The sequence below is a fragment of the Ovis canadensis genome, chromosome 7, assembly GCF_042477335.2.
Source record: "Ovis canadensis isolate MfBH-ARS-UI-01 breed Bighorn chromosome 7, ARS-UI_OviCan_v2, whole genome shotgun sequence".
Taxonomy (NCBI): Eukaryota; Metazoa; Chordata; class Mammalia; order Artiodactyla; family Bovidae; genus Ovis; species Ovis canadensis.
This window is the reverse complement of record NC_091251.1, coordinates 49790017-49862105: the sequence shown is the minus strand read 5'-3', so window position 1 is coordinate 49862105 and position 72089 is coordinate 49790017.

The following is a 72089-nucleotide window of genomic DNA, read 5'->3' as shown; positions in this document are numbered from 1 at the left end:
TGTAAAATGAAAGTAATTCCAATCACACAGGTTTTAGTCTGCCCAAATTTTTAAGATGGGTGTACACTGGGAAAAAAAACCAGGGCTGTCTTAATTAGATTTAGAAAACTACATTAAACTGACTTAAATGGGCTTCATCAATAAAGTCCTTAATTTCATCTTTAATATAATAAAGTAATATTATAAACTCTAATAATGAGATAATGTACAGAGCATTTCCTACATATTTTCTACCAGAAAACACTGTGCCCTTAATTTGAAAATATTGTACTGCAGTTTGCTGTCTCTCTGTAACTGATTCAGATTGTAAGAAGACCAATACACATATAAGAGGATTTAGCAATATTTAAATAATGGTGCTTAAGCAAACTCTTGATTACCTACAGGGTGCAGATATAGAAATATCCCTGCTGCTGGGTGTGCTTCTTCGTTCTTCTCATTATTTGTTGTGTGTCTTAGGGGAAGAAAAGCACTTTTAGGTAATTGTGTTCTACTGTTATTATTGGGCATAATTCTTGAATGATGCTTTTTGAAGAAGCAACAACACAACAATTATAGCATGAAAAATAAAAAGGAATCAGTTCAGTTCAGTCACTCAGTCATGTCCGACTCTGTGACCCCATGGACTGCAGCATGCTAGGCTTCCTTGTCCATCACCAACTCCCGGAGCTTGTCCAAATTCATGTCCATTGAGTCGATGATGCCATCCAACCATCTCATCCTCTGTTGTCCCCTTCTCCTCCCAACCTTCAATCTTTCCCAGCATCAGGGTCTTTTCAAATAAGTCAGGTGGCCAAAGTATTGGAGTTTCAGCTTCAGCATCAGTCCTTCCAATGAATATTTAGGACTGATTTCCTTTAGGATGGACTGGTTGGATCTCCTCACAGTCCAAGGGACTCTCATGAGTCTTCTCAAACACCACAGTTCAAAAGCATCAGTTCTTCGGTGCTCAGTTTTCTTTATAGTACAACTCTCACATCCATACATGACTATTGGAAAAACCATAGCTTTCACTAAATGGACCTTGGTTGGCAAAGTAATGTCTCTGCTTTTTAATATGCTCTCTAGGTTGGTCATAACTTTCCTTCCAAAGAGTAAGCGTCTTTTAATTTCATGGCTGCAGTCACCATCTGCAGTGATTTTGGAGCCTCCCAAAATAAAGTCTGTCACTGTTTCCATTGCATCCCGATATATTTGCCATGAAGTAATGGGACTGGATGCCATGATCTTTGTTTTCTGAATGTGGAACTTTAAGCCAACTTTTTCCCTCTCCTCTTTCACTTTCATCAAGAGGCTCTTTAGTTCTTCACTTTCTGCCATAAGGGTGGTATCATCTGCATATCTAAGGTTATTGATATTTTTCCTGGCAATCTTGATTCCAGCTGTGCTTCTTCCAGCCCAGTGTTTCTCATGATGTACTCTGCATAAGTTAAATAAGCACGACTGAGCGACTTCCCTTTCACTTTTCACTTTCATGCATTGGAGAGGAAATGGCAACCCATTCCAGTGTTATTGCCTGGAGAATCCCAGGGACGGGGGAGCCTGGTGGGCTGCCGTCTCTGGGGGTTGCACAGAGTCGGACACGACTGAAGTGACTTAGCAGTAGCAGCAGCAAGCAGAATGAAATATACAGCCTTGATGTACTCCTTTTCCTATTTGGAACCAGTCTATTGCTCTATGTCCAGTTCTAACTGTTGTTTCGTGACCTGCATACAGGTTTCTCAAGTGGCAGGTCAGGTGGTCTGGCATTCCCATCTCTTGAAGAATTTTCCAAAGTTTGTTGTGATCCACACAGCAGAAGGCTTTGGCATAGACAGTAAATCAAAAATAGATGTTTTTCTGGAACTCTCTTGCTTTTCGATGATCCAATGGATGCTGGCAATTTTATCTCTGGTTCTTCTGCCTTTACTAAAACTGGCTTGAACATCTGGAAGTTCATGGTTCACGTACTGTTGAGGCCTGGATTGGAGAATTTTGAGCATTACTTTGCTAACATGTGAGATGAGTGCAATTGTTCAGTAGCTTGAGCAGTTTTTGGCATTGCCTTTCCTAGGGATTGGAATGAAAACTGACCTTTTCCAGTCCTGTGGCCATCGCTGAGTTTTCCAAATTTGCTGGCATATTGAGTACAGCACTTTCAAAGCATCATCTTTCAGGATTTGAAATAACTCAACTGGATTTCCATCACCTCCACTAGCTTTTTATATAGCGATGCTTCCTAAGGTGCACTTCCTCCACATTTCCGGATGTCTGGCTCTAGATGAGTGATCACACCATTGTGATATCTGGGTCATGAAGATATTTTTTCTACAGTTTTTATATGTATTCTTGCCACCTCTTCTTAATATATTCTGCTTCTGTTAGGTCCAGACCATTTCTGTCCTTTATCGAGCCCATCTTTGCATGAAATATTCCCTTGGTATCTCTAATTTTCTTGAAGACATCTGTAGTCTTCCCAACTCTATTTTTCCCCCTATTTCTTTGCACTGATCACTGAGGAATCTTTTCTTATCTCTCCTTGCTATTCTTTGGAACTATGCATTCAGATGCTTGTATCTTTCCTTATTTCCCTTGTTTTTGGCTTCTCTTCTTTACATAGCTATTTGTAAGGCCTCCTCAGAAAGCCATTTTGACTTTTGCATTTCTTTTTCCTGGGGATGGTCTTGATCCCTGTCTCCTGTACAATGTCATGAACCTCCATCCATAGCTCATCAGGCACACTGTTGATCAGATCTAGTCCCTTATCTATCTCTCACTTCCACTGTATAATCGTTAGGAATTTAATATAGGTCATACCTGAATGCTCTAGTGGTCTTCCCCACTTTCTTCAATTTAATTCTGAATTTGACAGTAAGGAGTTCACAATCTCAGCCACAGTCTGCTCCCAGTCTTATTTTTGGTGTCTATATAGAGCTTCTCCCTCTTTGTCTGAAAAGAATATAACCAATCTGATTTTGGTGTTGGCCATCTGGTGATGTCCATGTGGAGAGTCTTCTCTTGTGTTGTTGGAAGAGGGTATTTGCTGTTACCAGTGTGTTCTCTTGGCAGAACTCTATTAGCCTTTGCCCTACTTCATTCTGTACTCAAAGGCCAAATTTGCCTGTTACTCCAGGTGATTACTGACTTTTTGCATTCCAGTCCCCTATAATGAAAAGGACATCTTTTTTGGGTGTTAATTCTAGAAGGTCTTATAGATCTTCATAGAACCATTCAACTTCAGCATCTTCAGCCTTACTGGTTGGGGCATAGACTTGGATTACTGTGATATTGAATGGTTTGCCTTGGAAATGAACAGAGATCATTCTGTTGTTTTTGAGATTGCATCCAAGTACTGCATCCAGACTCTTTTGTTGACTAAGATGGCTACTCCATTTCTTCTGAGGGATTCCTGCCCACAGTAATAGATATAATGGTCATCTGATATAATTCACCCATTCCAGTTCATTTTAGTTTGCTGATTCTTATAGTTCAACATTTAGAAAACAAAGATTATGGCATCCTGTCTCATCACTTCATAGCAAATAGATGGAGAAACAGTGGAAACAGTGGCAGACTTTATCTTTTGGGGATCCAAAAGCACTGCAGGTGATTACTGCAGTCATGAAATAAAAACATGCTTACTCCTTGGAAGAAAAGTTATGATCAATGTAGATAGCATGTTAAAAACCAGTGACATTACTTTGTCAACAAAGGTCTGTCTAGTCAAGGCTATTGTTTTTCCAGTAGTTATGTATGGATGTGAGAGTTGGACTATAAAGAAAGTTGAGGGCCAAAGAATTGATGCTTTTGAACTGTGGTGTTGGAGAAGACTCTTGAGAGTCCCTTGGACTGCAAGGAGATCCAACCAGTCCATCCTAAAGGAGATCAGTCCTGAATGTTCATTTGAAGGACTGATGTTGAAGCTGAAACTCCAATACTTTGACCACCTAATGATAAGATAAGTAAGTAGATAAGATAAGTAAGGAGCAGCAGCTGTGTTTTGCTGGAGCAGCCCTGAAGAGATACCCCACACCCAAGGTAAGAGAAGCCCAAATAAGATGGTAGGTATTGCAAGAGGGCATCAGAGGGCAGACACATTGAGACCATACTCACAGAAAACTAGTCAATCTAATCACACTAGGACCACAGACTTGTCTAACTCAATGAAACTAAGCCATGCCTGCGGGGCTATTCAAGACAGGCAGGTCATGGTGGCTACGTCTGACAGAATGTGGTCCACTGGAGAAGGGAATGGAAAACCACTTCAGTATTCTTGCCTTGAGAACCTCATGAACTGTATGAAAAGGCAAAATGATAGGATACTGAAAGAGGAACTCCCCAGGTCAGCACGCTACTGGAGATCAGTAGAGAAATAACTCTAGAAAGAATGAAGGGATGGAGCCAAAGCAAAAACAATACCCAGCTGTGGATGTGACTGGTGATAGAAGCAAGGTCCATGCTGTAAAAAGCAATATTGCATAGGTACCTGGAATGTCAGGTCCATGAATCAAGGCAAATTGGAAGTGGTCAAACAAGAGATGGCAAGAGTGAATGTTGACATTCTAGGAATCAGCGAACTAAAATGGACTGGAATGGGTGAATTTAACTCAGATGACCATTATATCTACTACTATGGGCAGGAATCCCTCAGAAGAAACGGAGTATCCATCATGGTCAACAAAAGAGTCCCAAATGCAGTAATGGATGCAGTCTCAAAAATGACAGAATGATCTCTGTTCATTTCCAAGGCAAACCATTTAATATCACAGTAATCCAAGCCTATGCCCCAACCAGTAACACTGAAGAAGCTGAACTTGAACGGTTCTATGAAGACCTACAAGACCTTACCGGAATGCAAAAGTAGGAAGTCAAGAAACACCTGGCTGCTAAGTCGCATCAATCGTGTCCGATTCTGTGCGACCCCACAGATGGCAACCGACCAGGCTCCGCCATCCCTGAGATTCTCCAGGCAAGAACGCTGGAGTGGGTTGCCATTTTCTTCTCCAATGCATGAAAGTGAAAAGTGAAAGGGAAGTCACTGAGTCGCAGGCAAATTTGGCCTTGGAATACAGAATGAAACACGGCAAAGTCTAATAAAATTTTGCCAAGAGAATGCACTGGTCATAGCAAACACCCTCTTCCAACAACACAAGAGAAGACTCTACACATGGACATCCCCAGATGGTCATCACGAAAATCAGACTGATTATATTCTTTCCAGGCAAAGATGGAGAAGTTCTATGCAGTCAGCAAAAACAAGACCAAGAGCTGACTGTGGCTCAGATCATGAGCTCATTGCAGAATTCTGACTTAAATTGAAGAAAGTAGGGAAAACCACTAGACTATTCAGGTATGATCTAAATCAGATCCCTTATGATTATACAGTGGAAGTGAGAAGTAGATTTAAGGGACTAGATGTGATAGATAGAGTGCTTGATGAACTATGGACTGAGGTTCATGACATTGTACAGGAGACAGGGATGAAGACCATCCCCATGGAAAAGAAATGCAAAAAAGCAAAGTGGCTGTATGAGGAGACCTTAAAAATAGCTGTTAAAGAAGAGAAGTGAAAAGCAAAGGAGTTCTATTTGCAATTTTTTAAGGAATCTCCACACTGTTCTCCAAAGTGGCTGTACTAGTTTGCATTCCCACTAACAGTGTAGGAGGGTTCCCTTTTCTCCACACCCTCTCCAGCATTTATTGCTTGCTGACTTTTGGATCACAGACATTCTGACTGGTGTGAAGTGGTACCTCATTGTGGTCTTGATTTGCATTTCTCTAATAATGAGTGATGTTGAGCATCTTTTCATGTGTTTGTTAGCCATCCGTATGTCTTCTGTGGAGAAATGTCTATTTAGTTCTTTGGCCCATTTTTTGATTGGATCATTTATTTTTCTGGAATTGAGCTGCATATTTTGCTTGTATATTTTTGAGATTAGTTGTCAGTTGCTTCATTTGCTATTATTTTCTCCCATTCCGAAGGCTGTCTTTTCACCTTGCTTATATTTTCCTTTGTTGTGCAGAAGCTTTTAATTTTAATTAGATCCCATTTGTTTATTTTTGCTTTTATTTCCAGCATTCTGGGAGGTGGATCATAGAGGATCCTGATGTGATTTATGTAGGAGAGTGTTTTGCCTGTGTTCTCCTCTAGGAGTTTTATAGTTTCTGTCTTACATTTAGATCTTTAATCCATTTGGAGTTTATTTTTGGTGCGGTGTTAGAAAGTGATCTAGTTTCATTCTTTTACAAGTGGTTGACCAGTTTTCCCAGTGCTACTTGTTAAAGAGATTGTCTTTACTCCATTGTATATTCTTGCCTCCTTTGTCAAAGATAAGGTGTCCATATGTGTGTGGATTTATCTCTGGGCTTTCTATTTTGTTCCATTGATCTATATGTCTGTCTTTGTGCCAGTACCATACTGTCTTGATGACTGTGGCTTCGTAGTAGAGCCTGAAGTCAGGCAAGTTGACTCCTCCACTTCCATTCTTCTTAACAGAATTGTAAGAGACATATGTACCCCAATGTTCATCGCAGCACTGTTTATAATAGCCAGGACATGGAAACAACCTAGTTGTTTATCAGCAGATGAATGGATAAGAAAGCTGTGGTACATATACACAATGGAGTATTACTCAGCCATTAAAAAGAATACATTTGAATCAGTTCTGATGAGATGGTGAAACTGGAGCCAATTATACAGAGTGAAGTAAGCCAGAAAGAAAAAAACACCAATACAGTATACTAACACATATATATGGAATTTAGAAAGATGGCAATGATGACCCTGTATGCAAGACAGCAAAAGACACACAGATGTGTAGAGAGGACTTTTGGACTCTGAGGGAGAGGGAGAGGGTAGGATGATTTGGGAGAATGGCATTGAAACATGTATACTATCACCTAAGAAACGAATCGCCAGTCTATGTTTGATGCAGGATACAGGATGCTTGGGGCTGGTGCATGGGGATGACCCAGAGAGATGTTATGGGGAGGGAGGTGGGAGGGGGGTTCATATTTGGGAATGCATGTACACCTGTGGTGGATTCATGTCAATGTATGGCAAAACCAATACAGTATTGTAAAGTAAAATAAGGCAAAAATAAAAAATAAAAATAAAGAGGAGAAGGAAAGATATAAGCATCTGAATGCAGAGTTCCCAAGAATAACAAGGAAAGATAAGAAAGACTTCCTCAGTGATCAGTGCAAAGAAATAGAGGAAAAGAACAGAATGGGAAAGACTAGAGATCTCTTCAAGAAAATTACAGATACCAAGGGAACATTTCATGCAAAGATGGGCTTGATAAAGGACAGAAATGGTATGGACCTAACAGAAGAAGAAGATATTAAGAAGAGGTGGCAAGAATACACAGAACTGTACAAAAAAGATCTTCATGACCCAGATAATCATGATGATGTGATCACTAATCTAGAGCCAGATATCCTGGAATGTGAAGTCAAGTGGGCCTTAGAAAGCATCACTACAAACAAAGCTAGTGGAGGTGATGACATTCCAGTTGAGCTGTTTCAAATCCTGAAAGATGATGCTGTGAAAGTGCTGCACTCAATATGCCAACAAATTTGGAAAACTCAGCAGTGGCCACAGGACTGGAAAAGGTCAGTTTCACTCCAATTCCAAAGAAAGGCAATGCCAAAGAATGTTTAAATTACTTCACAATTGCACTCATCTCACATGCTAGTAAAGTAATGCTCAAAATTCTCCAAGCCAGACCTCAGCAATACGTGAACCGTGAACTCCCTGATGTTCAAGCTGGTTTTAGAAAAGGCAGAGAAACCAGAGATCAAATTGCCAACATCCGCTGGATCATGGGAAAAGCAAGAGAGTTCCAGAAAAACATCTATTTCTGCTTTATTGACTATGCCAAAGCCTTTGACTGTGTGGATCACAAGAAACTGTGGAAAATTCTGAAAGAGATGGGAATACCAGACCACCTAACGTGCCTCTTGAGAAATCTGTATGCAGGTCAGGAAGCAACAGTTAGAACTGGACATGGAACAACAGACATGTTCCAATAGGAAAAGGAGTACGTCAAGGCTGTATATTGTCACCCTGCTTATTTAACTTCTGTGCAGATTACCTCATGAGAAACGCTGGACTGGTAGAAACACAGCTGGAATCAAGATTGCTGGGAGACATATCAATAACCTCAGATATGCAAATGACACCACCCTTATGGCAGAAAGTGAAGAGGAACTAAAAAGCCTCTTGATGAAAGTGAAAGCGGAGAGTGAAAATGTTGGCTTAAAGCTCAACATTCAGAAAATGAAGATCATGGCATCCGGTCACATCACTTCATGGGAAATAGATGGGGAAACAGTAGAAACAGTGTCAGACTCTATTTTGGGGGGCTCCAAAATCACTGCAGATGGTGACTGCAGCCATGAAATTAAAAGACGCTTAATCCTTGGAAGAAAAGTTATGAGCAATCTAGATAGTATATTCAAAAGCAGAGACATTACTTTGCCGACTAAGGTCTGCCTAGTCAAGGCTCTGGTTTTTCCTGTGGTCATGTATGGATGTGAGAGTTGGACTGTGAAGAAGGCTGAGCGCTGAAGAATTGATGCGTTAGAACTGTGGTGTTGGAGAAGACTCTTGAGGGTCCCTTGGACTGCAAGGAGATCCAACCAGTCCATTCTGAAGGAGATCAACCCTGGGATTTCTTTGGAAGGAATGATGCTAAAGCTGAAGCTCCAGTACTTTGGCCACCTCATGCGAAGAGTTGACTCATTGGAAAAGACTCTGATGCTGGGAGATATTGGGGGCAGGAGGAGAAGGGGACGAGCCAGGATGAGATGGCTGGATGGCATCACGGACTCGATGGATGTGAGTCTGAGTGAACTCCGGGAGTTGGTGATGGACAGGGAGGCCTGGCGTGCTGCAATTCATGGGGTCGCAAAGTCAGACACGACTGAGCGACTGAACTGAACTGAACTCTCTAGTTAATTATCCCAAAATTTAGTAAATGAAAAAGAATTATCTTAAACTTTCAATGGGTTAAGAATCAGATAGTGGCTTAGCTGGGTGTTTCTGAGAAGGGTCCTTCATGAGCCTGAAATACAGGTGTCAGCTGGGACTCTAGTTTTCCCAGGGATTGTCTATAGCAAGATCTCTTGTAGACTCACATGTGTGGCTTCTGGGAGCTCTTAGAAGATCTGCTTCCAAGTTTGCTCACATGAAACTCTCCCCAGAGCGTCCTCAAAACCTGGCAAAGTCCTTCAGTTTGGGCAATCCAAGAGTGAGAAAAAGCACCCAGACAGATGCCAAAGACTTTTTATAACCTATTTGGAAGCAGCGTCCCATCATTTCTTCCATATTCTGTTTAGAAGCAAGTCAGCAAATTCAGTGTGCACTCAAGGGGAGGGGGTTTCATAAAAGCCCAAATACTAGGAACTAAGGACTCTTGGGGGCTAATTTAGAGGATGCCCACCATAGTATGCATTACCTCTGAAACTATATCCTCAGCAAAAACACTCTGAAGTTCTCCTGCTTGGGTTTTTCTAACTACATAATCCTAGACCTATAATAAAACAAGACAAGCAGACTAGCTAATTCCTCATTTTTTGCTTAGTTGATAACTGGCCTTTACAAAAGATGAACAAGGATGCAAAAGCTAGTGAGTTCAGTCTTCCTGAAGCATGTATTTTTTCGGTGTATAGCAGCTCCCTGCTATTAAGATAAGAAATAAAATGAAACTGAGCTTTCAACCTTGCCTGTGAGGCAAGCTTTATTTCCCTCTGCTACTCTCTTTGTGAAATGTAGATGCAAGAGTAAAATCAATGCTTCTTCTATAACAAAACCTGAGTGAATGCCTGGTGCCTACATTTAGAAACCCCAGTGCATACATTTTTCATCTTCATTTTATTATATATAATTATAATATATATAATAAATGTAAACTTAGGAAGCTAAGTTACAATGTTATTTTATTTCTACATGTGTGATACAATTGCATTTTGTGAGCAATTAGTTTTTCATGTACTCTGATTTGTTAATGGAAAACTAATTTATTTCCTACCTAGCACAGAAAAGGAGGGAAAAATCAATTCTACAAAGGTAGTGAAATTTTAATAATTTCTTTTTCAAAACAGTAAAGGAAACTCAATTTCATAAATATTTAAATCCTACTTTCCTTTAAAAAAGTAGTGGTTCTAAGCAATGGTATTCAAACAGCCTGCTCTCTCAATTCTTGTTTAGTTACCAAGGATTTAGATTTTCTTCAAAGAAATAATGTTTCATTTAATCATTTCTTAACCTTGAAAGAATAATCATACTAGCATTATATAACATAAAAATAAAATGTAAAACAATATTTTAACAATAATCTAGAAAAGTATAAAAAAAAGCTTATAGGACTTATGAGGGTGTGTCAGACCTGGTTTCATTTTTCAATTAAATTTAGATCAAAAATATATACACATACTTTAAAAGGCAAATAGCACTACCAAGTTTATAACAGAATGTAGCTATTTCCTATTTCTCTCTTCCCAGTCTATCAGTCTTATTCTCCAAACAGAGGGAATAACCCCTAACATAATTTTAGTTGTCTCTTCAGGCTTTTAACATTCTTGTGTGCTGTTTCTTAAGTTTTTTATTTTAGGCAGTTATTTAGTTTTAAATGGAAAATGAGAATTTGTTCTTTTACAAATAACACTCACCTCACAGACAAAAACACCAGAATGCAGACACATGTACATAGTCCCTATAGCTTCCTAATGAAGTTATATCATGACATTTAACTAAAGCAGTGTGCAGTGCTTACAAAGTTCTGATTAACAGTGAGACTAAGTGGTATACTATGATTGCAACTCTTTTACAATGTTTTGTTTCTCCTGAAGAAAATAATTGCTGTATTACTTTTCATTTCCTATCCCGTAAATTCAAATGCATTTACAAATTCCTGCTAGTGTGTTTTGAGCTACATAAACGTGTATGATATATCTACTTGGACATACATAGGATGATGTGTAGTGTTTTTGTCACTTGAGTCTTATTTCTTCAGGCTCCACTCAGAAATTTTTTCATTCGGGGAAATTTTTATCTGCAACTGCCAAAATTTGTCAGGACAAGATGCTAAGTTAAAAGCCATACAACTTTACATTCAGATGTATTATGTGTGTGGCATTGCGTATATAAGTAAATGCCCTTAAAACACAAGAATTCAGATAAATTGAATTTTTTGCACAATCTTTATAAAAAAAAAGATTTGTCATGTATTTAAAATTATGAATTCTATATTATCCAGTACATTCTTGACTGAAGAGAATTTCCATTTCTTTCTGTGCTTTGATGAGAATTGGATGTTTTGCTACAGTTTACATGCATGATATTTGATAGATTTTTCTGCCTCTGTAAATTTCACATCCTCCATCTCCTTTCCTACCTCGACCCTTCTGGTGTCAGTTGTAAAAGAACATACTCTTACTGTGATAAACCTCTAGCTCTGAACTTTGATGCCACTAAGGCAGTTAGCATAATGGTAAGAAGAGATTACTAGAAGCTATTCTTACACTTGCAGCTGGCAAAACTTTAAATACACATGAAAATTACATAAGCCTCATACATAAATCCTTGGTTGTATTAGTCACCCAGTCATGTTCAACTCTTTATGATCCCATGGACTGTAGATCTCCAGGCTCCTCTGTCCATGGAATTCTCCAGGCAAGAATACTGGAGTGGATTTCCATTCCCTTCTCCAGGTGGTCTTCCCAACCAGGAATCAAACCCAGGTCTCCTACATTATAGATGGATTAGTCACCATCTGAGCTATCCGGGAAGCCCTAAGTATATCCTACTAACAGCTTCTTCTCAGCTGAATCCCAAAAATGTCTCCAGCCAAATTGTTCAAGCACTACTCCACAAGAAAATGTTAGTGTCAACCAACAGTGGTTATCTTTCTTTCAGATTTTTACAAAATCATTTGGTTATGCCATCATGTTGCTAGGGCCCTTTCCATCCATTGAAACAGGGACTTGTGCAAATGAGGAATTCTAAAGTTGAAGATTTCATTAACTTTTAGTAAATCCACTGATCCCCCACCCCCTGCCACTTTTATTAAGCAGATGTACCAGGGGCTTCCTTAGAAAAGATCAGGGAAATTAAACACTTGAGTCCTTGCATGTCTAAAGATGCTTTCACTTTTACATGTCATTATTAGTTAGTTGTGCACAGAATTCTAGGTTGAAAATCATTTTTCCCTCAGAACTTCAAGGGTATATTGAGAAGTTCAATGTCATTCTAAATCTAGATCCTTCTATGTGATCAGCTTTATATATATATATATATATATATATATATATTTTTTTTTTTCTTTCAGGATGATTTTAGGATTTGTTGTAGGTTGAATTGTATCCTCTTAAAATTCATATGTGAAGTTCTTATCCCCACTATTTCAGAATATGACCTTATTTGGAAGTAGTGTCATTATGAATATAATTACTGAAGTCAATAGGGTCGGCTCTAATCCAATATGGTTGATGTTCTTATAGAAAGTGAAAATTAGAACACAGAGATAAACACAGATGGGGGCAGGTAATATGAAAAGAAGCCAAGCAGAGTGGCCTAGAACTGGTCCTTCCTTCAGAGCCCTTGAAAGAAACCAGTTCTGCCAATATCTTGACAATACGTTTTTTTAAAGTCACACAGTTTGGGGTATTTTCTTACAGAAACCCAGGAAAAAAATACAGAAACTTCTCTTAATTATCAGTGTTCTAAAATTAGATCATATGAGATTTTACTTTATTTTTTTGTGATCTCCCTTTTAATATGGAAATACATGACCTTCACTTTGAGGGTTTTTTTTTTTTTAATGTTTTTAATAAGCTGTTACCCTCAATTTTCTGTTGTGTTTTTTTTTTCCTGAAATTTATGTTCACATCTGAATTGAAATTCTTGATTTAATCCTTTAACTTTATAGTTTGAAACTTATGTGTTCTATATCATTTTTTTAAAAACCACTTACTGAGTAGTTTCCTTAATTTTACATTCTAGCCCTTCTTTGAATATATTTCCACTGTATTAGTTTCAATCTCTAAGTCTTGTTTCCTAACTGTTCCTTCTTTTGCATCATCCTGGATTTGTTGCTGTATCTTCTTTTTTTTTTTTTTTTTAATTTTAAATTCAGAAGATAGGTTTGGATTGGGATCAGTTTGGCAGATCTAACTGGTCTTGGCTTCTTATTGCTCATGTATGAGTGATCAGCTCCTGAGTGATTTAGGGATATTTTTCTGCTTCACATGTTACTTCATACTCCAACAGGCCAGTCAAAAAGTGTTCACATGAAGTTGGGCATCATTTCTCTCCACGGATTTGCTTTTGAGTGCTCTGGATCATGTTTGGATCCCTAACACTCCACTGAAATTCTCTTGTGTAAGGTACCAATGGTTTCACATTGCTAAGTAAACTGATGCTATCATAATCTTATCTTACTTAAACTATCAAGAGTTGCTCAAATATTTCTAATTAATTTTTTCAATATAAATTTATTTATTTATTTATTTAATGTTGAATCCATTTAGAAGGACTACATTTTCTAATACATCTCTGGGTGATCCCAGTAAGTCTCCTTTGTTGGTTGTTCCTTATTATTATAGCTTTAAATATTGATGTGCAACAGACTTTAGTCCTTTAGAATTCTTACCTTTTTAATTTATACTATGTTCTTTTGTCATATCCAGTCTCAGGACTTAGGAAAATCCTAGTAACTGGATGACCTCCAAATTTATCTCCAACCAAGTTTTCTTGCCCAAACTCCAGACTCTTACATCCAGTTGCCTACCCAACATGTCAACTTGAATGTCCAAGAGGGTTCTCAGAGTTACCTTTATAGATTGAGCTCCTTAGAGTCCCACAGCTCAAGCCTATTCCTCTCACAGCCTTCCCCATTTCCTACAATGGCAACCTCACTTTTCTCATTTCTCAAGTGAAAAACTTTGCAATCCACCATGACTTTTCTATTGCTTTACAGTTAATATCTAATCAATCACTATAGCCTGTTGGTGCTAACTTCAAAATATAGCCATAATCTCACTATTTTTCTCAATATCCAATTCTATATTCCCTGTGAAATCGTGTTCTTTTTCTAGAGTATAGTAATAGCCTTCTGAATATTCTCCTTATTCCAGCTTTGCCCAACTCCCATTATTGTCTCTTCATAAAGCATCCAGAATAATCTCTTTAAAATATGACCAATACCATGTCACTCATTTGCTCAAACTCTGGTAGTATCTTCTCAACTCATTGAAAGTAGTAGTCAATTTACATTATTTTTTAATCTTTTTTGAGATATAATTGACATATATTCTTGTGTAAGTTTAAGGTGCAAAACGTTGATTTGCTATATTTATATATTGCAACATGATTACCACTGTAGTGTTAATTAATACCTTCATTATGTCACATAATTATTTCTTTTCTGTAGTGAGAACAATTAAGATCTAGTCTCTTAGCAACTCTGAAGTTTATAATATGGTAGTGTTGACTTAATCACTATGCTGGTGACTGGAACTCTAGGATTTATTTGTCTGTTAGTTGAAAGTTTATATCCTTAAACAATCTCTTCAATTCCTCCCCGACCTCTGGTAGTCACCATTCTACTCTTTTTACAAGTTTGTTTGTTTTAAGATTCCACATATAATTTATAGCTCATAGCATATTTACCTGTTTGGTTTATCTCACTTAGCTTAATGCCCTCAAGGTTCATCTATGTCCCTTTACAATATCATGAAAAAAATAAGTTTCCAAGGAATACATCTTATATATGATGTGAAACTTACATAAAGTCATAAAAGAGGACCAGAGTAAACTTTGGAAGACCTAGATCTATAAGAGAGAAAGAATAAAATATCTCCAAAAATTGATCTGCTTTTTTTCTGGTTAAAACATTTAATAGATAAAAGAGAAAAGTGACAAAAATAATCAAGCCCTCTGAAAAATAACATCAAGGATGATATCATATGTTAAGATCTAATATAAACCTATATCACTAAAGTATTGAGTTATTAATAGAGTGGTATAATACTGACCAATGCAAGAAGAGAGTGACTGGAAATAAACAACAAAAAGTTTACACATGACAAAAGTATATATCGTTTTCCATCAAGAAAAGAGTATGCCAATTCATACACTTATAAAAAATTCAGATAGATTATGGACTTAAGTACAAAAGTGTCAGGAGCCGTGTTAGGCATTACTGACAAAATGGAGGCATGGCCCCAACCCCCTCTCCTCATCTTGCAGGCACAGTCCTGGGAGGAAGGAGTTAGGCCTTGTGATTCTGACTTGTTCTTTTCTTTCTTTGGTTGATTTGGCTGGAAAGAAAGTTAAGGTGCTTGAGAGAAGCATGAGAAAGCACAAAACCTTCTGCAGTTGTGCCCAGAAAATAATCTATAAAATAACCATTGACATTTGTTCAAGGATCTTTATGAAGAATGTCCCAGGATGAGCACGTAGGCTTCAGCTTGAAGCCATGGGAAGGATTGTTATCTGAGACCTGTTTGTGAGGGAAATATTTATAGCAAAAAAAGTTTGCTGAGTTTAGGGTTTAGGGATAATTAAGAATAGGATGTGAGAGTTGGCCGGTGAAGAAGGCTGAGTGCCAAAGAATTGATGCGTTTGAACTGTGGTGTTGGAGAAGACTCTTGAGAGTCCCTTGGACTGCAAGGAGATCCAACCAGTCCATTCTGAAGGGGATCAACCCTGGGATTTCTTTGGAAGGTATGATGCTAAAGCTGAAGCTCCAGTACTTTGGCCACCTCATGCGAAGAGTTGACTTATCGGAAGACTCTGATGCTGGGAGGGATTGGGGGCAGGAGGAGAAGGGGATGACAGAGGATGAGATGGCTGGATGGCATCACTGACTCAATGGACATGAGTCTGAGTGAGTTCCGGGAGATGGTGATGGACAGGGAGGCCTGGCATGCTGCGATTCATGGGGTCGCAAAGAGTCAGACACGACTGAGCGACTGAACTAAACTGAGAAGCCTTTTTAGGAGATAGCGATCTTAAGATGCTGGGGGCAAACAGGATTTAGAAAGATAAGAAATAAACTGAGGAATGTAGCATGAGTTACAATGTAATCACAAGATAAGTATAGGACACGTAAGAAGAAGTAGATAATAGTAAAGCTGATTCTGAGAGAATTGTTGAAGCAGGAACTCTGTTTGTAAGATAACAATGATTTCTGGAGACAGTAAATCTGGGTGAGGGAAACTGAAAATGTCAAACCTCTGACCTAATGCTTTTGTCAAAGTATAAAAAAGAACGTGAAACTTGAAATAAACATGCAGTTCCCTACTATGAGTCAGAGGCTACATCATCGTCCACCAACAGTGCTCACCCCTATCATTCCCTGGATACTGGAGCTGACTCTGGCACAAAAGACAAAAGTAGGAAAGGTAAAAATTTTAAACTCTTAGACATTACACCACAAAACTCTTAGAAGAGATCATAGGCAAGGCAACCTTTAACATAAATCCAATGTTTTCTTAGGTCAGTCTTCCAAGGCAATGGAAATAAAAGCAAAAATAAACAAATGAGATGTAACCAAACTCATAAACTTTTATTAAAAAAAAAAAAAGAAGAAGACAGCTTACTGAATGGTAGAATAGAAGCTGGTATGGCCACTATGGAAAACAGTATGAAGGTTCCTCAGAAAACTAAAAATAGGATTACTATAGGATCCATCAGTCACACTCTTGGGCATATGCACAGACAAATAACTCAAAAATTATGCACCCCTATGTGAAGAAGGCTGAGAGCCGAAGAACGGATGCTTTTGAACTGTGGTGTTGGAGAAGACTCTTGAGAGTCCCTTGGCCAGCAAGGAGATCCAACCAGTCCATTCTAGAGGAGATCAGCCCTAGGTGTTCTTTGGAAGGACTGATGCTGAAGCTGAAACTCCAGTACTTTGGCCACCTCATGAGAGGAGTTGACTCATTGGAAAAGACTCTGATGCTAGGAGGGATTGGGGGCAGAAGGAGAAGGGGCGACAGAGGATGAGATGGCTGGATGGCATCACTGACTCGATGGACGTGAGTCTGAGTGAACTCCGGGAGTTGGTGATGGACAGGGAGGTCTGGCGTGCTGCGATTCATGGGGTCACAAAGAGTTGGACACGACTGAGCGACTGAACTGAACTGAACTGAACTGAACTGATGTTCATGGCAGCACTATTTACAATAGCCAAAACATGGAAACCTAAAAGTCCATTGACAGATGAATGGATAGAGAATATGTGGTACATATATACAACGGAATATTACTCAGCCATAGAAACAAATTAATGCCATTTGCAGTAACACGGATGGACCTAGAGATTATCATACTAAGCCAAGTAAGAAAAAGACAAATACCATATGATATTAAGTATATGTTGAATCTAAAAGACAATACAATGAACCTGTCTAGGAAACAGAAAAAGACCAGAGAGAGAACAGAGTTGTGGTTACCAAGGGGGGCTGGGTTGGAGAAAGGAAGGAGTAGGAGTTTGGGGTTAGGAGATGCAAACAAGAACATATAGGATGGATAAACAACAAGGTCCTACTCTATAGCCCAGGGAACTATATTCAATATCTTATGATAAATCATAGTGGAAAGAATGTGAAAAAGTATATATACATATACAACTGAATCATTTCACTATATATAAGACCTAGTTTTATTCTTAAGGTCTGATTTGCATAGATTCAGAGAAACAATAACATTTCTTATGAAAAGACATGGGCTCTACTTCCCCAGTACTTCAGACGGTAAGACTCAGACTGTAAGGAATCTGCTTCAGTGTCAGAAAACTAGGTTCAATCCTTGGGTCAGGAAGATCCCCTGGAGAAGGGTATAAATACCCATTCCAGTATTCTTGCCTAGAGAATTCCAAAGACAGAGAAACCTGGTGGGCTAGGGCTATAGTCCTTGGGGTCCCTAAAAGTCAGATATGAATGAGCTGCTAACTCACACTTATTAAAAATAAAATCAGACAAAAACTTTGAAATTAAATATCCAACTTCTCCATAACCATTGTTAATTTTAAAATTGGGTATTTCAAAATGAATATCAGCAAATAACATCTGTAACTCTGCCACACATCTACACATTTCAAAAGCTGCTGACATTCTACATGTTTTAGATTTTTAAAAATCACTGTTTACTTATGCAGTTTGCAACTTAAAACACACTGAAAAAAAAGTGAAGCCTTATATGTATTTATGTTTTTTAAAAAATTATAAAACAGATTATATTAAAAGAAAATATGGCCAAGATCATGACTCCTACCCTTTTTTTATTGCTTTCAATGTTTTTCTCCAATTGCATAGAGTTTTTTGAATTCTCAATTATACTTATTTTCATTACTGCTCTTTGTTTTAGCTTAGCTTTTTGAAATTTTTACTGTGTGCCAAGGAATATAAAACTGGGATACACAAATAAGAAAACATTAGTAACACTATATTTTCACCAAGTATCTCTAAAACGTTCCCATGTTGGCAATACTGTTTTGATAGGAGGCTCATTTACAGAAAAATCAATCTACTTTTAATTATAATGTCTAAAGTGATACAATTTCTGTCAATACTTTCTGAGAAATATACATGACAAAAGAAATTACATGGTTAATGGAAGCAAAAAAGGATTTAGAGACTTGGAAGCATATCAATAATTTTGGATTTCTTCCAGGAAATAATCATGAAAACAATCATAAAAATAATTCTGATTTTAATTTTGCTCTAGTCCTTTTCATTATATTCAAAAGGGCTGAGTTCTAATGTTTGTGATTCAAAATGCATTAACAAAAGGCAAAGAATTATCTCTAAAGCTTATTGCACCATAACGTTTTCCTGGGTTGTTGACAATATGTTCTGTTGAAAAGGTTCACATGTTTACGCATCAAACACTTATCATCTGAGTTAATTTAAGCATGAAGCAGAAAACACTTTTTGGAGCACTTGTCACTTGGGCCTTTTTCACTTCTTTGTGGTGATTCACAGCACATACTGTTTGTGACAGCCACTGGGTAGCTAATAACTGAATGGATTTTCAAGTTTGAGATGTCTCATGAGCCTCTTGTCTCATGAGGCCAAAGTATGTAGTTATTAAAGCTACCAGGCTGCTGTTGGTACAGTGGAAAGAAAAATTAACAGATGAGAAGAGCAAGAGCAGATGGGGGAAGGAGTGCCTTTTAATTGGGGAAAGACATCTACAGTAGTATTTTCCCTAAGCTCTGCTGTCAGAGAACCTGTCATCACACCATGACAGGATTGGACTCCACCACCGATTCTGTGATGCTGTAACAGTAGCCTTGAAAAACAGAAACAGAATCACTTAATATCTGGTATTAAGTGATAAAATACCCATGTAGGCAAAAAGTTTAATTAAATAGCATTCTATTTGAGGGCAGAAGCCACAGATAAAAGTAACTGAAGCTCTGACATGGTCTTTAAAAGGCTGAAATAATTAAATTGTGCACATATCAAAATATTTGAAATCTCATACCTTATTGATATAAAGTCTCCCTTCTTATAAATTATTGTATGTTTCAGATATTTAGTTATTTCAATTTTCTGAAGGAAACACATTTTTAAAAATTACATAATGACAAGTTTATTCTACAAGCTAACAAATAGTTAATTTCTCAATTATAAGCACAAATATATATGAGATTCTTTCTCCTTCCTTGCTGCTGCTGCTAAGTCACTTCAGTCATGTCCAAAGCTGTGCGATCCCATAGACGGCAGCCCACCAGGCTCCCCCATCCCTGGGATTCTCCAGGCAAGAACACTGGAGTGGGTTGCCATCTCCTTCTCCAATGCATGAAAGGAAAAGTGAAAGTGAAGTCATTCAGTTGTGTCCGACTCTTAGCAACCACATGGACTGCAGCCAACCAGGCTCCTCCATCCATGAGATTTTCCAGGCAAGAGTACTGGAGTGGGGTGCCATTGCCTTCTCTGTTCTCCTTCCTTAGAGCTAACTAACTGGTAAATATTACTGGTTACTCTGAAAAGAGGTGATCCTGATGTTATTTGCAAGGTGAAACAACTCCATTTCTGAGTTTTTAGGGGACTATGTATGTTCCTTTCTACATGTTATATTTTCACAATTTTTCATGAAAGGGCAGTTTTTATTCCAATCCAAAAGAAGGGCAATACCAAAATATGTTCAAACTATTGCACAATTGTGATCATTTCACTTGCTAGCAAGGTAATGCTCAAAATTCTTCCAGCTAGGCTTCAACAATACATGAACTGAGAACTTATAGATGTACAAGCTGGATTTAGGAAAGGCAGAAGAACCACAGATCAAATTACCAACATCCGTTGGATCATAGAAAAAGCAAGGGAATTCCAGAAAAAGATCTACTTCTGCTTGTATGCATCACAACACACTGTGGAAAATTCTTAAAAAGATGGGAATACCAGAACATCCTACCTGCCTCCAGAGAAATCTGTATGCAATGGTTAGAGAAGCAATGGTTAGAACTGGACATGGAACAATGGACTGGTTCAAAACTGAAAAGGGAGTATGTCAAGGCTGTATATTGTCTCCCTGCTTCTTTAACTTCTATGTAGGGTACACCATGCAAAATGTCAGGCTGAATGAAGCACAAGCTGGAATCAGGATTGCCAGGAATAATATCAATAATCTCAGATATACAGATGACACCACCATAATTGCAGAAAGTGAAGAGGAACTAAAGAGCCTCTTGATGAAGGTGAAAGAGGACAGTGAAAAAGCTGGCTTAAAACTTCGCATTCAAAAAGCTAAGATTATGGTACCTGGTCCCATCACTTCATGGCAAACAGATGAGGGAAAAATGGAAGCAGTGACAGACTTTATTTTCTTGAGCTCCAAAATCGCTGCAGATGGTGACTGCAACCATGATACTAAAAGATATTTCCTCCTTGGAAGGAAAGCTATGACAAACCTAGACAACATATTATGAAGCAGACACATCACTTGGCTGACAAAGGTCCACCTAGTCAAAACTATGGTTTTTCCAGTAGTCATGTATGGACGTGAGAGTTGGATGAAAAAGAAGGCTGAACCCTGAAGAACTGATGCTTTTGAACAGTGGAGCTGGAGAAGACTCGAGTCCTTTGGGTAGCAAGAAGATCAAACCAGTCAATCCAAAAGAAATCAATCCTGAATATTCAATGGAAAGACTGATGCTGAAGCTGAAGCTCCAATACTTTGGCCACATGATGCAAAAAGCCAATTCACTGGAAAAGACATTGAAGTTGGGAAAGATTGAGGGCAGGAGGAGAAGAGGGCAACAGAGGATGGAATAGTTGGATGCCATCATTGACTCAATGGACGTGAGTCTTAGCAAACTCTGGGACATTGTGAAGGACAGGGAAGCCTGCAGTGCTGCAGTCCATGGGGTTGCAGAGTCAGACACAACTGAGTGACTGAATAACAATAATAATTCATAAAATGGATTCAATCTTTCATTACCTATAAAATCAAATTAACAAGCTTTCATCTTGGAAGCTAACTTATACTGATATAATTTCAAGTCTTCAAAGTTAATTCAATATAATATGTGCACATTGCTAAGAAGACCAGTGTGGCTCTCGCAATAACTTCTGAATTTCCCAGGTAGGCATGCAAACAGTCAGAAAAATGAGAGTATCATTTTTTCAAGAATTTGAAAAAAGATATTCCATTTCAAATTATTTGCAAAGTATTTCAAAAATATTTTCAAATGATCTCTAGGTCTCTTATCTCTTTGGACCAAAGCAATTATAAAATAGGGGAAAATAAAATCAAGTATACTATGGAAATGACTGCTTGCAGGATGTCTGTTTATGAACATATAACTTTAAGAAAATTTAGATATCTAAGGGCAATGGAAGGAATTACCTAAACTGGGGAGGAAGAGGGAAGAAAGAAATATATAATAAAGTCACTAAGCAAGGTAGTACATTTTGGCCAATTTTTTAGTTTAAAGAGATGAGTGATAAACTATTAAAAAGTGGAAATATATAGAATACACCTTGAGATAACATGAACCTTAAGTTTGTATAAAAAGTCAAGGAATTCAGTAGATCATGTGAACATGCAATGGCCATTCCTGCAAGTCCTCCTTTCACCATCTCAAGCACAGGATTTGATCACCCATGTGTAAATGCAACAGCGAGTAAGATCAGGTTCAGTGTGGGAAATGTCTGGATGCATATGCATAGTTACTTGCAGTCACCAAGTGATTAAGTAGGTTACCAGATGAGTTGCAATTTGTGAAGAAGTTTCTTTTCTTGACCTGTGGTTGACTCTCTCCAGTATGAAAATCCTTCTGTATTTGCTCTTCAGAAACAAATAAATAAAATTCCTAACAAAAAATAATAACAAAACTGCCAAATTCCAAATTTTAATAGCAGTTTGAGAAATTTTTCACTTCAGTTCAGTTCAGTGACTCAGTGGTGTCCAACTCTTTGCGACCCCATGAACTGCAGCACGCCAGGCCTCCTTGTCCATCACCAACTCCCAGAGTTCACCTAAACTCACGTCCATTGTGTTGGTATGCCATTCACCATCTCATCCTCTGTTGTCCCCTTCTCTTCCTACCCTCAATTTACCCCAGCATAAGGCTGTTTCAAATGAGTCAGCTCTTTGCATCAGGTGGCCAAAATACTGGAGTCTCAGCTTCAACATCAGTCCTTCCAATGAACACCCAGGACTGATCTCCTTTAGGATGGACTGGTTGGATCTCCTTGTAGGCCAAGGACTCTCAAGAGTCTTCTCCCACACCACACTTCAAAAGCATCAATTCTTCAGCACTCAGCTTTCTTTATAGTCCAACTCTCACATCCATACATGACTACTGGAAAAACCATAGCCTTGACTAGACAGACCTTTGTTGGCAAAGTAACGTCTCTGCTCTTTAATATGCTGTCTGGGTTGGTCATAACTTTCCTTCCAAGGAGTAGTGTCTTTTAATTTCATGCTTGCAATCACCATCTACAGTGATTTTGAGCCCCCCCCCCCCCCCCGCCAAAATAAAGTCTGCCATTGTTTCCACTGTTTCTTCATCCATTTGCCATGAAGTGATGGGACCAGATGCCATGATCTTAGATTTCTGAATGCTGAGCTTTAAGCTAACTTTTTCACTCTCCTCTTTCACTTTCATTAAGAGGCTCTTTAGTTCTTCTTCACTTTCTGCCATAAGAGTGGTGTCATCTGCATATCTGAGGTTATTGATATTTCTCCCTGCAATCTTGATTCAAGCTTGTGCTTCTCATGATGTACTCTGTGTATAAGTTAAATAAGCAGGTGAGAATATACAGCCTTGATGTACTCCTTTTCCTATTTGGAGCCAGTCTGTTGTGCCATGTCCAGTTCTAACTGTCGCTTTTTGACCTGCATACAGGTTTCTCAAGAGGCAGGTCAGGTGGTCTGGTATTCCCATCTCTTTCAGAATTTTCCACAGCCTTGTCTAACTCAATGAAACTAAGCCATGCTGTGTGGGGCCACTAGAGACAGACAGGTCATGGTGGAGAGATCTGACAGAATGTGGTCCACTGGAGAAGGGAATGGCAAACCACTTCAGTATTCTTGCCTTGAGAACCCCATGAACAGTATGAAAAGGCAAAAGATAGGACACTGAAAGATGAATTCCCAGGTTGGTAGGTGCCTAATATGCTACTGGAGATCAGTGGAGAAATAACTCCAGAAAGAATGAAGGGATGAAGCCAAAGCCAAAACAACACCCAGTTGTGGATGGGACTCATGATAGAAGCAAGGTCTGATGTTGTAAAGAGCAATATTGCATAGGAACCTGGAATGTTAGGTCCATGAATCAAGGCAAATTGGAAGTGGTCAAACAGGAGATGGCAAGAGTGAACGTCGACATTCTAGGAATCAGCAAACTAAAATGGCCTGGAATGGGTGAATTTAACTCAGATGACCATTATATCTACTACTTTGGGCAGGAATCCCTTAGAAGAAACGGAGTAACCATCCTAGTCAACAAAAGAGTCCAAAATGCAGTACTTGGATGCAATCTCAAAAACGACAGAATGATCTCTGTTCATTTCCAAGGCAAACCATTCAGCATCATGGTAATCCAAGTCCATGCTCCGAACAGTAACACGGAAGAAGCTGAAGTTGAATGGTTTTATGAAAACCTACAAGACTTTCTAGAACTAACACCCAAACAAGATGTCCTTTTCATTATAGAGGACTGGAATGCAAAAGTAGGAAGTCAAGAAACACCTGGAGTAACAGGTAAACTTGGCTTTGGTGTACTGAATGAAGCAGGGCAAAGGTTAACAGAGTTTTGCCAAGAGAACTCACTGGTTATAGCAAATACCCTCTTCCAACAACACAAGAGAAGACTCTACACATGGACATCACCAGATGGCCAACACTGAAATCAGATTGATTATATTCTTTGCAGCCAAAGAGGGAGAAGCTCTATACAGTCAGGAAAAACAAAACCGGGAGTTGACTGTGGCTCAGATCATGAACTCCTTGTTACCAAATTAAGACTTAAATTGAAGAAAGTAGGGAAAACCACTAGACCATTCGGGTGTGACCTAAATCAAATTCCTTATGATTAGACAGTGGAAGTGAGAAATAGATTTAAGGGGCTAGATCTGATAGACAGAGTGCCCGACGAACTATAAATGGAGATTCATGACATTGTACAGGAGACAGGGATCAAGACCATCCCCATGGAAAAGAAATGCAAAAAGGAAAAATGGCTGTCTGAGGGGGCCTTACAAATAGCTGTGAAAAGAAGGGAAGCAAAAAGCAAAGGAGAAAAGGAAAGATATAAGCATCTGAATGCAGAGTTCCAAAGAATAGCAAGGAGAGATAGGAAAGCCTTCCTCAGCGATCAATGCAAAAAAATAGAGGGAAAGAACAGAATGGGAAAGACTAGAGATCTCTTCAAGAAAATTAGAGATCCCAAGGGAACATTTCATGCAAAGATGGGCTCAATGAAGGACAAAAATGTTATGGACCTAAAAGAAGCAGAAGATATTAAGAAGAGGTGGCAAGAATACACAGAACTGTACAAAACATCTTCATGACCCAGATATCACGATGGTGTAATCACTCACCTAGAGCCATACATCCTGAAATGTGAAGTCAAGTAGGCCTTAGGAAGCATCACTACAAACAAAGCTATTGAAGATGATGGAATCCAGTTGAGCTATTTCAAATCCATAAAGATGATGCTGTGAAAGTGCTGCACTGAATATGCCAGCAAATTTGGAAAACTCAGCAGTGGCCACAGGACTGGAAAAGGTCAGTTTTCATTCCAATGCCAAAGAAAGGCAATGCCAAAGAATGCTCAAACTACTGCACAATTGCACTCATCTCAAACCCTAGTAAAGTAATGCTCAAAATTTTCCACTCCAGGTTTCAGCAATACATGAACCATGAACTTCCAGATGTTGAAGTTGGTTTTAGAAAAGGCCGAGGAACCAGAGATCAAATTGCCAACATCAGCTGGATCATCGAAAAAGCAAGAAAGTCCAGCAAACATCTATTTCCAGTTTATTGACTATGCCAAAGCCTTTGACTGTATGGATCACAATAAATTGTGGAAAATTTTCCACTTACATGAGCGAATGTTCCTTTTCTTTTCTTCCATCTTGACAGTGATACAATATTCCTAATGTATGTTTTAAATGTATATTTGTTTTCCCATGGGCTTTAGCATACAAGGAATATTCATGTAAATAAAAGCTTCTATTTAGACATGCTGGTAAGCTTCATCCATTTATCACTAGATAACTTTAAATATTAAACTTTTATGTCCTTTCCATATATTTTACTGGTTTATTTTAGTCAATGAAAGGTTTCTTTTTATAGTACATGTCAGTAGACCCCCACTCCATGCATATTTAAAATTGCTATGTAATAAATGTGTTTTTATTATTAAAATAATGCTATTTTATTCAGGTCTACATTATTCAACCTATTTGTATTATCTCCTATTTTACCTAGAAAGAAGCGATGAGCTTTCCCCCTCAGTTGCCATCTTGCACCTGTTTGCTTTAGCAAGAATCAGTGGTCTGGGAATTGGATACCATTGCAACTATTTATGTACTTTCAACTCTTATTTTGGTCCTGTGTCTCAAAGCATTGATAAAGAACAAAGGATTGCCTGATTTGTGTTGGGGCCAAACTTCATTGACTGACCCAAAAAATACATTGAAATTAAAAATCCTTCTAACCAAACTGAAACAGCATTTTGAAGGAAATGAATATAAGCATTGATTTTATACCTGGAAGCTAACCTCTATGCCCATTTATTAGTTTCACCTTATCCATAGTCCCTTGAGAAGAAAGAAATAGAAAGCTGCAATTTCTAGAGGCTAGAATCAGACAATAAACAAAGTGATCAGCATACGGTTTCAGATTTTGATTTCCTAAGGCTGGAAGAAGGAAAATCAGATAAACAGCTTAAAAATTCTAAGAGAAAAATGAAAACTTAGTGATGGGAATCCTAAGGGATTTCATAGGCATTTGTGACTAACCTAACACATTAAAGGGGAAAAGAAATCTTGAAGACCCTTTGTATCAATGAGTACTAAATCTGCCTATTCATTATAAATGGCCTTAGGAACTTCTATAATGTGCTAATGCTTAGACACCATGTCCCAGAAATTCTAATGGACTGTATTTGGAATGATGCTCAGGAATAGCATTTTTTTTAAAAAAAGCTCATTAGTGATTCTATTTTGCAGGTAGGGTTGAAAATCATTGTTCTAAATCACCGGATAAGAATTACCTTGGGGTCTTATAAAATGCAAAATTGGATTCAGTAGCTCTGTGGTGGAACCTGATAGCCTAACATACCCCAGGATAAAGCCACTGCTACCATTATTGTACACATGTGACAAGCAAAAGTCCTCTATTCTAATGAATTTTCATTCCTTCTGGAGGGAAAGTAGTGTATAGGGTACATACCTGTTCTGGTCTATTGGCCAGCAGGTTGTATATTTTCCCCTTAAATCTAAAAATGTTTCTTTTTTAACTTCTATAAACTGACCCTTTCAGCATTTATCCCTCAAAGTAACACATCACTCATGTGTATATACATATATATAATTCATTAACTGCTATGTGTTATTGCTGGGTTTCCCCAGAAAGGAGACAAAGACTGAAATTAATATGTGGGGAGTAATAAGAGACTACTCTTGGAATCAGCAGCTATGGGAAGGGAAAAAAGTAGAAGGGACAGGGAGAAGATGGTCAATGGGAACAGGCCTTTATGTTCCTGAATTGAAGAGTCACTGGCTCTTCAGTTCAGCCCACGGCAGTGTGGGCAGCAGTGGGTGCTAAGCTGCTTTAGTCATGTACGACTGTTTGCGATCCCATGGACTGTAGCCTGCCAGGGTCTTCTGTGCATGGTATTCTCCAGGCAGCAGTAATGGAGTGGATTGCCATGCCCTCCTCCAGGGGATATTCCCAACACAGGGATTGAACCTGCGTCTCTTACATCCCCTGCATTGACAGGCAGGCTCTTTACCACCAGCACCACCTGGGAAGCCCTTGGGATGGGAATATGACTTTGGGTGAGATGACAACTGAAGGTTATCTGACAGTACTGCCCCCCAGAGGCTGAGAGAGGCTGAGAGAGTAACTCCTTCAGTCTTAAAGAAGGATCTGAGAGTGCAGCACAGAATTCACTAAAGTCTATTTCTTTGCTTCTTGATATCTTTATAAATTCTGGGAATGGCTCGTAGAAGATGGTGGCTGTCTTCTCATTCTAGTGGAAACTTAGAAAAGGATGATTCCTGGGACAAATGACAGTCATCAGCATGGCATCTGCTCTCAGGATTATAACTGACATCATAGCAGTCTTCTACCATCCACTGTAGATTCTTCTCTCCTAAACTAGCACCTCTACTTGTCTCAGTAACTTACTGGGTAGTATGGCATAGTACCTCATCCTTGAGGGGTCTGAGCCTTGGACATTATGTTCCCAGGTTGTGGCTGCTACAGCTGTCCACTTACTATTAAAATTGTATAAGGAACTACCAAGGACTTCCTAAGTAGATGAACATATTCTTCCCTTTCCCTATTGTGTAATAGCAGTCCTACCTTCTGATAATGCAAGTCAACTGTCCCTTCCAGGATGATGAATCCCCTTCTCATGTGTCAGTCCCTGAACAGGGGAAGTCCAAAGTTCCACACAGATGACACAGCCTATAGTTTGAAAAAGCCATTGCTGTGTCCATGGTGAACCTGTTGTATACCTTGGAGAAAAAAGAATGTTAAACCCTCAGAACCCAAGGCACACTTAAAAAGAATATGTATTCTCCTATTGATGGTTAGGAGCTTGATATCTATATGCATTTATTTTGTCCTGAAAGTAAACACGAGGTATCTGGATCAGGGAAGATTATTAATACAGCAGCACATTTTTTCCCCATACCTCATTTTCCCCCTTCCAGGTGATTTGAAAGCCAGGTGGTTGGGCCTGCAAGTGCACAAAAGATGTTTTCTTCCCCAAAGGAGAGAAAATCCAAACTTATAATTCTGGGAACATATATGGGTTACACACCACTCAGCTGCCATTCTCTCCTCCAGAGAGACAGAAATAAACTTTATCTTCCTGGGATAAACAAAACTTCACTGGGAAGTAAAGAGAAGTTTCCTGATTTTTAACCCTTTGGGATGTAAAATGATTGGCATCAGATTTTATTTGCCTTCATAATATAAATACACACCACTAGGAAAGAAATTTTTCAATCTCTCCAGAGGTCTCTATCTATTCAGTCATCTAAATTCCAGATTTGTCAACTGAGATCCAGGTACAGAAAAACTGAGAAATGATAATCACAAAATTGAGAACAGAGCCCCCCTTTGGAGAAAGGAGATGAAAAAGAATATGATGGGATACACACAGGGCTCCAAAATATCACTAATGTTCCATTTCTTAACCTGGGCACATGAGTTTCATGTTTTGTTTTGTTTTTAGGCTCTGTATAGTTTATATTTCTGTATAGGTATAAAATATGTGAAATACATAGTACATTTAAACGTTTTGTTTTTTTTTTTATTTTTTAATTTTTAGTTTTTTATTTTTTAAATTTTAAAATCTTTAATTCTTACATGCATTCCCAAACATGAACCCCCCTCCCACCTCCCTCCCCAGAACATCTTTCTGGGTCATCCCCATGCACCAGCCCCAAGCATGCTGCATCCTGCATCAGACATAGACTGGCGATTCAATTAACATGATAGTATACATGTTAGAATGTCATTCTCCCAAATCATCCCACCCTCTCCCTCTCCCTCTGAGTCCAAAAGTCCGTTATACACATCTGTGTCTCTATCCCTGTCTTGCATAGAGGGTCGTCATTGCCATCTTCCTAAATTCCATATCAGGACTAGTTTTCCATGCCTCATGTTGCTTTTTATTTACATTACCAGCAAAAATCCTCACTCAAAATTCATGCCACACTACTTTATACATCTCCTAACTTCACAACATCTATCACAGCTCTTCAGCATCCCAGTATTTTTCAGGTTCGTCTGAAATCCAGGGTCAGCTATCCCCATTCAGTCATCATCATCACTTTATCTTGTTGCCTTAACTGAGGAGTCCACAAATTATAGCCTGCAGGTCAAATGCAGCTGGATGCCTGTTTTTTCTAAATAAATTTTACTAAATCATTCATTCAATTACATACAGTCTATGTCTGCTTTCCCACTTTAAGAGGAGAGCTGAGTAGTTGTCCAGTTCAGTCCAGTCACTCAGTCGTGTCTGACTCTTTGCAACCCCATGAATCACAGCACACGAGGCCTCCCTGTCCATCACCATCTCCCAGAGTTCACTCAAACTCACGTCCATCGAGTCAGTGATGCCATCCAGCCATCTCATCCTCGGTCGTCCCTTTCTCCTCCTGTCCCCAGTCCCTCCCAGCATCAGAGTCTTTTCCAAGGAGTCAACTCTTCACATGAAGTGGCCAAAGTACTGGAGTTTCAGCCTTAGCATCATTCCTTCCAAAGAACACTCAGGACTGATCTCCTTCAGAATGGACTGTTTGGATCTCCTTGCAGTCCAAGGGACTCTCAAGAGTCTTCTCCAACACCACAGTTCAAAAGCATCAATTCTTTGGCGCTCAGCTTCCTTCACAGTCCAACTCTCACACCCATACATGACCAGAGGAAAAACCATAGCCTTGACTAGACGGACCTTTGTTGGCAAAGTAATGTCTCTGCTTTTGAATATGCTATCTAGGTTGGTCATAACTTTTCTTAGCAGAGACCAAATGGCTTACAAGGCCTAAAATATTTGCTATGTGGCTCTGTAGAGAAAAAGTTTGCCAAGTCCTGCCTCCTCTAAATCCTGGTTCTTTCCTGTGGTCACCGCCTCCACCTAGGCCCCTCAAGACAAAGCTGTTTTAACAATTTTCCCTTCATATGTGCCTCACAACTAGAAGATAACACAAGGGTGTTATTGACACTTCTAAACCATGCTTCATCCTTCTTCTTTTTAAAAACACAAAATTTGTAGAAATGCGGGTTGGCCTAGAGTCTGTCGTACAGAGTGAGGTAAGTCAGAAAGAAGAAAACAAATGTCATATATTAACACATATTTGTGGAATTTAGAAAAATGGTACAGATGAACCTATTTGCAGGGCAGGAATAGAGATGCAGACATAGAGATCAGACTTGTGGACATGAGGTGGAGAATGGAAGGGTGGGATGAATTAGGAGACTGGGGCTGACATATATACACTACCAAGCGTAAAACACATAGCCCTGAGAACCTGCTGGAGAGCGCAAGGAGCTCAGCTCTGTGTTCTGTGATGACCTAGATGGATAGGATGAGGGTGGGGGTCAGAGGGAGGTCCAAGAGGGAGGGGATATATGTATACACATAGCTGATTGACTCTGTTGTACAACAGAAACTAACACAACATTGTAAAGCAACAATATCCCAATTTAAAAAAACACAAATATACACATAAAATATTTGATACTCATGCCATTGCCCAATGTATTTACTTAGCCATAACCCTGAAAGACCTCTCACAGATGACTCTACCATTCAGATTACTGCCAGCCAACCCTACTGTGATTGTAAATTTGACCATGCCATTATCAACAATCTCACTAACTCACCTTAAGTGCAGCATCCCTCTCTCTGGCCAGGCTATCTCACCCTCCCATTTAATTTCTTCTACAGCCCACACTATAGTATTATTTCAATGTTAGCTACACTGTTTCACTCTTCACTACCCATCCCAACTGCCTTTGAAGTCTAGTTTCCTTCTCTAATTAACCTAATGTAGTACTTCTCAAAATTTAGTGTGTCTTTGAATCCCCTGAGGATCTTACTAAAAAGGCAGATACTTAGTAGGCCTGAGGTGGGATCTGAGCTTTTTTCATTTTCAACTTTCCAACCCAGGAAGGCCATTGTTGCTGGTCCTCAGATCACAGTAGCAAGAACCTAAATGTCATGTTGCATACTTTAAAAGAAGTTAGAGGGAAGATTAATCAATGGGAGGTGTTGAGTTTAGTGAGTTATTTCTGAGTCTGCAAATATGTAATGCTCTTTGTGTTTGCTAAGTGTTGCCCATTGAAGTTAAGTTCCTATTTTCCTCTAGAAATAGAGATAAGAACTTTATCTTCCCTGATGGTACTTCAAGGGGATGGCCCCCAGATCCTTGAGAATGTCATTCATTGGTTATAAAACTGGCAAAAGCCTTTCAAAAGATTTACATCTTAAGGGGAATTTACAAGTGTTCTAAAGTAAATGCTATAGAAAATGGAGATCAGGAGCTTAGAGTCAAAAGTCAGTCTAAAGTTTAGCCAACCTGAGGGGAATTTTAAAGCCTTCTTGGTCAACTGCCTTCCATTTATCTCCCTTTCTAACTTCTCACTTGACTCAGTCACCGACCAATCTCCCTCTCTCTCTCAGACACACACACACACACACAGACTAATATTTAACAGTCTGGTATAAAATTATTTCCCCCAAAATCCTACTCCCATGAAAGCCCATTTCTACTCCAATTATTTTCTGTGTCAGTAAATGCTACCACCATTTACACCAAATGTTCAACCAAAAACCTAGAAGAAATCATTATTTCCTCTCTAAACCTTCATATCAAATTCATCAGCAAGTCCTACACAGATCTTTTTCAAAAATATATTCTTCATCCATCCACTTATCTCCATTTCTATTTCTCCAACAGATATATAAGTAAGACAAGGATCCATTAACTCTCATTGGACTATCACAATATCCTGCTAAGTAGCTTTACTAACACTGTTCAAATGATCATTTCTATTAGATTTCCCTGTTAAAGGCATTATTAACCTTTATGTAGCAATATATGATTACCAGTCACAAGTTATTAGAGTCAGCCTTTATTCTTAAAAACTAAGAAATACCAATAAATTTTAAAAGCTATGATCAATTTTTGACATAATTTTTGATGTTTTTTGCAAAGTAAAATATTTTACAATAATCAAGGCTATTTCAAATTAACAGTTTCAGAAACAACTCACTTTAAGATATATGTCTTTATCTCCATTCCAAAATTCTTAGATGATAGATCTGTTTTCTAATCTCTTATCAGAAACTTATCCCCAAACTACAAATTTTTGCTAAATACACTGGAGTTTTTTTATAGTAATTATGAGGATAGGTGAAAGGTAGTTCTAGAAAAGTAATATGACTGATCAGATAGAATAATGTTTATAGATTTAAAGATTCAATAGTATAAAGATGTCATACTACCAAAAGTGATTTATTAAATCAATTCAGTCATTAAAATTCCATATTTGCTGAATATAAGCAGATTCTAAAATGTGTTTAATTTCTCAAAGGACTAGAATAAATAAGTTACTGCTGAGGAATAAGGTAGAGGAAGGACTGGTTTTCCAAATATCAAGATTTTCTGTGAAGCATAATAATTAAGACAGTTGAGACTTCACTGCAGCATAGAAATCAGACCAATTAAGTAAAATAGAAGTCCCAGAAACAGACATTATGTCCACAATACAAACAGGGACATTTGACATATGCTGGAGATGACACTAAAGGGCAGTAAGAAGCATGGTCTTTTGAATAGGTTGTGTTAGGAAAACAATATGTCAATTGGGGGAAAAAAATCTATTATGCCAAAAAAAACTCCAAGAAAACAAACAAAAAAAAAACAGTCATCACCATGTAACATTTTGTTCCAAAGAGATCTTAATTTTTTAGATTTTTAAGTCATGTTACAGATAATTTTAGAACTAAGAATAAAGAGATATTTAGAGGCTATTTTATTGGAAATTTTAATGACGATTTAAACACAACTGAAAGTGAAAGTGGCTCGCTCAGTCATTTCTGACTCTTTGTGACACTATTGGCTATACAGTCCATGGAATTCTCCAGGCCAGAATAGTGGAGTGGGTAGCCTTTCCCTTCTCCAGAGGATCTTCCCAACGCAGGGACTGAACCCAGGTCTCCTGCATTGCAGGCAGATTCTTTATACCAGCTGAGCTATAAACAGGGTTAGTCCAGATTTATTTCTATATTTTCCTAGTTTTGAAGATATATGCCAAAAATGCACAATATCTTCTGAATAAACCAACTTCTCATTATTGTAATGTATGAATGACAAACATATCATTTGTGAATATTGGTTCCAGGTTTTGATTATGCCTCTAATCAAAGGCATAATCATTTGATAATGCCTCATTTCAAATTCATTATTACTTCTCATTCTTCTTTTAGCACTTATATAATCAATATCCAGTGTAAAAGATTTTTGAAAGTTTAACAGCTCAGAGTGTTTTTATTTTGCTCCAAAATTAGACTGCAGTCTCAGTTTTAGGTTTATCAATACGGACTAGATTGATGAAACCAGTGGATTTTGTTTCATGTCTGCAACATTTATTTCCTTCCAATGTCTTTCTCTAATATTACTCTCAGCATTTGTCCACTTATGAGCATTTCAAGAACATTTTGGTGAATAAACATAATAAAAGATGAAGGAATATTATCACACATACTTTCCAAAAAATTTAGATTCTTTGCTAATTGAAGTATAGTTGAAAACAGTTTTATATTGGTTAAGTGCACAATATAGTGATTTGACTTTTACATACAAATGTCAATTTGTATATATTATAAATTGATTACCACAATAAGCCCAGTAACCATCCCTCAATATATGAAACTATTGTTATATTATTATCTATATTCCCTATCCTGTAATTATATCCATGTGACTTATTTTATAACTTGAAGTTTATACCTCTGAATCCCTTTCATCTATTTTGCCTAATCTTCCCATCCCCCTTCCCTCTGGCAACCAAGTTTCCTGTATCTAGCTGTCTGCTCTGTTTTGTTTGTTCATTTGTTTTGGCTTTATAAATTCTACATGTATGTGAAATCATATACTATCTGCCTTTCCTTGTCTGACTTAGTGTAATATCCTCTAGGTTGATTCTAAATATCTCCATATTCTTGTTGCAAACTTTTGTGTGATGATGTCTCTCCAATTGAATGACTGAGTGAAAATGTCATATTTTCATTTTTATCCTTAAAAATATACTTCAGTTGTTGATTCTTGAATTTGAGAAAGTTCATCTAAGATGTCATAATCTGAAGACTCATAGCTGAGATTGTGCTTATAAAAGCTATTTTATCATTATTATTAAAAGCCCAGAGTTTACTGTGGTGCTGCCTCATCTTCTGATTTATCTCCTGATTCAAATATTTGTGAAAATTCTTCTTTCATAAATTTTCTTCTCTTCACCATTATGAGCAGAAAGTTCTCAGCTAGGCTTAAGAATGGTAAGGCAATACTACGGAGATGATGTTTCAAATAATTTTTATATGTTTTGAGAAATAGTTATAATATTTTGGACAAGGAAATAAGAAAATAAGAACAAATAATGGTGAAGGTTTGTTTCCAGCATAAGCCTTGTAGAAAAAAACCACTATTCTTTTTCCTTATTATTTCAGGCTTTTTTTAAAGCATCAATGGTAATAAATGATGAGCAATGAAATAATTTCCTAGATCTGATAGACAGAGTGCCTGATGAACTATGGAATGAGGTTTGTGACATTGTACAAGAGACAGGGATCAAGACAATCCCCATGGAAAAGAAATGCAAAAAAGCAAAATGGCTGTCTGAGGAGGCCTTACAAATAGCTGTGAAAAGAAGAGAGGCAAAAAGCAAAGGAGAAAAGGAAAGATATAAGCATCTGAATGCAGAGTTCCAGAGAATAGCAAGAAGAGATAAGAAAGCCTTCTTCAGAAATCAATGCAAAGAAAGAGAGGAAAAGAACAGAATGGGAAAGACTAGAGATCTGCTCGATAAAGGACAGAAATGATATGGACCTAACAGAAGCAGAAGATATTAAGAAGAGATGGCAAGAACACACAGAAGAACTGTACAAAAAAGATCTTCATGACCCGGATAATCAGGATGGTGTGATCACTAATCTAGAGCCAGATATCCTGGAATGTGAAGTCAAGTGGGCCTTAGAAAGCATCACTATGAACAAAACTAGTGGAGGTGATGACATTCCAGTTGAGCTATTTCAAATCCTGAAAGACGATGCTGTGAAAGTGCTGCCATCAATGTGCCAGCAAATTTTGAAAACTCAGCGATGGCCATAGGACTGGAAAAGGTCAGTTTTCATTCCAATTCTAAAGAAAGGGAATGCCAAAGAATGCTCAAACTACCGCACAATTGCACTCATCTCACATGCTAGTAAAGGAATGCTCAAAATTCTCCAAGCCAGGCTTCAGCAATATGTGAACCGCGAACTTCCTGATGTTCAAGCTGGTTTTAGAAAAGGCAGAGAAACCAGAGATCAAATAGCCAACATCTGCTGGATCATAGAAAAAGCAAGAGAGTTCCAGAGAAACATCTACTTCTGCTTTATTGACTATGCCAAGCCTTTGACTGTGTGGATCACAAGAAACTGTGGAAAATTCTGAAAGAGATGGGAATACCAGACCACCTGACCTGCCTCTCGAGAAATCTGTATGCAGGTCAGGAAGCAACAGTTAGAACTGGACATGGAACAACAGACTGGTTCCAAATAGGAAAAGGAGAACATCAGGCTGTATATTGTCACCCTGCTTATTTAAGTTATATGCAGAGTACATCATGAGAAACATTGGACTGGAAGAAACACAAGCTGGAATCAATATAGCTGGGAGAAATATCAATAACCTCAAATATGCAGATGACACCACCCTTATGGTAGAAAGTGAAGAGGAGCTAAAAAGCCTCTTGATGAAAGTGAAAGAGGAGAGTGAAAAAGCTGGCTTAAAGCTCAAGATTTAGAAAATGAAGATCATGGCATCTGGTCCCATCACTTCATGGGAAATAGATGAGGAAACAGTGTCAGACTTTATTTTGGGGGCTCCAAAATCACTGCAGATGGTGACTGCAGCCATAAAATTAAAAGACACTTACTCCTTGGAAGAAAAGTTATGACCAGTCTAGATAGCATATTCAAAAGCAGAGACATTACTTTGTTGACTAAGGTCCGTCTAGTTAAGGCTATGGTTTTTCCAGTGGTCATGTATGGATGTGAGAGTTGGACTGTGAAGAAGGCTGAGCGCCAAAGAATTTCTGCTTTTGAACTGTGGTGTTGGAGAAGACTCTTGAGAGTCCCTTGGACTGCAAGGAGATCCAACCAGTCCATTCTGAAGGAGATCAGCCCTAGGTGTTCTTTGGAAGGAATGATGCTAAAGCTGAAACGCCAGTACTTTGGCCACCTCATGTGAAGAGTTGACTCATTGGAACAGACTCTGATGCTGGGAGGGATTGGAGGCAGGAAGAGAAAGGGAGACAGGGGATTAGATGGCTGGATGGCATCATCGACTTGATGGAAGTGAATCTGAGTGAACTCTGGGAGATGGTGATGGACAGGGAGCCCTGGCGTGCTGCGATTCATGAGGTCCCAAAGAGCAGGACACGACTGAGCAACTGAACTGAACTGAACTGAACTGATGATAAAATAGCCAGGTGTTTCAAGATATAATAAAATAAGATCATTGAGATCCTATTATGTAACCTTAATTTATAAAGGGATTCAGTGTATCAGACTACAGATAGCATGAGTTTTGTTTATTAAAAATACTTTTTATTCTTTGGAAGATATTTAATAAAAAATAAAGTCCCTAAACTATAAGTCCTTATATACAGTTGAAAACAGTCAAAAAAGAAACTCAGAAACTAGAAATGAGTTCAATGAATGCTGATGTTGTCTCAAATGTTAATTTGAGTTCCAAACTTTCTTAAAGGAATTAAAAACTTAAATGTGAAAAATAAAGCACTAATGCTTTTAGAACATGCTCTATAAGAATCTTTCTGATCTAATTTACCTGGGACTTGTCCTGGGCTTTGAAGTTTTAAAAGATCTCCAGTGGATTCACCAGGCTTCCTTTGTGGCTCAGAATTTAAAAAATCTGCCTGCAATGTAAGAAACTTAGCAGAGAGTTGCAGGTTCCATCCCTGTGTCAGAAAGATCCTCTGGAAAAAGAAATGGCAGTGGACTCCAGCATTCGTGTCTGGATAATCCCCAGGATAGAGGATGTTGGGGGGCTATAGTCCATTGGATCACAAAGAGCTGGACACAACTTTGTGACTTTCTTTGTGACTAAACAAACAAGAGTTGATTCTAACAGGCAGACACGCTTGAGCAACAATGAGCCCGGGGAGAATTTTTATTTTTTATTTTTATAAAGATCAAAGTTACATTTGTCAGCTTTTTGCTTTTAAATGCATCCTTTCCTTTTTTTTCTGCTTTCATTAAGCAATTATTTAAGAAAACATACTAGATAAGCCATCCTGAGGAAGTTTATATTAATGCATGTCTTTAATTTGCTCTAATATTGCTATATGTCTGTATCTCTTTCTGACGCAGACAGACATATCATTATATACTATGAAGACACATACAAACATTACATTTATATCCAAATAATCATCTATGGGAAACAAATATCAGTACAGAACTGAAAATGTACCACATTTGAAATCACTTTGAAAAGCTAAAAAGAATATCTTCATTTTGGCATGATCATACATATTCTATTTTTGTAGTAACAATATTTCAACTCATAAGGAGCCACTTTTTTAAAAAAGTAGCTGGGTGCTGAGAAAGGAGAGAGATTTTTCTCTTCTGAGTTTCAGCAAAATATATTTAATTATGCCATGTTTAAATTTCCATCATTGCAATTCCATCAGACAATAGCATTGCTGTGATTAAAAGATGAGTCAGAGAGATAAAATGAAAATTGAAACAGGAAATGTCTTCAGATTAGAAGCATGGTTGCCTTGCCTCCCTTGAACTGATTAGACATAATCATTTGAAATGTTCTCTTCTGTTGCACTGAAAAGGCAGCTCATTGTCACCAGAATCAATCAGTCAGAGGTGAAAAACAGGCCAAATCTATAACAGCATAATAGGCAATGGAAATAACTTCTTATTTTAGAGAGACCAATGATCAAATGGGAGGAGGAAATGGTAACCCTCTCCACTATTCTTGCCTGAAGAACCCCATAGACATAGGAGCCTGGCAGGCTGCAGGGTATGGGGTCACAGAGAGTTGGACACGACTGAGTGACTAAACAGCATGATCAAATGAGATCCTGAAAATTACTGCTAACCAAAAGAATTAGGGTCTGCTAATACACAAACTAGACTTCCATATATATTTTATATATGACAACATGTCCAAATTCCCTTATATATGTTGCTTCATGAATTACATTGCATAAGGAATCGGATGCCATGCAACTGCTGTATTATTGTGTATCTGTCATTTTCTATTTCTTTTGTGGAATATTAAGTCTTCAACATATGGATATCAGCAGGACAACAATGACAATTTCATTTTACCCTTTCAAGAGACCTTTTATTTTAGGAACAATAATAACCAATCAACAAAAAAAGGAAACAATCTTTACTAATGATTGTGTTCATGGCACATTAAGAAATGTGTGTGTTGATGTGGAGGAGTTAGATCTTATGATGGGTAATGAGGAGATTTAAAAAAAAAAAAAAACATTATTAGGAAGGTGACTGGCAAAAAACCACCACTGGCCCGAGATGAAAGAGAAAATGGTGGTCTGATGTAAAATATTAAGGCTGTATTGAAACTATCTTTTTCTCCTCATTTAGTGGTGTGATATACACAAAGTGAAAAAGTGAGTGTTAGTCACTGCGACATCATGGACTATAGCCTGCCAGCTCTTCTGTCCATGGAATTCTCCAGGTGAGAATACTGAAGTGGGTAGCCACACAGGGATTGAACCTGGCAGGCAGATTCTTAACAGTCTGAGCCACCAAAAAAGCCCAGTGTGACACACACTGGGGTGAAATAAAAGGCAGATGTATTGAGTTGGCCAAAAATTTCATTTGGGTTTTTCTGTAACATTTTGTGGAAAAACCTGAACTAACTGTCTGGCCAACTCAATACAAAAAGCTGAATTTAAGTTCTGTAACACTATAGAGCCCTAAACTATATCTCTAACAAAAACATGGGAGATGGATGCGATTCTGTCACTTGCCAAAGCCATCAGAGCACTATGCAAGTAGAATACGTCCGTCAGCACCTGGAGAGGTCAGCAGTGTGTAAACTTCACTGGTAGATCTCCAGCTCATAAACCACAGAATAGCAAGCTCCAAGTTATGCAAATTTATTCAGTTCAATTCAGTTCAGTAGCTCAATTGTGTCTCTTTGTGACCCCATGGACTGCAGCATGCCAGGCCTCCCTGACTGTCACTAACTCCTGGAGTTGTAAGTTTATTAGGAAGTAAGAATATATGAATATTTAAATATATTTAAACATATAACTTTGTATCCTATTTTTATAAAAAAATTAAAATTTTTTTTAAGCTTTGGGATGTTTTTTCCTTATTTCCAATCTTGTTTGATTGTTTTTTTTTGCATTTTTTATCTACTATGATCAAACTTTCCAGATATTTGCTGGCTTTTTTCTTTTAATTATTCATTCAACAGACTAGTTATTAGTCATTCCTCTATTCTGCTTTTTCTTTTCTAATCAATGTGTCATTTTATATTTTATCCAATTCCATAAGTTTTTATAAGGTTCCATCTTTTTTAAACCTATGAAGAGTTAATTTAATACATCCATCTTTTATTAAAGCAATTTTAAAGACAAGAAATTATGGATAATATTTGGGCTGCATTCTATTAATTTCAAAATGCAGTGCCATTATCTTTCTTTTTAAAAAATGCTTTTATATAACAAATATTGTTTTATTCAAGGGTCTGTTTAAACAGATATAATTAAACTATATCATTTTAAAATTTTTTTAAAAAGGTAGATCATATGATCAACAGGCACAGAAAGGACTGTCATACAGTGCTGCCCACCTCACAGCTACATGAGTCAATTCTTTGGTCATTTTCATTTTCATGTCATTATAGGAGAGGTGTGCTTTTATTATCTATGCAGTCCAGCTAAATACCTGTCAGTATTACAGTAGCTATTAAAGACTACTGAATAATCTTAAGTCCAACTGGTTTCTTCCAAATATCTGAAAACCATGTGAAGCATTTGTGGAAAATTTATGCAAGAACCTTAAGTTCTTTAGGCATTATCTCTAATAAAAGCCAGTTAGTGTTAAGTGTAAATATGTTAAAATATATTCTCATTTATAATACGTCCCATCATGATTCATCAAGAGAGATGTTTTCATGGTTATCATTGCAATTGATTAGTAAAAATCCATCTTTTGGGTTTGGATCAACAATGAGCAGAGCATTTATTTGTGTTTGAAGAGACATAATAGACAACCTGCTCTGCCATAAGGCAAGCTAAGTTTGAATAATATTTTTTTCCTTGTCTATTTCTGAGTATGGAGCTAATGCAACTTTACCCCTGCTACACCCTACCAGTGATTCATCATTCACTATTTCAGGTACACTGGGGGCATTATAACAGGAACATGGCTATTTGAATGGTACACAAAGAATGTATAGCTTCAAATGGAACCTGAAGATTAATATCACTAATTTCTATAGTTCAAATAAAGTGAATTATTAAATTATTTAAGATATGTAAGTAAATAAGGATATTTATGGTTAGATAGAATTAAAATAGACTTTATTTTTAACAGTGAGTAGCTGGTTGTTTAGAAACATCTAACATCATACTTTCAATATTAATATCTTAGATAATTTAATTTATAATAATTAGTAGCATGATTATTAAAATAGTCATGTGTTATGGTACATTATAGTTTTAGAAGATACAATCTCCAAATGCAAATGGTTTAATTACACTTATTCACAGAAATTGTATCATATTGCCTTTAGTCCATTTAAAAAGTGAGATAAATGTACTTTGAAAAATCTTATATTCTTGATATGGAACAAAATCCAAATAGTGTGTTTAAAAGTTAAAAGAAGCTAATTACCAGTCCCTTGAAAGTCTTTTTGAAAATAGCTTTTAAAGCTTGCCAGATAAGTAGCAGCTTGCCCAAAAGGGAAATAGAAAAATTATTCATAAAGTGGCATTTTACATCTAGGAATCTTTCCTGGAAATTAAAAGTCGTTTGGAGAGATTCAAAGGCTTTGGGGAAATGGGCAATAAATTGTAAACATCTTCCTAGATTATGGGACAATGTAAGGTCATTTTCAATTTTAAATGAGGAAATTGTTTTGGAAAAAAATTGGAAAAGATTGCATCGAGATATATTAAATAAAGTTTTTATTTCAGTTCCTACAGGAAATAGGTACTCATATTTAATAGCTATTACTTTTAAATTTATTATAATATATTCATTTATAATTATACATCTATGTATTTGTTTCTGTGTTTGTGTATGTGTGTGCGTATATATATATATATCCATCCATATTTAGGGTAAATTATTTCCACTTTGAAATATAAAAATTGATGAAATCATGTGTCTAGAAATTAGAGATAATTCCAAAAGACACATAGAAAAAAATATATATCAAGGGGGTAATATGGAAATAAAATTGTAATGAGGGATCCCCTGTCCCACCAGGAGTTATAAATCCTGAATATAAAGCAAAAAACAGTTCCTTGAAGACAATGGAGAGTGAACAAAAGCTGCAGACTGGAAAACCATAACAAGATATAATTCAGTTCAGTTCAGTTCAGTTCAGTCGTTGATCCGTGTCTGACTCTTTGTGACCCCATGAATCGCAGCACGCCAGGCCTCCCTGTCCATCACCAACTCCCGGAATTCACTCAAACTCACGTCTATCAAGTCAGTGATGCCATCCAGCCATCTCATCCTCTGTCGTCCCCTTCTCCTCCTGCCCTCAATCCCTCCCAGCATCAGGGTCTTTTCCAATGAGTCAACTCTTCGCATGAGGTGGCCAAAGTATTGCAGTTTCAGCTTTAGCATCAGTCCTTCCAGTGAACACTCAGGACTGATCTCCTTTAGGATGGACTGGTTGGATCTCCTCGCAGTCCAAGGGACTCTCAAGAGCCTTCTCCAACACCACAGTTCAACAGCATCAATTCTTCGGTGCTCAGCTTTCTTCACAGTCCAACTCTCACATCCATACATGACCGCAGGAAAAACCATAGCCTTGACTAGACGGACCTTAGTTGGCAAAGTAATGTCTCTGCTTTTGAATATGCTATCTAGGTTGGTCATAATTTCCCTTCCAAGGAGTAAGTGTCTTTTAATTTCAGGGCTGCAGTCACCATCTGCAGTGATTTTGGAGCCCCCCCCCCCCAAATAAAGTCTGACACTGTTTGCACTGTTTCCTCATCTATTTCCCATGAAGTGATGGGACCAGATGCCATGATCTTCATTTTCTGAATGTTGACCTTTAAGCCAACATTTTTCACTCTCCTCTTTCACTTTCATCAAGAGGCTTTTTAGTTCCTCTTCACTTTTTGCCATAAGGGTGGTGTCATCTGCATATCTGGGGTTATTGATAGAATATTATAAACAGACTTTGTTCCTTTTTGCAACAAAATCTTTAATTTGTAGGAGTAAAGACAAAAACTGTCAACCTTGAAGTATGGAGAAAAAACAACTTCAATAGGGAGAAAGAGGTGTAATAAAGTATCCTGTGCCCAAAACTACATATGAAGGAGTGTCAAGAGCAACTGTGAAGGCCATAGTTCCATTATTCAGGGGCTGGTGGGGCCAGGATTAAGACATAATCAAGCTACCAGAAAACACTCACCACTGTGCCATTTACACCTGGATTAACAAATACAAACTAAGTAATGCTTGGGGCTCAAGGGACAGAAGTGAGAAGCAAAAATCATGCAGGATCAGTGCAAAGGAAAGACTGAAAGCTGAAGGTAGAGCTGATGATAAACTGGTCTCCACCCTAAACAACCTCAAGCAAACTGGGCCCCACCCTAAGCCAAAGGTATTGCTGGCAGAATTTGAAGCCTGTGGTGCACTGTGGGTAACTACAGCTACAACAAATCCCAAACCCTGCCCAAGCCCTTACTGTATTGATTCAAACATCTACACTAAAGGCTGAGGAAAAGGAAAGGTATACCCAGATCATTGTAAGTAGTAAAAATGTCTTTCAAAAAATAAAAGGACAAATAAAGATTTTTTTCAGATAAGCAAAAATGGAAGATATGCACTTCCAGAACATATACAGTAAAAGAAATGTTAAAGGAAACTTCTTAGACAGGACTATAACACCGGATAGCAATATAAGAATCTGTACAGTAGAATAAAGAGCATTGGAATAAATGAAGATAAAATATATTTTATTTTTGCTTATTCTTTATCACTCTATACCATAACTGTGTGATTTAAAATAGTATGGAAGACTTGTATGTCTACAGTATATATAAGAAAATGCATGCCAACCGTAATACAAAGGATTGCTACTGCTGCTGCTAAGTCGCTTCAGTCGTGTCTGACTCTGTGCGACCCCAGAGACAGCAGCCCACCAGGCTCCCCGGTCCCTGGGATTCTCCAGGCAAGAACATTGGAGTGGGTAGCCATCCCCTTCTCCAGGGGATCTTCCCAACCCAGGGACTGAACCCATGTCTCCCACATTGCAGGCAGATTTTTACCAGCTGAGCCACCATGGAAGCCCATACTATATGTGAAGTAGGTTATTATTTGAAAGTAGAATGATTAATTAAAGATGTATATTGTAGACCATGGAGCAACCACTAAAAAATTTATCTCCTAACTTGACCTAATGACATTGAAAACATATTTTATCCAACAATAGCAGATACACATTCTTTCAAATACGTATGAAACAGTTACCAAAACAGATTATATTCTGGGCCATAAAAGAAATCAACACAAACTTAAAAGAATAGAAGGAATGCAAAGTGTGTTTTCAGTAACATAATTAGGCTATAATTATACAACTGTAAAAAGCTGTTTGGAAAAATCCCATGAATACTTGGAAATTAAACAGTACCCTTCCAAAAAACCTACTCTACTCATCAGAGGAAATATTAATATGAACTCAATTTTTAGCTGAGTGAAAATAAAAATATAACACATCAAATTTTCTGGGGTACTGCTAAAGTAATGCTTATAGAAAAATGTTTGGCATTACATACCTATATTAGAAAGGAAATAAAGAGTTAAATGGTAATTTATACTTCCACAATAAGAAATTAGATAAACAAGGGTGAACTAAACCAAAATCAAGCAATAAGAATAGCAACAAGAAAGAGCAGAAATGAAGGCAGCATGGTATTATCCAAATGATAAACACATCAATCAATGGAGAGCCCAAAATAGACCCATACTGCCAACTGATATATATATATTTTAAGCCTAAAGGGAAGTCAACAGATAAAGAACAATGTTTATAAGAAATGCTGCTTGAAAATTTTGACATCCATTTATCTAATACATAATAATGTACCTCAATTCATATCTTACACTTTATGCAAAAATTAACTTAAATTGTGTTAGACCCTTGGGACTTCCCTGGAAGTCCAGTGGTTAAAACTCTCTGCTCCCAATGCAGGGGGCACAAGTTCAATCCTTGTTTGGGGGACTAAGATTCTGCATGCTGTGCACTGGAGCCTCCCCCCACCCCACCCCCAGAAAAAAAGTGGTGTAGTCTTAAATGTAAACTGCAAAAGTATCAACCATCTAGACAAAATTATGATAGAAAATCTTTATGGTCCTAAGAGGTAGCTTTTGAATTCAGCACTGAGGGGGAGAGATCAAAGGTGGTGGAGTAACAGGACATGAAGTTCACCTCTTCCCATAATTACATCAAAAATACATCTAAAAAAATACATCTGTGTATGAAGCTATTCTCATAGAATATATACTGAATACTGGCAGAAAATCTTAGACTTCAGAAGGACAAGAAAAACTCCATATCACCAGGTAGAACAAAAGAAAAAAGAATCAGGATGGGACCTATGTCCCTGAAAGGAGCTGTGAAAGAAGAAATGTTCTCAGGGAAGTCCTTTCATCAGTGGAGAGATCAGCAGTGGCAGAAGAAGAGCTTTGGTGTCTCAGAGGAGATCACAGTACCCAGTTTAAAAAAGCCAGAACTGTGAGAAATCTGCACAGAGGATCAGCACAATCACCCTGCACCCCCCAGACTGAGATTCTCCTTTGCTGGTGCAGTCAGGAGCTGGGTGCCGAGCTTCAGCATCAAAGATCAGACCCAGGGAGGGAACTGGGGTTGGCTGTGTGGAAACAGCCTAAAGGGGCTGGAGTTTGGTGCAACCACAATGAGGGTATGTGCAAAAAAATCCCAGCCTAGTTTAGAGATTAGCCACCATTGTTTTGGGGGATGGGGAAGGGGAAGGACCTGCCACTGTAGCCTTTTTCTCTGTGCAGGCTCTCAGGCAACAGGACATGACCTCCATGAGCTCCAGGAGTGGTCATGAGCTGCTGCATTGCAGGCTGTGGGGCGCATGCAAGCAGCCACCACTACCCTCCTGCGCTGCTGGAGCAGTCTCAAGCCGCCTCCATTGTCATGTTTCCAGGGGCACAAGAGCCACCACCATCACCTAGAGTCTGAGGAAACAGCTGCCTAATGGGGAAGAGCTGCCAAATCTCAACACCTACTATCAAAGGGATAAGAGATGGCACCCACTGAGGAAAGAGGTGGCAGGCATCCTTACTAAAAACAGCTCTTGCACCAAAAATATTAAACCCAAACAAGCTATGCAAAGGATCACTCCCACATATATATAGACCTCTAAGACTACAGTAAACAATTGTTTGTCCTAAAGTTACAGAATAGGAGGAAATACAATAAAATGAAGAAGCAGAGGAACCACTCTTAAGGACCAAGATAACTGAACAAATAACAAAAAAACAGTACTGAAAGAATAGTGAAATAAACATCTTCAGTCTAACACACTGACTTCAACAAGGAGATAATGAAAATGCTGAAGGAATTAACAAAGGCTATCAATAGAAATGTGGAGTACTGTAAAAAGAAACTAGAAAACTGAGGCAAGAAAAATCAGAAGGCTCATCTGCTGAAACAAAAGCTTTGCTAAAGGAAAAGGATAGCAGAATGAATGATACAGGAGAATGAATAAATGATCTGGAAGATAGAATAATGGAAATCACCCAACCTGAAGAGCAGACAGGAATTCAAAAAAAAAAAAAGAAAGCAATATAAAAAACCTATGAGATAATATAAAGTGTGACAACTTACACATAATAGGAATCCCAGAAGGGGAAGAAAAAGAAAAGGGGATTGAAAATGTTTTTGAAGAAATTATGGCTGAAAAAGTCCCAAACCAAAGAAGGAAACAGAAATTCAATATAGGAAGCACAGAGGCTCCCAAAAAAGATGAACCCAAACAGACCTATATCAAGACATATTGTGACAAAAACAGCAAAAGTTAAAGAATTCTAAAGGCAACAAGAAAAAAACAGAGTTACTTACAACGGAACCTTCAAAAGGCTATCAGTTTTCTCTACAGAACCATTGTAGTCCAGACAGCGAGGCAAGATACATTCAAAATCCTAAAAGGGAACTAAGAATACTCTACTTAGCAAGATTATCATTGAGAACAGAAGGAAAGATAAAGAATTTTAGGCAAGCAAAACCTAAAACAATACAACAATGCTAAAACTATCATTCAGGTATGACCTAAATCAAATCCCTTATGATTATACAGTGGAAGTGAGAAATAGATTTCAGGGCCTAGATCTGATAGATAGAGTGCCTAATGAACTATGGAATGAAGTTCATGACATTGTGCAGGAGACAGGGATCAAGACCATCCCCATGGAAAAGAAATGCAAAAAAGCAAAATGGCTGTCTGGGGAGGACTTACAAATAGCTGTGAAGAGAAGAGAGGCAAAAAGCAAAGGAGAAAAGGAAAGATATAGGCATCTAAATGCAGAGTTCCAAAGAATAGCAAGAAGAGATAAGAAAGCCTTCTTCAGCGATCAATGCAAAGAAAGAGAGGAAAAGAACAGATTAGAGAAAAGACTAGAGATCTCTTCAAGAAAATTAGAGATACCAAAGGAACATTTCATGCAAAGATGGGTTCAATAAAGGACAGAAATGGTCTGGACCTAACAGAAGCAGAAGATATTAAGAAGAGGTGGCAAGAATACACGGAAGAACTGTACAGAAAAGATCTTCATGACCCAGATAATCATGATGATGTGATAACTAATCTAGAACCAGACATCTTGGAATGTGAAGTCAAGTGGGCCTTAGAAAGCATTACTATGAACAAAGCTAGTGGAGGTGATGGAATTCCAATTGAGCTGTTTCAAATCCTGAAAGACGATGCTGAGAAAGTGCTGCCATGAATATGCAAACAAATTTGGAAAACTCAGCAGTGGCCACAGGACTGGAAAAGGTCAGTTTTCATTCCAATTCCAAAGAAAGGCAATGCCAAAGAATGCTCAAACTACCACACAATTGCACTCATCTCGCACCCTAGTAAAGTAATGCTCAAAATTCTCCAAGCCAGGCTTCAGCAATACGTGAACCATGAACTCCCTGATGTTCAAGATGGTTTTAGAAAAGGCCGAGGAGCCAGAGATCAAATAGCCAACATCCACTGGATCATGGAAAAAGCAAGAGAGTTCCAGAAAAACATCTATTTCTGCTTTACTGACTATGCCAAGCCTTTGACTGTGTGGATCACAATAAACTGTGGAAAATTCTGAAAGAGATGGGAACACCATACCACTTGACCTGCCTCTTGAGAAATCTGTATGCAGGTCAGGAAGCAACAGTTAGAACTGGGCATGGAACAACAGACTGGTTCCAAATAGGAAAAGGAGTACGTCAAGGCTGTATATTTTCACCCTGATTATTTAACTTCTATGCAGAGTACATCATGAGAAATGCTGGACTGGAAGAAGCACAAGATGGAATCAAGATTGCCAGGAGAAATATCAATAACCTCAGATATGCAGATGACACCACCCTTATGGTAGAAAGTGAAGAGGAGCTACAAAGCCTCTTGATGAAAGTGAAAGAGGAGAGTGAAAAAGTTGGCTTAAAGCTCAACATTCAGAAAATGAAGATCATGCCATCCGGTCCCATCACTTCATGGCAAATAGATGGGGAAACAGTGGAAACAATGTCAGACTTTATTTTCTGGGGCTCCACAATCACTGCAGATGGTGACTGCAGCCATGAAATTAAAAGATGCTTATTCCTTGAAAGGAAAGTTATGAGCAACCTAGATAGCATATTCAAAAGCAGAGACATTACTTTGCCGACTAAGGTCTGTCTAGTCAAGGCTATGGTTTTTCCAGTGGTCATGTATGGATGTGAGCATTGGACTGTGAAGAAGGCTAAGCAACAAAGAATTGATGTTTTTGAACTGTGGTGTTGGAGAAGACTCTTGAGAGTCCCTTGGACTGCGAGGAGACCCAACCAGTCCATTCTGAAGGAGATCAACCCTGGGATTTCTTTGGAAGGAATGATGCTAAAGCTGAAACTCCAGTACTTTGGCCACCTCATGCGAAGAGTTGACTCCTTGGAAAAGACTCTAATGCTGGGAGGGATTGGGGGCAGGAGGAGAAGGGGACGACCGAAGATGAGATGGCTGGATGGCATCACAGCCTCGATGGACGTAAGTCTGAGTGAACTCCGGGAGATGGTGATGAACAGGGAAGCCTGGTGTGCTTCGATTCATGGGGTCGCAAAGAGTCGGACACGACTGAGCGACTGAACTGAACTGAAACCTATTTTAAAGGAAATATTAAAAAATATTCTCTAAACAGAAAAGAAGCAAGAATACACAGGAAAGAGGAAAGTACAATCACAACATAGACCACTTAAGCCAGTAAACAGATTGATGACCAAGATAACCATAATGGTATGGCCACTCACCTAGAGCCAGACATCCTAGAATATGAAGTCAAGAGGGCCTTTGGAAGCATTGCTATGAACAAAGCTAGTGGAGGTGATGGAATTCAGCTGAGCTATTTCAAATTTTAAAAGATGATGCTGTTAAAGTGCTCTACTCAATATGATAGCAAATTTTGAAATTCGGAAGTGGCCACAAAGCTGGAAAAGGTCAATTTTATTCCAATTCCAAAGAAGGGCAATGCCAAAGAATGTTCAGACTACTGCAGACTTGCACTCATTTCCCATTGTAGCAAGGTAATGCTCAAAATCCTTCAAATTAGGGTTCAATAATACATGTTGAGAACTTCCAGATTTAGAAAGAACAGAGGAACAAGAGATCAAACTTCCAGCTTCCATTGGATCATAGAAAAAGTAAGGGAATTCCAGAAAAATGATCTTTTTCTTCACTGACTATGCTAAAGCCTTTGACTGTGTGGGTCAAAAAAACTGTAGAAAATTCTTAAAGAGATGAGAATGCCAGACCACCTTACCTGCTTCTTGAGAAACCTGTATGCAGTACAAGAAGCAACAATTAGAACTGGACATGAAACAACAGACTGGTTACAAATTGGGAAAGGAATACATCAAGGCTGCATATTGTCACCCTGCTTATTTAACTTATATGCAGAGTACCTCATATGAAAAGCTGGGCTGGATGACTCACAAGCTGGAATGAAGATTTCTGGGAAAAATATCAACAACTTCAGATATGCAGATGCTACCACTTTAATGGCAGAAACTGAAGAGGAACTGAGGAGCCTCTTGAACAAGGTGAATGAAATGAGTGAAAAAGCTGCCTTAAAACTCAACATTCAAAAAACTAAAATCATGGCATCTGGTCCATCACTTCATGGCAAATAGATGGGGAAACAGTGGAAACAGTAACAGACTTCATTTTCTTGGGCTCCCAAATCACAGCAGACAGTGACTGCAACCATGAAATTAAACACACTTGCTTCTTGGAAGAAAAACTATGACAAACTTAGCATATTATATAGCAGAGAAATTACTTTGCCAACAAAAGACTGTATAGTCAAAGCTATAATTTTTCCAGTAGTCATGTATGAATGTGAAAGTTGGACCATAAGAGAAGGCTGAGCACAAAGAATTGCTTTTGAACTGTGGTGCTGAAGACCCTTGAAAGTCCCTGGTACAACAATGATATAAAAAAAACAGTTAATCCTAAGGGAAATCAACCCTGAATATCCTTTGGAAGTACTGGTGCTGAAGCTGAAGCCCAATAATTGGCCACCTGATCTGAAGAACCAATTCATTGGAAAAGACCCTGATGTTGGAAAAGATTGAGGGCAAGAGGAGAAGGGGGTGTCATAGGATGAGATGTTTGGATGTCATCACTGACTGAATGGACATGAGTTTGAACAAATTCAGGGAGATAGTGAAGGACAGGGAAGCCTCACCTGCTGCACTTCATGGGATTGCAAAGAGTTGGGATGACTTAGCGACTGAACAACTACACATTAAAAAAAAATAAGACATTTTAATGAAAATGATGATGATCACATGAACAGCAAAAGGATAAACATGAACATGTAAAAGAGAACATAAAATGTAGGGGAGGAGAGTAAGAAAACAGATTTTTTTTTTTTTTAAGAATGGGTGTGAGCCCATATGACTACCAGAGATTAACAAAACCAAAAAGGAGAAAGCACAAGTTTAAAATAAAAGATAATCATCAAACCACCAAAAGAGGAAAGGAACAAAGAAGAAACACAGAACTGACTAGAAAACAAGGTTTAAAATGGCAAGAAATGCTTACCTATCAACGATTACTTAAATGTCGATAGCATAAATGCTCCAATCAAAAGACATGAAGGGCAGACTGGATTAAAAAACAAGAGCCTATAATATGCTGCCTATGAAAGACCCACATGAGGGTAAAGTACACGTGTGGATAAAAAGTGAGGGGATGGGAAAAGATACTTCATGTATGTGGAAATAAGAAATTAGTTTTCAAAATACTGACATCAGACAAAATTGACTTTAAAACAAAGACTATAAAGAAAGAGAAAGAAAGATTATAATGTGTTAAAAGGATCAATACAAGAAAAGGACTTTTATACTCTTCAACCTATATGCATCTCATATAGGAATACAATATCAGTAGGAGACTAACAGCTCACTCACATCAATGAACAGATCTTCTAGACAGAAAATCAATAAGGCAACAGAGATCCTAAATGTTACAACTGAACAGTTAGACTTAATTTTTATTTCCAGAACATTAGTGAAAGTTGCTCAGCTGTGTCTGACTCTTTGTGACCCTATGGGCTATACAGTCCACAGAATTCTCCAGGCCAGAATACTGGAGCAGGTAGCCATTCCCTTCTTCAGGATAGCTTCTCAACCCAGGGACTGAACACAGGTCTCCCAAATTGCAGGCAGATTCTTTACCAGGCTGAGCCACTAGGGAGGCCCTTTTCAGGACATTATATCCCCCAAAACCCAGAATACACATTCTTCTCAAGTGCCCATGGAATATTATCTATGATTGACCACACACTGGGGCACAAAATAAGCCTGTACAAACTTAAGAGTACTATAAGTCCCCTACATACAAACATTCAAGTTGTGAACTTTCATTCAAGATGTGAATAGGCATTTGCATGTCCAATCGTATAAATTAGTTCACTTGCCTGGTATACATAGTCACATCCATGTGAATGTGAATGTGCTTTCATGTTCTTAACCGTATAGTACTGTAGAGAGTATAGTAGTACAGTATCTATTTCAGGTCCAGGGTGTTCAGAAGCCAACAAACTATATACAAATGAATTCAACCACCTAGAAGAAATGCATGAGTTTCTAGAACTATATAGCCCACCAAAATTGAACCGGAAGAAACAGAACTGACCAATCACTAAAAGCCATGAAATTAAAAGACACTTACTCCTTGGAAGGAAAGTTATGACCAACCTAGATAGCATATTGAAAAGCAGAGACATTACTTTGCCAACAAAGCTCCGTCTAGTCAAGGCTATGGCTTTTCCAGTGGTCATGTATGGATGTGAGAGTTGGACTTTTAAGAAAGCTGAGCCCTGAAGAATTGATGCTTTTGAACTGTGGTATTGGAGAAGACTCTTGAGAGTCCCTTGGACTGCAAGGAGATTCAATCAGTCCATTCTAAAGGAGATCAGCCCTGGGTGTTCTTTGGAAGGAATGATGCTAAAGCTAAAACTCCAGTACTTTGGCCACCTCATGTGAAGAGTTGACTCATTGGAAAAGACTCTGATGCAGGGGGAGATTGGGGGCAGGAGGAGAAGGGGACAACAGAGGATGAGATGGCTGTATGGTATCACCAACTCGATGGATGTGAGTTTGAGTGAACTCCAGGAGATGGTGATGGACAGGGAGGCCTGGGGTGCTGCGATTCATGGGGTCACAAAGAGTTGGACATGACTGAGCAACTGAACTGAACTGAACTGAATCACTAAAAGTGAGATAGAATCTGTAATTAAACAAACAAACAGCAATCAAAAAAGACCCTGATACTGAGAAAGATTGAGGGCAGGAGAAGAAGGGGGCAACAGAAGATGAGATGGTTAAATGGCATCACCAACTCAATGGACATGAATTTGAGCAAACTCCAGGAAATAGCGAAGAACAAGGAAGCCTGGGGCACTGCAGTCCATGGGGTCACAAAAAGTTAGATACAACTTAGTGACTGAACAACAACAAACACACATCAGGATTAGATGGCTTAACAGTTGAATCCTACCAGATATACAAAGAACTTGTACTGACTTTTCTCAAATTCTTCCAAAAGATTGAAGAGGAAGGAACACTTCCAAAGAAATTCTATGCATCCACCATTACCCTAATGCCAAAATCATACAAAGCAATCACTAAAACAGAAAATTACAAGCCAATATCTTTAATGAATATAAATGCAAAAACTCTCAACACAGTATTAGCAAACCAAATCCAACAACAAATAACAAAGATCATACACCATGAATGAGTGGTTAATTTCAAATTCAAAAGAATAGTTCAATATATGCAAGTAAATCAAAGCTATATACCTCCTAAACAAAAGACAAAAACCACATGATCATCCAAAGAGATGAAATAGAAGCATATGAAAAAATTCAATATACATTTATGATAAAAACTCTTACCAAAGTGAGTATAGAGGGAATATAGAAAATATAATAAAAGCTATTTATGACAAACCCACAGACAATATAATACTCAATGGTGAAAAATTGAAAGTCTTTCCTGCTAAAATCTGGAATAAGACAAGGATGCCCATTCTCACTTCACAGTGCTGAAAGTCCTAGCCAGAGCAATCATACAAGAAAAAGAAATAAGGGTTACCAAATTGAAGGGAAGAGGTAAACTTGTCATTATATGTAAATGATATGATACTATATACAGAAAATCCTAAAGACTCTACAAAAACAAAGAAAACAACTAAATTGGTTGCACTTCTTTATACTAACAAATATTAGAAAGGGAATGTTAAAAGATATATATTTTAAAAATCACATCCCTAAAAATAAAATACTTAGAAATAAACCTGACTGAAGAGGCGAAAGACCTGAAGGGTCTTCAACTATTGACAACTGTAAAATATTAATGAAGGAAACTGAAAATGATTTAAAGAAATGGAAAGATATCACATGCTCTTGGATTAGAAGGATTAATATTGTTAAAATGTCCATGTTATACAAAGCAATCTACAGATTTAACACAATCCCCATCAAATTACCCATGACATTTCTAACAGAACTAGAAAAAAAAATTCTGAAATTCATATGGAGCCATAAAAGATCCAGAATGGCCAAAGCAATCCTAAAGAAACAAGAGCAAAGCAGACTTCAGACAATACTACAAAGCTACAGTAACCAAAACAGCATGGTATTAACACAAAAGCAGACATAAGGATGAATGGAACAGGATAGTCCAGAAATAAAGCCAACACAATTAATCATCAACAAAGGAGGCAAGAATATGCAAAGGAAAAAGACAGTCTCTTCAGCAGGTGGTGTTGGGAAAGCTAGACAGCCGTATGTAAGTCACTGAAATTAGACCACACCCTCACACTAAATGCAGAAATAGACTCAAAATGTCTTAAGCCTTTAAACATAAGACATGACACCATAAAACTCCTAGACGAGGTCATAGGCAAAACATTCTCTAACATAAATAGTATTGATGTTTTCTTAGGTGCAAGTCTTGCAAGACAATAGAAATAAAAACAAAAATTAACAAATAGGACCTAATCAAACTTAACAAGGTTTTGCACAGCAAAGGAAACCATAAGCAAAACAAAAAGACAACCTACAGAATAGGAGAAAATATTTGCAAATGATGTGACCAACAAAGGTTAATTTTGAAAATATACAAACATACAATTCAACAAAAACAAAAAATCAATTCAAGCAGAATACCTAAACAGACATTTCTCCAAAGAAAATGTACAGATGGCCAATAAATACATGAAAAGATGTTCAAAATCACTAATTAGAGAAATGCAAATCAAAACCACAAGTAATCAGCTTACACTGGTCAGAATGGCCATCATCAAATGCTGGAGGGGGTGTGGAGAAAAGGGAAACCTCCTATCCTGTTGGTGGGAGCACAATTTTGTGCAGCCACTATGAAAAATAGTAAAATAGTATGGAGGTTCTTCAGAAAACTAAAAATAGGATTACCATATGACTCAACAACCCTACTCCTGAGCACATATTCAAAGGAAACTACAATTCAAAAAGATACATGCATCCCTGTGTTCATAGTAGTATTCACAATAGCCTCAACATAGAAACAACCTAAATGTCCAGTGACAGACACATGGATAAAAGCGAAGTGGTACATGTATAGAATAGGATCCTGCTGCTGCTGCTGCTAAGTCGCTTCAGTCGTGTCCGACTCTGTGCGACCCCATAGACAGAAGCCCACCAGGCTCCCCCGTTCCTGGGATTCTCCAGGCAAGAACACTGGAGTGGGTTGCCATTTCCTTCTCCAATGCATGAAAGTGAAAAGTGAAAGGGAAGTCGCTCAGTCGTGTCCTGACTCTTAGCGACCCTATGGACTGCAGCCCACCAGGCTCCTCCGTCCATGGGATTCTCCAGGCAAGAGTACTGGAGTGGGGTGCCATTGCCTTCTCCGGAATAGGATCCTACGCCGCCATAAAAAAGTATTAAATAATGTCATTTGGAGCAACATGGATGTAATTAGAGATTATCAGACTCAGTGAAGTAAATCAGGAAGAGAAAGACAAACACAATATGATATCACTTGTATGTGGAATCTAAAACGTGATACAAATGAACCTGTCTATGACGTAGAAATAGACTCAGGGAGATGGAGAGCAGACTTGTGGTTGCCAAGGCCGAGGGGGTTGGGAAGGATAGAGTGGGTGGTTTGGGTTAGCAGATGTAGGCTATTACATACAGAATGTGTAAACAAGGCTCTAGTGTATAACACAGGGAGCTATATCCAGTATCCTATGATAATAATGGAAAATAATATTTAAAAAAAGAATGTGTGTGTGAGTGTGTGTGTGAGTGTGTGTGTGTATAAAACTGAATCACTTTGCTGTAGAGAGGAAATTACCACAACACTACAACAAACCAAGTAAAAATAAGTAAAACACGGAAAGCACCATTCATAGAACAAAATATAAATTGTACTCTCTGTCTGTGAAAGACATCGTTACAAAATTTTAAAAATAAGTGCACACTGGACAATAATATTTGTAAAACACAAAGAGTTCTGACATATGACTTGCATTCAGAAAGTGTAATAAATCAATTAAATGTGGTAAAAAGAAAATAAAAAAGAAACCCTAAACTGAAACTTTATCAAAGAAAGTATGTGTTTATTTTCGCTAGCAAAGTAAGACTTTGTTATATTAAAAAGACTGAGAAATTTTTGAGACAGAGGAGTTCATGATGTGGCAAAACTGAGTATCAGGATTATTAGTGTTGTGTGGTTTTCATAAATAAAGCTACTAGGTCCTAGGAAGATGGGAAACAGGACATCATTCAATAACAATCATTCTAAGAGTCTGTTAGAAAATACAACAGCTCCTAGCAGTTTCCAGTACACACATCTGGGGAGTCCCCAAGTAGCTGCTCAGATTCTGAGAAGACATCAGGAAGCAGAAAGGTAAGTGGCAGCAGATCTCTCATCATCTCTGATTCTTCCAGCAAAAATTCTAGTAATGAAATTGGCCCCAAACCAAGAGATTTACCACCAAATCCAAGATCAAATCATTTAGAAGTCACCCACCAGTGAAATGGTTCCCAGATGTGCAGCTGATCTGAAAACTCTATTCTGAAATTGCTTTTTAGTCTTTCCTTATTATGCTTGTTTCACAGAGATGTTATGGGGAGGGAGGTGGGAGAGGGGTTCATGTTTGGGAACACATGTAAGAATTAAAGATTTTAAAATTAAAAAAATAAAAAAACTAAAAAAAAAAAGATTTAGTTCTACAAAAAAAAATATATATATATATTGGTGCCTACATGGTAGTCATCTCACTCAAATCATTTCCATTCACTTGAAAATATTAACTGTTACCTTGTACATATCAGGCAGAACATTTTAAATTACAAGTACCAAGAAAGAGCAATAGGCCATTAATAACAACTAGATTTGAATTAACGTTAAAGTTCATTCTTGCACAAAACTGAGTAAGTCTCTTGTTTGCTGCTGCTAAGCCACTTCAGTCCTGTCCGACTCTGTGCGACCCCATAGACGGCAGCCCATCAGGCTCCCCCGTCCCTGGGATTCTCCAGGCAAGAACACTGGAGTGGGTTGTCATTTCCTTCTCCAATGCAGAAAAGTGAAAAGTGAAAGTGAAGTTGCTCAGTCGTGCCCGTCCCTTGTTTAGTAAATGGCTTTGTTAAGTCCTATCCGTTTAATGTTTATTGGGGTTGGTTTTGAGTTCGGACCTAAGTGGGTGCTTCTTGAGCTTCAGTGCCTGTGAATTCTTTCAGACCTAGTTAATGTGCAGATTCCATTGCAGTAATTCTGAGGTAGGGCCCAAGATTTTGCATTTCTAGCAGGCTCCAATGAATGCAGATACTGCTGATCTGTGGAACACACTTGGAATTTTAAGAGCATAGAATATCAAGTGCTTCTCAACACTGAATATTCCCATACTTGAAGACACTGCTACTGTAGGTCTAGGGTTCAAGACTAGGTTGCAATAAGTGCAAAAAACATTTGTAGCTTTAAATACAGTTTTAATCTCAAGGTTCTTAGTTAGTATCATCATATTAAAAAAAAAAACTTTAATTATAGACTAGAAAATTTACTTTAGCAAGTACTAATAAGAATAAATTTTAGCAAAATTCCTTTAAAAACTGTGAAAATAAATATCATGCATAAGAAAACCCCTTTTGAAGTTCAGATATGTGATATATTTGAAATTTAATTTAGGAACAATATTACATTGGAAGATCATGGTATCAAACTCTTTGCAATTTTACCTTAGCAACTAACACACAATATTTTAAAGATTGTTATTTACTTGTCAACAATTATTAAATTTTAGGTGAATAAGGTATTATGAATGAATCTCTCTTCAATTGTTGGCCACCTCTGAGTTTAGAAATGAAGTTATTTTTTTCAGGGATAATTTATTCATTGATTTTATTTGTATTCTCTCTATTTCAGAATATAAAATAGCAACCCATTATAACTGGAATTACAAATGCCATTTCTTTAGCATAATGGTCATTCAGGCAATGAAAGAAAAGCAAAACAATTGCCTAGTTCTATCTAACTTGTTTCTTCTGCTCATAATGATACCTTGTAGTTTTCTAAACTATTATTAGAACAGAATTTATTTTTCACTTTAAGCGATTTTTTCTCTTTTTCTAAACCTGTTTATTTCTTAAAATATGTATAATTTACCTTTAAAATGGATTTTTTCACCACCTTATAGTTTTATTTAACTTTATATGGATATATGTGTATATATCATATGTAGATACATACACAAACACATACATACAAATATAGAATACTTTAAAATAAAATTACTTTTACTGTGAAAAGCAGTTTGGCAGTGCTTCAAAAGTTAAACCTAGAGTTACTTACTATAGGATCCACCAACCCCCTCATTCCCAGCAAAATGAAAATCCCTCCAAGCAAAATGAAACCATCCACTCAAAAAATGTATACAAAATGTTTCATAGTGGAATTGTTCACAATAGCCATAATGTATAAACAGCTCAAGTGCCTAACTGATGAATTGATAAACACTTGTGGTGTACAGATACAATAGAGTATTAATTGGTCATATCAAGGTGTTGAATTTTGATACATCCTGCAACATGAATAAACTTTGAAAACTTTCTGCTGAGTGAATGAAGCCAGTCACAGATCACATACCATATAATTACATTTATATGGAACATTTAGATAAGGAAAACATGTAGAGACCAAAAGTCAGGCTCAGGGGGATGAGATGTGACTGCTAATAGCTACAGAATTTTGTTTTGGGGTGATGAAAACATTCTAAAATTAGATTACACAGCTTTGTGAAATACAAGAAAACATTGAATTATACACTTTCTGTGGATGAACTGTATGGTATGTGAAATATATATCAATAAAAATTATATATATATATATATATATTTTAAAAATTATTCTACACACCGAGGAAACCAGGATTGAAAGAGATAAGTGTACCCCAATGTTCATCGCAGCACTGTTTATAATAGCCAGGACAAGGAAGCAACCTAGATGTCCATCAGCAGATGAATGGATAAGAAAGCTGTGGTACATATACACAATGGAGTATTACTCAGCCATTAAAAAGAATACATTTGAATCAGTTCTAATGAGGTGGATGAAACTGGAGCCTATTATACAGAGTGAAGTAAGCCAGAAAGAAAACTACCAATACAGCATACTAACTCATATATGTGGAATTTAGAAAGATGGTAATGATAACCCTATATGCGAGACAGCAAAAGAGACACAAATGCATAGATGATTTGGGAGAATGGCATTGAAACATGTATAATATCATATATGAAATGAATTGCCAGTCTAGGTGTGATGCATGATTCTGGATGCTTGGGGCTGGTGTACTGAGACGACCCAGAGGGCTGGTACGGGGAGGAAGGAGGGAGGGGGGTTCAGGATGGGGAACATGTGTATACCTGTGGTGGATTCATGTTGATGTATGGCAAAATAAATACAATATTGTAAAGTAACTAACCTCCAATTAAAATAAATAAATTTACATTTAAAAATAATAAAATAAATAGAAAAAAAATACTTTTACTTGAAGTAATGTATATATCCAAGGGGGAAAAAAAAACACTTAAATGCAAATTTCTCCTATTCACTTTACAGGGCTAGTTTTTTATTTTTTTTGTCAAGATCCCTTATTCATTAGTCATTCAGTCAAGTCTATCTCTTTGTGGCCCCATGGATTGTAGCTTGCCAGGCTCCTCTGTCTATGGACTTTTCCAGGCAAGAATAATGGCATATATTCTCTTAGTACTTACAAGCAGGGCTACTTGTACATACAAGTGTTCACTACATAGTGACCACACCATGTGAATTTCGTAAAAGCATAACTTTAAAATGATCTATCTCTTAGTTTGTTTAGCAATATTGTCATCTTAAACCTCTAATTTTGTCTTTAAATGTGTACACAATATATTTAAATACATTCTCCATTAGCTATTTATTTCTTTTATATTAAAGCTAAAGCATGATAAAACAAAGGTGCAAAGTAAAATCCTCATTTTATGGCAAAACAAGAAACATTTAAACTTAAAAACATTCTCTGCCCTATGGCCTTCTCTCTCCCTTCTACTGGGCTTTAAACCTCCCACATCAGCAGAAATATCTGCTCATAAAAAACATATTCTTCTAGCACCAATAAGACAACTTCTTAAAAGATAACATTCCTTTTGGTCTTTTAAAGAGTCACATGACACCACTTTGTACTTGCAGACCTCTGAGTCAAAAAGCTTATATAATGGTGTTTTGACATCTATGGATGTTCTTAAAGCTTTCTGAAATGCTGTTCCCAGATTATGATCCTTAATTTGGCTCAAACAAAACTTTTTTCTTTCTTAGGTTGCTTTTCATCAACAAAGACAATGAAACTTATTACACATTATTAATAACGTGCTCATGCTCAATTGTTAAGTCATGTCAGACTCTTTGCAATCCCATGGACTGCAGCCACCAGGCTCCTCTGTCCATGGGATTTACCAGGCAAAAATACTGGAATGGGTTGCCATTTCCTTTTCCAGGGGATCTTTCAGACCCAGAGATTGAACCTGTGTCTCCTGTCTCCAGCACTGGTAGGCAATTTCTTTACAGGTGAACCATAGGAAGCCCGATAATACTATATAATTATTCAATTCAATCTCATATCATCTGAAATATAATATTTGCCTATATAATTTGTTAAACTAAAATATAACATCACTACCCTGGGAGTCAACTTAAGAAGCAGAATATTTACAAATATATTAAGCTGTAGAGACCATAAAATTATATAAAATAAATGGATACAGGAGATGTTTCACTTTTTTTTGACATGGTAATCAGAGCCAACTGTTGGATATGTTTGTTTGGCTTATACTGAATGTCAGTTCAGCTCAGTTCAGTCACTCAGTCGTGTCTGACTCTTTGTGACCCCATGAATCGCAGCACACCAGGCCTCCCTGTCCATCACCAACTCCCAGAGTTCACTCAAACTCACGTCCATCAAGTCTGTGATGCCATCCAGCCATCTCATCCTTTGTCGTCCCCTTCTCTTCCTGCCCCCAATCCCTCCCAGCATCAGAGTCTTTTCCAATGAGTCAACTCTTCTCATGAGGTGGCCAAAGTATTGGAGTTTCAGCCTCAGCATCAGTTCTTCCAATGAACACCCAGGACCGATTTCCTTTAGAATGGACTGGTTGGATCTCCTTGCAGTTCAAGGGACCCTCAAGAGTCTTCTCCAACACCACAGTTCAAAAGCATCAATCCTTTGGGGCTCAGCTTTCTTCACAGTCCAACTCTCACATCCATACATGACCACTGGAAAAACCATAGCCTTGACTAGATGGACCTTAGTTGGCAAAGTAATGTCTCTGCTTTTGAATATGCTATCTAGGTTGGTCATAACTTTCCTTCCAAGGAGTAAGCGTCTTTTAATTTCACGGCTGCAATCACCATCTGCAGTGATTTTCAGTTCAATTCAGTCACTCAGTCGTGTCCAACTCTTTGCGACTCCATGAATCGCAGCACGCCAGGCCTCCCTGTCCATCACCATCTCCCGGAGTTCACCCAGACTCACGTCCATAGAGTCCGTGATGCCATCCAGCCATCTCATCCTCGGTCATCCCCTTCTCCTCATACCCCCAATCCCTCCCAGCATCAGTCTTTTCCAATGAGTCAACTCTTCGCATGAGGTGGCCAGAGTACTGGAGCTTCAGCTTTAGCATCATCCTTTCCAAAGAAATCCCAGGGCTGATCTCCTTCTGAATGGACTGGTTGGATCTCCTTGCAGTCCAAGGGACTCTCAAGAGTCTTCTCCAACACCACAGTTCAAAAGCAGCAGTTCTTCGGCGCTCAGCCTTCTTCACAGTCCAACTCTCACATCCATACATGACCACAGGAAAAACCATAGCCTTGACTAGACGGACCTTAGTCGGTAAAGTAATGTCTCTGCTTTTGAATATACTGTCTAGGTTGGTCATAACCTTTCTTCCAAGGAGTAAGCGTCTTTTAATTTCATGGCTGCAATCACCATCTGCAGTGATTTTGGAGCCCCCAAAAATAAAGTCTGACACTGTTTCTACTGTTTCCCCATCTATTTCCCATGAAGTGATGGGACCAGATGTTTTAGAGACCCAAAAAATAAAGTCTGACACTGTTTCCCCATCTATTTCCCATGACGTGATAGGACCAGATGCCATGATCTTCGTTTTCTGAATGTTGAGCTTTAAGCTAGTTTTTTCACTCTCCTCTTTCATTTTTATCAAGAGGCTTTTTAGTTCCTCTTCACTTTCTGCTATAACAGTAGTGTAGGCATTATTTCATCAGTGTTTTTTCTTCACTGGATACTTTATAGCATTGCATACATAGCCTGGATGCATTTACATATTTGTTGCATCCACAAAGTTACTCTCATGTAAATATATACAAACCACTTTTACCCTTCAAGATATTTTAATAAATTTTATTTTCAAATAATATTTTGCAATTTCTGAGCCTCTCTGAATTCTCTATGTTTTCAATCAGCTAAATGAAAATTACCCTGATTCTTAACCCAACTATTTACAAATAGTGAAATAAAATTTCATCCTTGATTCATTGTACCGTTACACCTGTATATAGTCATGTTATGGCATTCTGATATTCAGAGTTCATATTATTGAATATCATATTTCATTTCACCTGCAGTGTTCATTGCACATGACCTTATATACACTGTTAGCATCAAATAAATTATATAGTACTAATAACAGTATTAGTCACTCAGTCATGTCAAACTCTTTGCAATGCCATAGGCTAGCCTGCCAGGCTCCTCTATTCATGGAACTCTCTAGGCAAGAACCTTCTTCAGGGGATTTTCCCAACCCAGGGATCGAACACAGGTCTCCTGCACTGTAGGTGGATTCTTTACCATCTAAGCCACCAGAGAAGCTTGATAATACTAATACATTTTTCCAATTTAATAAATAGTTCCTAGTTAAAGGGGGGGGGGGTGGTTCCTTGGTGGTTCAGAAGGTATAGAATCCTCTTGCAGTGAGGGAGACCTGGGTTCGATCCTGGATTGGGAAGATCCCCTGGAGGAGGGCATGGGAACCTACTCCAGTATTCTTGCCTAGAGAGTTCCATGAACTGAGGAGCCTGGCAGGCTACAGTCTGTGGGGTTCCAAAGAGTTGGATGTGACTGAATAACTAAGTGCACACAGTCTGAAAGTCTAGGCTAAGTAATATTAGTCGTTGTTTTACTGCTGAATGTCTCAGAACTGCCAATATGTTATTGTACATTATGACTTCTCAAGAGGAAGATTTTCCAGGATTCCTCAAGTAAGACTTTAGAGTGCCCACCTGACTGTAATTCAGTTGGCACAATTTAGGAAGTGTTTTGTGGTAGAGACATGTTAGTATAGATCTGATAGATATAGGGTTTAGATCACTCCTAGAAGACTGTTTGCAACCCTTGACACACATTTTAAGAGAGAAGCAAACTGTTACTTGTTGAGAATAGAGGAATTATGATGGCAACTGGGCTACATATTTGGTGAGCAGAGGTACTGTAATTAATTAGTGTCTAAAGGAGAAAACAGAGTTTTTACTTTAGAGTTCGTAAGCTAGTTGTTCAAAAGTGTAAAAGACTTCTTGGGAAAGAATGGATTTCTTTGTTAATGAAAGTATGAAAACATATACAAATTTATTACTTTTTCTTAGACCACTAAAGAGAATACAGGGGTCAAATAAAATGTTACAAAAATATATTTTCAAGCTTTCAGTTCAGTTCAGTCACTCAGTCATGTCCGTCTCTTTGTGACCCCATGAATCGCAGCACGCCAGGCCTCCCTGTCCATCACCAACTCCCAGAGTTCACTCAGACTCACGTCCATGGAGTCCGTGATGCCATCCAGCCATCTCATCCTCTGTTGTCCCCTTTTCCTCCTGCCTCCAATCCCTCCCAGCATCAGTCTTTTCCAATGAGTCAACCCTTCGCATGAGGTGGCCAAAATACTGGAGCTTCAGCTTTAGCATCATTCCTTCCAAAGAAATCCCAGGGCTGATCTCCTTCAGAATGGACTGGTTCTATGATTCTATAGTCCAGAAATAAAAAACCTTTCCATTTTGTAATATGTTGATTGTTCACATATTCTAAGTAGACAGGAAAAAATTAGTTATCTTCTTTAATCAACATGTAAATCTGAAGAGATAATAAACATCAAAATCCTAGTAAACCCAATGGTTTTGGGGTCTTATCCAAATGGATTAATTCCCTCCTCCTTTGATTCTACTTGACCTTTTATGAAAAAACAAACATTGCCAGATTGTTAGGTTTGAAATTGCTATAGAAAATTAGTATAATTCTGAAGCAATAGATGGATGGGAAATATTATAATTATCTCACAAGACTAAGCCAAGATTGACATTTTAATAAATGATGTTGGGACAACAGGACAGCTGTTTAGAAAAACTTGAAATCATATCCTATAAGTTAACATACAGCTACACAATTTCTAAGAGAAATGAAACACTGAATTCCTGTTACCTGACTGCATGGGAAAGCTTTCAGACTATAAATCAAAATACAGAAGTAATAAATGAATAAACTAATAAATTTGACTACAAATTTTTAAAGTATATCCTTTTACATTGCTAAAAATATCTCAAAGTCAAATATAAACAAAAAACTCTGAAAAAATATTTGTAAAATATATCACAGACAAAAGATAAGATCTATTATATATAAAAATCAAGGCTTTTTTTTTAATTGAGAAAATAAGGAATCCAGTTTTTAGTCAAAATGGAATAAAAAAGATCAGAATATTCTCCCATTGGAAACAACTATGACAAAACATTTGACTCAATGACACTCAAATTACTGAACATCAGAAGTTGAATGACAGAATCCCTAAAAGACTAGAAGCAACCTAAGTGAGCTTGACAATTGTCCCAGGTGACATCATGGAGAAAGTTTCTGGGGGATTATGAAGGAAAGAGTGCCTACGCCAATACAGTTGTCTCTCTGGTTGAAGAATGGAGCCAGGATCCAAGGAAGCCTAGAGAGCTTCACAAGGCAATTTCATGAGACAGAGTACTAGACAGAGAGAGCTGCCTAGCTATCTACCATCGAGGAGAGGATGTCATTGATTGATCGGAAGACAGTCTCTATCAATATACTGAAAACTGATTAGCTCATTTGTGCGAGGAAACTAAGGCCTAGGAAAGAATCACCTAAAGAGACTATAAGAAAAAGGGAACAGAGTTCATATAGGGCTTATGAAAATTCTTGTTCTCACCAGCTTGAATAAAAAGAAAAAAAAAAAAAAACCTTTTAACTAATAGGACAACAGCTATAGTATTAAGAGTCTTGCCTCAGTAGTGGGAAAGATTATCCTTAGTCTAAACACAGTTCTTTTTTTCACTTAACAAACATTAAGACCCAAATAATCAAACTTTTTCTAAGTAATCTGGTCGTGTTCCAGAAAAAAAGGTCAAAGATATTTATAGGAGAACAAAATTTCCCTACACATAAATATATAAAATTCATAATGTCCAGAATCTAACAAAAAATATCACTAGGAATAAAAAAGTACAACACAAAATACAAAATGAAAATACATCCCCAAATAAGGAGGGGAAAAAAATCCATTCAAACTGACCCCAAAATGATAGAATTAGTACTCCAGAAAGTTACCACATTTCAAAAGTTAGAGGAAAGATTGAATACGTAAAGGAGAAACATGGATGATGTAAAAAAAAAAGTCTCAAGTCAAAAATCTTGATGTGAAAACAAAATGTCACAGATAAAAAATATACTGGATGGGATTAATGATAGGTTAAATATTATAGTTAAGAAGATGAGAGAACTTAAAGATGTAGCAATAGAACACTCTAAAATGAAACACAGAAAAAAGAAAAAACCTTGAAAGCTGTATTTTCTGGGCCAAATCCAACCATGCTTGCTTGTCTCCATATTATTTATGGTTGCTTTACCAGTGTAAAAGCAGAGTTGAGCAGTTTTTGACAAAGACTATAGACTCACAAAGTCAAAAATATATACATCTGGCTCTTTACAGAAAAGTTTGCAAACCCTGGTTCTAGCCAACACAATAAGACACAGAAGATAATGAAAATAATGATGGGTGTGAGGATAGGAGTAGCAGAAGTATAGTATTTGCTTAGGAAGAAATAAAATTTACATTCATAGACAATATAATAATTTATAGAAAATTTCACTGAATCTACTAAGCTACCATAAATGAACACATGAATTCAGCAAAATTATTGGATAAAATATTAATATATACTAACTTTAGCTACATATCTATAAACTGGCAGTGAACAATCAGAAGTTAAAGTTATAAAAACAATCCATTTGCATTAATAATGTAAAATATTTAAGAATAAAGCTGACAAAGATATGGTCAGTACACTGAAAACCACAAAACTTTGCTGAGAGGAGGAAAAGAAAATTTAAATGGCAAGAGGGAATTGGCTAGGAAGGGTCATGAGTGATTTTTTGGGTGAATGGAAATATCCTATTTCTTGATTATGGTGGTGGCTGCATGACTGTGTCAAAGCTCAGCGCATGTGTATATTCTAAAGGGTGAATATTATCACATTATAACTTAATAAACTTGTCTCAAATAAGTCTTATTTTCTTTAAAGTGCCAAAGGCATGAACAGAAAATTAAAAATAAAAAAATGAAATTAAACATATAAATGATGTAAACCTATGGTCAGAGATATAAAAATTAAAACTATAGTACAATGCAATTTCTCATCTATCAGAGTAGCCAAAATTAAAAAGTTAGGCTATGGGAAAACTGATATTATCATACATCATGGAGAGGAAAACAATCATGGACAAATCTGGCAATAACTAACAAACTATAGGCTCTTTATTCTTCTTCACTGAAATTCCATTTCTAGGAATTTACCTTGAAGATACAAACACAACAATATAAAATACCTATGCATGGGGTTATATATTGCAGGATTGTTATTGAACAACACAGAAAACCATTAAATCTCCAAACATAGAATTTTGCCTGAGTATACTGTGGTACATAAGCATAAAAAATACTATGCATATTTTAAAAATAAGGAGCAACTATAGAAATTAATGGGGAATGATTTCAAAGATATATACTAAGTGTAAAGAGCAATGTCCAAATGAACATCCATACCCACCCATCCACCCACGCTTGTGTGGAAAAAAGAAGAAAATATGCATAAGTTTCTTATTTAGTAGATTGAACCTGAAGGACTCAACTTCCAGTAATGATGTCATGAGGTAGTATTGTAATTCTCTCTGCAGAAAACTAATATAAAATTGGAAAATATTATTTAACATCACCATTTCAGGCACCAAAAAGAACTAAAAAATTCACATAACAACGTGAGAAGTGTTTATTCATGATAATTCATCTGTGTTTTTCGAGCACACAGAGCTTGTGATATTCTTGCCTCATAATCCTACCTCACGTAGAGATGAAAAACTCACAGCTTTACCATCCAGAGATACTGAGTACCTTTTGAGGCAAGAATCAGGAGCTTCCAGTATTTTTAAAAGGCAGATTTTAGAAATGAGAGACCTGAAGACTGAGAAAATTAACTTACCACATAAGACTCCCTGGCTGAAGGCTAAATACATACACCTAAGGGAGATCAGGGACGGGGGAGCCTAGTGGGCTGCTGTCTATGGGGTTGCACAGAGTTGGACATGACTGAAGCAACTTAGCAGCAGCAGCAGCAGCAGCAAGGGAGATCCCTGAAGCCCAGTGAAAAGTGGGCTTCATGTCTCATGTCTGGGGAGACATGAGAATATTCTGTCTCTTTTTGAATGTGTTCCTGAAGTCACACACACACCTCAGAGAGCAAAGGGTAAATGAAGACTTAATTGCTTGAAGTATCTGAGATTAAACCTTGACTGACTTTAAAGTATGCAGGAAGAAGCTATGCTATTGTAGGGGGAAAAAAAACAACAGAGACGGAGTACCAGTGGGAGACAGATCTCACAGTACGAGCCCAGAAATTTTCATTGCCTGTTAAACAACTAAAAAATAAAGCAAATGAACAAATAAAAATACATAAATTCTCAGAAAAATAGGATCAGAGCTTGCTGCACTCTATTGTTCACAAGGTCCACTTTTCCAATAATTTTTAACTGTGCAAAGAAATATGGAATTTTTGCGAACAATCAGGGGAAAGAAAAAGGAGCCAACAAGAATAACTGAACGTCTGAGTGTGATGCTGTATTGAGCAAAGACTTCAAAGCAGCTTTTACATATATGCTCTAAACAAATAATTATAAGATAATGCATTAAGAGTTAGTGAACAAATAGAGTATCTCATTAGAGAAATAGAAACTATGAAATAATCAAATGGAAATTTTAGAGTTGAAAAACACAATAAAAATTCTCCAGATGGGATTGACAGCAAATTTAAGATGTCAGAGACAGACTTTTTGAATTTCAGAGCAGAATAACAGTAATTGTGTAACATCAAAAACAAAAGAAAAATTGCTTGAAGAAAAATGAAAGATTCTCAGAAATATGTGACACAAGATCAAGCATTCCACAGCAAACTAAAGTGGAGTTCCAGAAGAAGGAAAGAGAGAGCAGCAGAAAATTACTTGAGGAAAAAATGGCCTAAACATCTCCAACTTGCTATAGAGCAACAACTTTCAGACTTAAGAAACTTAACAAATCTCATGTAGGAAAGATACAAAGGAAATCAATCATAGATCCATCACAGTCAAAGTGCTGAAAGCTAAGATACAATATCAAGAGCAAAAGAAAATTAATACAAAACATTTAAGGCAGTGAGTATTATTAATGACTGGCACTCCATCAAAAACAACGGATGCCAGAGAATGATATATTAAAGTGATGAAAGAAAAAAAATTAACTGTCAAGTAAGAATTTAATATCCAATGAAACTATCTTTCAAAAATTAAGGGGTAAAAAGAGACATTTCTAGTTAGAGAAAACCTGATTTTGTTGCTACCAGATCTGTGCTGTAGGAAATGCTGCAGGAGTTCTTGAGATTGAATAAAAATGCAACAAAATGTAATCTGGATCCACAAGAAGGAATAAAGCCGTTGGCAATAGTAAATATGAAGGTTAATATTAAAGTATATGTTTAGTTTCCTTTGCTGTGTAAAAGCTTTTAAGTTTAACTAGGTCCCACTTGTTTATTTTTGTTTGTATTTCCTTTACTCTAGGAGATTGGTCAAAGAGGATATTGCTGCAATTTATCTCAAGGAGTGTGTAACACTTCCCTGGTGGCTCAGTTGGTAAAGAAGTTGCCTGCAACAAAGGACACCCAGGTTTGATTCCTGGGTCTGGAAAATCCCCTGGAGTGTGAGTGTCAACCCATTCTAGTATTCTTGCCTGGAGAATCCATGGACAGAGGAGCATGGCAAGCTACTGTCTATGGGGTTGCAAGGAGTCAGACACGACTGAGCGACTAACACTTCCTCTGCCATTGATCTACAATGGAAGACTAGTCAGCCATAAAAAGGAACACATTTGAGTCAGTTCTAATGAGGTGGATGAAACTAGAGCCTGTTATACACAGTGAGAGTAAGTCAGAAAGAGAAAAGCAAATATCATATATTAATGCATATATATAATCTAGAAAAATGGTACTGATGAACTTATCTGCAGGGCAGGAATAGAGACAAAGACATAGAGAACAGACTTTGGACATAGCAAGGGACAGAGATGGTGGGACAAATTGAGAAAGTAGCATTGAAACATATATACATTACCATATATAAAACAGATAGCTAATGAGAAGTTGCTGTATAACACAAGGAGCTCAACGTAGTACTCTGTGACAACCTAGAGGGATGGGAGCAGGGAAGATGAGGGTGAGGTCTAAGAGAGAGTGGACATATGTATAGATATGACTGATTCATGCTGTTTTATGGCAGAAGCCAACAGAATATTATAAAACAATTATCCTCTAATTAAAAGTAACAATTTTAAAAGCATATGCACAGTGTTTTCTTCTTTTGCTTTCTTTTAAAGCCATAAGATTGTTTAAAACAAAAATTATAAAAATATATTTTTGGAGTTGATTCTGCATATGCATGCAATACCTATCACGATAACAGAAAAGAAACAGGAAATGAAACTAAACTGGTACAAAGTTTTTATATTTTAATGGAAGCAAATATGTATCCCTTTGAAGGATGTTGTGATAAATTAAATGTATATTATAAGCCTCAGAGCAATTATTAAAAACAATGCAAATAAGAACAAATAAAAATTTAATAGAGGGATTAAAATTATAATAAAATATTTTTACACAAAAGAAAGTAGTAAGGAAGGAACAGAGGAACAAAGTTATGATATGAAATAAATACTAAGATGGCAAAAAATCAATCATATCAATAACTACTGTTTATGGTTTAAATAACATACTACAAAAGGCAAGTATTGTTAGACTAGATTAAAAGAGAAACCTCCAACTACATGTTCTCTGAGAGATTCATATTAAAAGCAAACACACCAGGATTGAAAGTTACAGAATGCAAACATAAATCAAAGGAAAGAGGAGCAATTATATTTACATCAGAAAATATAGGTTTTAGAACAAGAAATATTAGTACAGATAAAGATGGAGATTTTCATGATTATCCAAAAGTCGATACAGCAGGAAGATGTAACAATTATAAACATGCCCAACGTCTAAGCTTCAAAATACATGAAACAAAAACTTAGAAAATTAAAAGAAAAATTAAAGAAATAGACATTTATAGATGAAGATATCAATACTCTTTTCTTAATAACTGATGGAAAACATAGTTAGAAAATCAGTAAGAATATAGAAAAATTGAAAACAATATCAGCCTGTATGACCTAACTGATAGATGTAGAACACTTTACCCAACAACACAAATGTATATGTTCATTGCAAAGAGCCAAGGAAAATTCACCACAATAAAACATATGCTGGGTCATAAAATAAATCTTGATAGATTTAAAAGGTCTTGCATAAAACACCAGCCAAAGTGACTTACAAGGAAACTAAAAATTTTAATAGCTGTGTATCAAGATTGCAGGTTAAAAGATCAAAACATGCAATTGTATTTTATTAACTTTTATTTCTATATACTAACCAAAAGCTCACTAAAATGAAATTAATACACATATTCCTTTCATAAGAGCATAAATGTAAAAGTTACATATTTAACAAAAAGATTATAAAACCTATAACCTGAAAACAACAAAACTCTGTTGCAAGAAATTAAAGAAGACCAAAATAAATGGAGAGATGTATCGTGTCCATGAACTGGAAGACTTAATAAATGTTAAGATGTCAAATTTCCTGAAATTTTTATAGACTCTACAAATGAACCAAAAAAGTCCAAACTCCAGCAACCTTTTGCATAAAATGACAAATTGACTCTAAAACTTTTGGAGAAATGCAAAGCATACAGTATATTCAAAACAATTTTGAAAAATAATAATAAAGGGGGGGGATCTACTACCTGATTCTAAGACTTACTATGAATCTACAGTGGAAGCCTGGCATGATGCAGTCCATGGGGTCACAAAGAGTCAGACATGACTGAGTGACAGAACTGACTGAGAGTAATCAAGATAATATAATATTGGTGTAAAGATTACAGCAATACTATATTGTCTTGAAAGATGTCATACATATACATACTTACCATATAAATTTATATATCATGTACACACACATACACACACATATGCCTATTGTGTGCTAAGACACTTCAGTCATGTCTAACTCTCTGCAACCCTATGGACCATAACCCACCTCCTCAGTCCAAGGGATTCTGCAAGCAAGAATACTGGAGTGGGTTGCCATGCCCTCCCACAGGGGATCTTCCCAACCCAGAAATCAAATCAGCATATCTTACATCTCCTGCACTGGCAGGGGAATTCTTTACCACTAGTGCCACCTGGGAAGACTATATGCTTATTAGCGGAACATACAGAGTCAAAAAGAAATCCATACAAGGTCAAGTGATTTTCTCAGAAGATGCCAAATAACTCACAGGTATTATTTCACAACCTCAGGAGTTCCCCAGGTGAATTTGAAACTGGTCCTCAAACATAAAGGGGGAGAAAAGACCAAAGAAAGCAGACTGCACCAGGTTGGCA